At 38.7% G+C, this 72,089-nt stretch overlaps 1 protein-coding gene across 6 annotated transcripts; it reads right to left on the minus strand.

The window, feature by feature from the left end:
* Nucleotides 1–2,055: 2,055 nt before the first annotated feature.
* Nucleotides 2,056–27,201, minus strand: LOC114661979 (tripartite motif-containing protein 16-like). Of its 6 annotated transcripts, none has more exons than XM_028815254.2 (10): nt 26,575–27,199; nt 25,122–25,217; nt 19,402–19,623; nt 19,138–19,300; nt 18,973–19,035; nt 14,007–14,078; nt 13,693–13,758; nt 6,645–6,731; nt 6,458–6,523; nt 2,056–3,329 (listed from the first exon to the last, which is right to left on the minus strand). In XM_028815254.2, the coding sequence occupies exons 1-10, from the start codon at nt 27,157–27,159 to the stop codon at nt 2,806–2,808; spliced, it is 1,944 nt and encodes a 647-aa protein (XP_028671087.1). In that variant the 5' UTR covers nt 27,160–27,199; the 3' UTR covers nt 2,056–2,805. The 6 variants fall into 6 exon arrangements, 4 of the variants coding, with proteins under 4 accessions (XP_028671087.1, XP_028671088.1, XP_028671089.2 ...); XR_007936498.1 differs by having other exon boundaries at nt 3,249–3,329; nt 13,704–13,758; nt 26,575–27,201; XM_028815256.2 differs by lacking the exon at nt 2,056–3,329 and adding an exon at nt 5,541–5,722 and having other exon boundaries at nt 26,575–27,201.
* Nucleotides 27,202–72,089: the final 44,888 nt, after the last annotated feature.

The raw sequence follows: 72,089 nt of genomic DNA on the forward strand, positions 1-72,089 counted from the left end.
ATTTTACCACACAACTTTTGCTACAGGGAGAGATTCCAGTTCCATATGACTTAAGTACACTCTTTTCAAGAAAAAATGGTGAACACCTTAGTCTGAGTGCAGAACTTGGGAAATGAGAATGGCATTTTGAGAAAGAACACAGTGAAACACAAACATCTTTAAGTTAAAAGCCAGTGGGGATAAATTAATGCATCGAGCCAGGAGTCAGCCCAGTGACTCTTCACATGTGTATTTTACGACCTCCAGAAACGTTCAGAACATTTGCAGAAACAACAAAGGCAAAAATACACCAAAGGAAAAAACAGAACATACAAAGACAGAGCTGCTTAAATGACAAAAGGCAACGTGGTTAAGATTTTGGGTTCAATTTTATAAATGTGTGCATGTGTATATCTATCTATCACACACACAATTTATTTTTATCTATACACCAGTAACAGCGCACTTCACTATAATGTGCAGTGTATACACTTGACTTGAGCATTCCTAGTTTTCATCCTCTTTCTCTGTACGTTTAGCATTCATTTGCTCAGAGGTTGATGCGCTTGCTGTTTCCTGAGCAGCTCTTCTTTTCTCCACCCTAGCGGCCCGATTCTTCTCGTCGGCTTCTTTTCACATTAAAACTGATTCAAGTCAGTGTTTAAGTGTTGCAATTATTTAGTACATTTTATTTAATTTTTCACTTAAGCTAGCACTTAAATCATTCTTGAGGCAGATTGAAGACTTAAGATATGAAGAGGTAGGGGAATTGCTGGCTAAAGTGGTAGGGATGACAACAGTGCCCGTACGCATGCGCCACACAGCCGTCCTGCTGGCCACTGCCGAGAGTTAATTCTACAATAAAATGAAAATAGGAATAATCTTGGAGGTCAATCACCACCCCAAAAGTGGATAGTTGACGTCATGTAGTATATGTGTACCAAATTTCAGGTCAATAGGTCAAATGGTTTGTGAGCTACAGACGATTTAAAATCCTGCACAGACAAGTGAGATTGAGATTGAGCTAGATAGCTAGATATACGGTATCAATAGATACATAGATCACAGTCACAGTAAACAAGGTGAAGTGTTAATACTTGTAGAATCAACTCTCACAAGCCTTATTTTTATCAAGTAGGGATAACTTGGTTCCCTCTGAAATTTCTGCCTCAAAGTTAAACATTAAGAGGTCGCTCCATTCTGACCATTTTATTTGTATTGTTACTAAATACAGTATTTTGACTGGCTGATTAGTAAACAATTGAAATTATACATGGAAACAGAACATTTTTGTACTAAGGTGGAGTTTCTCAAACATTCTAGTAGAGAGTTTCTATTTTAACCCATTTTGAGAACACTCTCAGCAGAAGCAAATTAAAAGATGCAGAGCATACAGCGACCACCATCTCCAGCCATTTCTCGATGTCACAAGTTGAAAAATGAATCTGAAAGGCTGGAGGATCAGGTAACAGAAAGAATAAAATCCTTCTTTGAAGCCCTTATAGAAAAAGGCAAAGAAAGGTCTCAGTTGTTCAAGAAACCAGAAGAAAAGCGGGACTATGATCCAATGAATTTTGTGAATTGTCAGCATGCATGACGGTAGAAAACGATGCTAGTGAATGAGGAAGAAACCTCATTGAAAAGTGCAATGACACCAGACTGACAAAGGACAAGGAACAGAAACAGCTCACCGTAGGCTGGTTGGTTGCAAACTATCCCAACACAGTGCTAATTTGTAGAATGGTGGTCTGCTGTTCAGTTCCAAGTAAAAACACAGCAGCTAAATGGAGTGACTACTAAATGTTGCCCATGTCCGTTATAATATTCTGGGTAATAGATATGATAAAGAATGAAAATGCCTTGTGGAGGACCAGTTTTTTTTTTTGACAGCCCTAATAAAAATAAGACAGGCATTTCAAATTAAACAGCCCTACTGGGAGTATTTTTTCTCTCAAAAATATATGAAAAATAATAAAATAAAAACAAAAATAGCAAAAAGATAATGTAAGAATGAAAAAAAAATGTAGCTTTAGATGTTATGATAAGCCTTTTGGGCCTTATGAAGCACTCAGTGCGTGTGGTTTGATGGCTTCAATTTTATTCAGAACTGATTGCATAGTAATGCAGCTTACCAGTTACATAAATGAAAACTTTCAGATATAGTGGTGAAGTTAATTACATAAACCATTTAGTAAGGATCACAGCGTTCGACTTTGGTCAATTCTGTTAAAAATGTATTACCAGAAGACACTCTTTGAATCTTTTTTCTTTTAGATTAAAAAAAAATAAATAAATGTTGAGAATGGGGAAGAAATTTAAGATTTCCCTCCCCAGGAATAAGGGCAACTTTAACAAAGAACGACCCCCCCCCCCCATCCCAATATTTAAAAAAAAAAAAAATTGAACCACTGCAACTCCTCTCTTTCCCATAAAAAAATGAATTGCAAACTTTGAATTAAACCATTATGAATTATACTGCTTCTTATACTAATCAGGGATGTACTTAATTTCATTTTTTGTAGCACCACATTGAAAACCAGGTAGGAGCACTTACTGACTATGGATGACTTTTAGCGCAGACATCTGCAAGATAACTTCGGAGAATTCAGAATGTCTTAGAAGCAACAAAAGTTTAGGTTTGCAATTTTACTCTTAGCTATGTTTCTCTTTTTAAAACAGTCTTGTCATTTCACTTTGTGAGGAGAAAGGTAAGCTATGCTCCCATTTGGGTTTTTACACCTCTGCACTGAAAACAATCTGTAGACCGCAGATCACCCACTGTCTATATGCAGCACTTTGATCTGAAACGCGGCATCAGTGATTCAGCTAAGAAAGAGTTACACTGGAGTCAATATACTGAAGCTTAAACCCAGGATAGAGTGGTCCAGTAAAGGAGGCCTTGAAACTGTGTAGGTGGGTCACTGTGTTGGACACACTATAAAATGACAGGATGCCCGATACACAGTCTAGATAAATACCAATTCGGTGGGTTTGAGGGATACTTAATTCGGTCTTTTTGTTATCATGCCAAACAGAGTAGCTGGAAAGAGAGCAATTCAGAGACCAGGACTTGTCATTGAGCCCAAGATGACATTCATCACCTTTTCCTTTCCTGCTGATTCCTTTATACGTGACTCCAATCACAGCCAATCTTCCAGTCCATTGAACCTCCCAGTAATACCGACCGCCATACAGGCTCTCATTGCAAAGGACTTGGACACACTTGTTAAATCTTTCAGGGTGATAATTGCAGAACTTGGGCAATCTGTTGTATGTGGCTCCTCTATTGCTCTCAGACAGCCAGAGATTTCTGTGGGCAGTATTTGGGTCCAACGTGAGTTGACTGTAGTCTGATTGGAAAGAAGAGACAAAAATAAAATTAAAAGTAAAGAATTAAATCACCGAGCAAACTTTACTGTTCCAAATTGATCATTTAAGGTTTGTATAATTAGCACCAGTGAAACAATCTAAAAAGAAATTAGCATGTCGTATGTGCTCTATAAAGAGGACAGTCTCATAATGCAAGACACCATAAAACAAATAAATTAGCTAATAATTCCATGCAGGGAAGGAAAAATTCCACAGCTCAGTAAAAGCCTCACATAGGCGAGCAGTTTATCCATATTAAAATATTAGTACTTTACTGCTCTGCACGCCTAAATAATACTAAAGTCTGATGTCAGCTAGGAACACTGCTTGTAACTTGTTTCATGTCAAACGGAGCCAATTGAAAACAGAGCAAAAAGGATGTTAAGGCATACACAAATATGTCAAAAAAAGGTCAGCAAAATGGCAGAGTTTATGGGATGATCAATGTTAATGCTAGTGTCTTGTAGTGGGGTTCACAAATCATCTGTTAGCAAGCGTTCATTCTTTCATGACGCCTATTAGATGCAGCAAATGTATAGGATGGCAATCATCGATGTCTGCTTTTGTATTTATCTACAACAAAGTACACAATCGCTCAATCTCCACAATGAACAGGAACAAAAACCTTAGCGCATGCCCATTTCAGAACCATTTACTGTAGGGGAAGTGTGCATGGGAAAGATGATCCATTTTCAAATTAAACATGTTTCAGGAACAGACTGCAGAGTATGATTTTAAAATAAACACTCAAGGTCTTGCAGCAGAAATGGAGATAAACGTGTAGCATTTTACAGCTACTGTTGCAACACTGGGATCCATTAAAGAGTTAATTAATTTTATGTAGTAAATTTCATATTAACATTCAATTGAATCAATAGAATGGTGGGAGAAATAAATGACATTTTTTATTAATTCTGACCACCCAGACTGCATCACTAGTATTGTTGAACAACTAATGAAGACTTCTTTTTTTATTCTTGTGTTTGATTAAGTATTTGATTAAATGTTTAAATATTCAAATAAATTGTTCAAACATTATTTTACTGCATCAAGTAAATGTACAGTACACAAGATGGCACAATTATACACAGGAGACTGTGGAAGATTGTGGGTTCGCTTCCCGGTTCCTCCCTGTGTGGATAGCGCTTTGAGTATTGAGAAAAGCGCTATATAAATGTAATGAATTATTAATTATTATTATTATATACACATATAATACACATTCAATCCATACATGAGCTGCTTGTTTGTCATTTTGCATGCAAAAGATTAAATAAAAAGTTGTTTGTTGTAAATAAAATACTGTAAACAATGTTAAACTCAAAAACATACAAATGTGTTAAAGCAAATAACCAGAAAAATGTATTTCTCTAATCCCATTAATTTTATTTACAGGACATACATCAACAGGAGATTGCAACAGAGAAAATATCAGCAGTGGAAGAAAAATTACAACATAAAAAAGCAAATATAAAAAGCTACAAGTTCAAACTTGAATCATTATACACCTCTAAAACCTGGGGGCATTCTAAAAAGAAGTATCCTTAATAAATGCCATGTCCCAAATAATACAGAATGAGACCAGCTGAGTGTTGGTTTCCCTGGATCTGTTAATTATACACATTTATATTTCACACACATCAAAAAAAAAAAAAAAAAAAAAAAGTTGGTAGTGATAGGTTTCTGAAGCCTGCTCATTAAAGCTTGTACTGTTTTTTAAATATTTCAGCCATGACAACTTGTAACCACACTCTTCAAAATCTTTGTCCATGTATTTGTCTTAACTAGATATACTCATATCTACAATACCTTTGTGCATATATAACAGCAATTAAGACAGCAAAGCATCTTACCCAACGTGGGTGTCAACAAATTTACACAGGTCATTAAAAAATATTTGTGACTAACAAAAATATCCTTAATGTGTTCTTGAGGATCTCAGAGGCAGCTTTAAAAAAATAGATATTATAAAAAAAAAAAAAAAAAAAAAAACAACAACCCCACAAACACACGCATATGAAATAGAGGATTTCCAAGGAGTTATCTTAACTTATAGGAAGAGGCTAGCAACTCTGTGAAAGTCAACATATTATAATATATATACATTACATACATACACACACACACACACTGAGTGACAGAAATTAAGTATATATTTTTTATTTTTCAGAATAAAAAAATGCTAATTCTTTTCAAATTTAAAAAAATAAAAAAAATCTTGCAGTCCAATTCTAAGCAACAAATAGGACCCTTTTAGACAACCGTGATCTTTCTGGAGTGTCACTTGTAGAGGAAGGGGCAGGGACAGCTGTACATACAATCCTGGGCTCAACAGTTACAGTTGCCAGAGACTTGGAGAGAAGGTCCCTTTCTCCTGCCACATGAAAACAGACAGAAAGGCGTTACATCTCAATGCACGATCTGGTGTGTTTCAAGTCAATTTGCTGAAAGTTCACCTTAACTTTATATCATTTCCTCCATATGCAAGACAGGTATGCAAAGAAACGAACATCATTAAAAACTACCTAAAGCTAGTATTGCTGTAATTAACATTTGTTTTCTGTAAACAAAAGTATCCCAGGATTACTGTTCAGCCATCAGTTATTATTTTGGACCATAAAGCCTCAACGCTCTGGACTTAAAATCCTGAGATTGTGGGTTCAAATCCCATTACTGACACCGCACATCTCGTCACTTCACCTGCTTGTGCTCCAATTGGAAAAATGGGAAATGTAACCATTTGAATTTCAAATGTTGTCAATCGCCTTGGATAAAGGTGTTAGTCAAATAAGTAAATAACAATAACAAGCGGCTTTTCCAACAAACTATTAAAGTTCTCCAAATAAATGTGTCTGCAGTTCCAGATTTTTCTAGGGACATTCTATTAAGTCACTCAGTATTATAACTAATTATGACTACTGCCCTAAATTTTTTATATTATACACACACACACACACACACATAAATAAATAAATAAATAGTTGAAATACTAACATTGAATGCAAAGCAGTCAATAAATGAAACCTAAAATTTTACAGCTTAACAAGGACATTAAAAATGGAAAAAAAATAAACTGTAGCTTAAGGATATGAAACAAACATTCGCTTACATTGTATAAGGGTGTCTCTGTCCATTGGCTGTGAAGACTGTTCAATTAACAATGGAGTGTCAATCACTGTTCATTAAAAAAACAATAGGAAAATATTACATTAATATAGAAGACTAAGAAAGCAAAAATTTTATCTGAAGCCACCTCAGGACCTCTCTAATCTGGCTAGTATCTTGTCCCGTTATACCTGATCTATATGAGAATTGTCCAGTATTTTTCTTCACATAATTATGCTTGTTGATCTCTTCCAGAACGATGATCTCCTTCTTCTGAGCTTCAAACAACAGTTAAGAAGCAACAGACTTGTTAATATGTTTGTTAAAATTCAAAATTTTAATAATAAAAATGTTTTTTCAAATATGCTCACAATATTTCGGCCCCATATCCAATAGTCTGATGGATGGAGATCTTACATGTAAATTTTGGTAAAGTGAAAGAACTGGATATTATAAGAATATCATTTGGGGTAGTATAACACCACAAACTTGTCTATTTTCTATACCTAGTTTATCCATTATGTCAGAGAGAAGCCAACCCCATTCCAGTAGCACCGGGATTAAGGATAGTATTTTAGTCCACCTTAGGGAACATTAATGCACACACCCAGAATTTAAATCACTTATACTCATTTTCATCATGCTGGAAGAAATCTACGTGAAATATGAACCATCGTGAAATGGGGTGTATCTGCTAACAGAGATGTTGAGAGAGAGGTTGGGAGCACAAACCCAGGCTGCTAATGCTGTGAAAAAAGCAGTTCTAACCACTAAACTATTTTTAAGGATATACTGTAAAAATAATAATGCAAAATTAATTTTCAAGGAAATAATCAAATTGGGATTAGGGTTTTTCTTAATTCAATGGTGCTCATTTGCGGGAGTTCATTTATGGAGAAGACAGGAGATTGTGAACCTTTCCTCAACCAAGAGTATTTTCCTGCAATGGTAAATCTGAACGTTTTATAACAGAAGAGTACTTCTTTTGTACGGGAGGGATGGAAGACAGACAGCGAGCAAGTTATATTTATCCTATTTAATATACTGACATTTATTTCAAGGCATCAGTCATTGCACATTTGTCATCTGAAAAGTAAAAGAAAGCTTGGCATTTTTCAAGTCGAGGTTATTTCCTCACAATCATGATATACTGTATGTCAATTTGCTAAATCAAACTGCATTTTAAAAGTAAAGCATTTTTTATAAATTTGAAGGAAAAAAACAACAAAACTGCTCGTCTTTTAAAAAGGAGGCAAGGGGTTCCAATATGAAAACAAATGCTTTAAAACTTACTGAATATGCCCAGTTTGAAGCACCAAACTTTTTGATTAAAGAAAATATGCCTTCCGAATTTTTAAGGCAGGAGTGTCGAACTCCAGGCCTGGAGGTTCGCAGTGGCTGCAGGTTTTCATCTTAACAGTCTTCTTAATTAGTGAGCAGTTTTTGCTGCAAATTAACTTCTTTTGCCTTAAGATTCAACTTAGCTTGACTCAGAGCCCTTAGTCGTTTATTTTCCTTAATTAGCAGCCAAACAATAATGAGATATAAAACAAGCTGCCACATGACCAGCTCACCTGTGCACATCACAGAATATCTGAAAATAAAGGAAGGTGAAGGTTGATCTCTCAGGTCACTGATACACTGACGATGTTCTAAGAAAAAACGGAAAATCAACAGTTTTGGAAATGTCTGCTGTGGCAGAATGAGAGCAGCAACAAGCCATAGAATTAAATAACGGGCTTAACTAACAACAAGAATAAGCTTCTCATTAAGAAACTGGTTGGAGTGAAATTGGAGTTTAAAGCCCCAATTTAGCTGGTCATCTGTTGGCTTGTTTCAAGTCTCATTTGTGTTTGGGTGCCATTTAATGAAGAAAATGATCAGTTCAGAGGACTGAATCCTTAAAAACATGAGGGGAAAAGAACTTAATTAGCAGTGAATACTTGTCACTGTTTAGGAAAAGGGTTAGAATGAAAACCTGCAGCCACTGCAACCCTCCAGGCCTGGAGTTTGACACCCATGTTCTAAGGTATGTTTGTGACAAAAAAAAAAAAAAAACTGGAAATAATGCATTTTACAAAAGATTTATAAAATACTGTTATCTTGAGGTAAGGATACATTTCCTATTTGCTTATATGCCTGCAGTGGGTTTTGACATGGGACTTCCAATATCCTTCACCTCATTATAAAAACAGAAGAGTAAGCTACATTCTTAAATTTTATAAACAAATGCTTCAGTTTAGAACATAATTTCATGCAAAAAATTAACATCTACCTTGACAGTGAAGAAATAACTAATTTGAAAAATATCAAGCTTATCCTTTAATATTTTAATCCAAAATGATTTATAAAAGGTGACACATTTGTCTTTTATTGGGGAATATGACTCCTAAAATACAAAAACTAGATATCACAAACCAATTATTAAATTTTATCTGATGGAACATTAAAGATCTCAGTCATAAACTGAAATAGAAAAAGATGATATACATTTTAAAGCCCATGAAGTCTAAAACAGCCTTTGAAAAGAGGACCAGTTTATAACTTAAAACAATCATTCTAAACTGAAAACAGATTTGATTGAACAGGTATTTCACTTCAACCATGAGGATTATTATTATTAAAAAAAAAAAAAAAAAGTTGGAATATTATTTCATAAAGCAACATTGTTTGTAGTTTCTGAGGCAATATCCAATTTGGGGACAAACTACATTATAACACTGATTAAGAGAATTAATAAAACTAAATTAATTCTGGCCAATGCATATTTACCAAATTGGGATGGCTAACAATTCATAATGAAAAGTAATCTCACTAATTCCAAATATTAATATTTACAATATAATAAGATCTTAATTGTGTGTTAAACCCTGCCTTAGTGTAATTTGTCTAAAATGGCCCTGATAAATTATTGTCTTTCAAAAAGTGTGAGATTGTTTTGCCCCCCCAATGTAATCTTTTCTACAGTGAGTCACACTTATTCACTAATCAACTGTTTATTTTTTTTTATCAATAAAATGCTTTGCCCAAACAAACCGTGCCATTACAATGCCACTATCACTTTTGACAATGCACCTCTTGTCCTTAATTTTAAAATAACATCATTCCAATTTGCAGTTCATTTTCTTCATTAATAGCAGCTTAAAATGTAACACATACATTTTAATTTAAACTGATTTTGAAAGAAAAAAAAAACACTACCATTGCAAACAGAATCTAATTAATTCAATCACAGGAGGGGCAGGGCAAAATTATACCATATATTACAGGGGTTAATGGTACAATCCAGTGATGCACTAGTAAAGTGGTTGTGTGTTTTGATTAGAAAGGGGAGATGTACAAGACGCAGGATTTAAATTTTCATAAACTTTTAAATCCAAATTCTAATTATAAAATTCAGCTGCATTTTTAAAATCTGAGCAAAATTTTTACTTTGTCATAATGACGTATAGTTTTGCTTTATCACATATTGTAGCCACACAGGTGTTTTAAATATATTACCAACAAGCTAATATTGGAATGTAACCAGAATTTAAACATCTTTTAGTGCTGCAGCCTTATAATTAAGCAATGTTGTTTAAAGATTAACCGTGTCTCACTGAAATTAGAACTTTCTGGAGAAATGCACATGTTGTGATAACCCACACACTAGTTGGTGACTGGCCAGCAAAAGATAAAAAAACATCACTTGTTGGTTAAATGTCAAAAATTTGAACAGTTACAATTACTTGGCCAGAAATTTGCTCATTGTATGCACAGTGCATCCGGAAAGTATTCACAGCGCATCACTTTTTCCACATTTTGTTATTTTACAGCCTTATTCCAAAATGGATTAAATTCATTTTTTCCCCTCAAAATTCTACACACAACACCCCATAATGACAACGTGAAAAAAGTTTGATATTTTTGCAAATTTATTAAAAATAAAAAAAAAATTGAGAAAGCACATGTACATAATCCACCTGTGGTAAATTCAGTTGACTGGACATGATTTGGAAAGGCACACACCTGTCTATATAAGGTCCCACAGTTGACAGTTCATGTCAGAGCACAAACCAAGCATGAAGTCAAAGGAATTGTCTGTAGACCTCCCAGACAGGACTATCTTGAGGCACAAATCTGGGGAAGGTTATAGAAAAATTTCTGCTGCTTTGAAGGTCCCAATGAGCACGGTGGCCTCCATCATCCGTAAGTGGAAGAAGTTCGAAACCACCAGGACTCTTCTTAGAGCTGGCCAGCCATCTAAACTGAGCGATCAGGGGAGAAGGGCCTTAGTCAGGGAGGTGACCAAGAATCCAATGGTCACTCTGTCAGAGCTCCACACATCCTCTGTGGAGAGAGGAGAACCTTCCAGAAGGACAACCATCTCTGCAGCAATCCACTAATCAGGCTTGTATGGTAGAGTAGCCAGAGAAAGAAAATTCTCTGGTCTGATGAGACAAAGATTGAACTCTTTGGTGTGAATGCCAGGCGTCACGTTTGCAGGAAACCAGGCACCGCTCATCACCAGGCCAATACCATCCCTACAGTGAAGCATGGTGGTGGCAGCATCATGCTGTGGGGATGTTTTTCAGCGGCAGGGACTGGGAGACTAGTCAGGATAAAGGGAAAGATGACTGCAGCAATGTACAGAGACATCCTGGATTAAAACCTGCTCCAGAGCGCTCTTGACCTCAGACTGGGGCGACGGTTCATCTTTCAGCAGGACAACGACCCTAAGCACACAGCCAAGATATCAAAGGAGTGGCTTCAGGACAACTCTGTGAATGTCCTTGAGTGGCCCAGCCAGAGCCCAGACTTGAATCCGATTGAACGTCTCTGGAGAGATCTTAAAATGGCTGTGCACCGACGCTTCCCATCCAACCTGAGGGAGCTTGAGAGGTGCTGCAAAGAGGAATGGGCAAAACTGGCCAAGGATAGGTGTGCCAAGCTTGTGGCATCATATTCAAAAAGACTTGAGGTTGTAATTGCTGCCAAAGGTGCATCAAAGTATTGAGCAAAGGCTGTGAATACTAATGTACATGTGCTTTCTCAGTTTTTTTATTTTTAATAAATTTGCAAAAACCTCAAGTAAACTTTTTTCATGTTGTCATTATGGGGTGTTGTGTGTAGAATTCTGAGGAAAAAAATGAATTGAATCCATTTTGGAATAAGGCTGTAACATAACAAAATGTGGAAAAAGTGATGCACTGTGAATACTTTCCGGATGCACTGTATGTGCTGTATCATCTAGGTGTTTGCTGCATTAACAAGAAAGAAACTGAGCCCTTGCAAGTAAAAGAACTTTAATGATGGAGTGCTGAAAATAATAACGCTGATAAAAAGGCAATTCACACTCACAAACACATTTTGGGGACAACATCTTCAACATTTTAAACAGACAGAGTGATGTGAGCTTTGGGCATTTCCGCATCTTAACATCTTCTTCAACATTCTTAAAATTTCAATTAAAATACTCCTTATGTTTAAATAAGTGTAATGTGCCGATTATCCAATGCAACAAATTAAAGCAGAAACCTGTTAACATGTGGTGTCTACATATACAAAGTTACAAATGCAATATTTTAAAAGAATACTCCCATCGATAAGACCACCTGCCCAGAAATAACTTATTCAACAGCTACCAAGAGCTTTTACTGTACATTAAGCTCAATCCCATTTGAAATACTTCTTGCTCTACTCTCTTGGGCACAAAACAATTTTCCAGGATTTGTTTTATTTAGTAATATATAAACACAAAATACAACTGTTTGGGACAATGAGAGAATATAACTAGATTTGGACAATGTAACACGAGGAATGCGATATTTTACATGAACAATTTCATATTGTTTGCTGTTGTTCAAGCTGAATATTTATTCAAAGCCCTCTCGTATCAGAAATTGTTATCTCCACTCTTATTGAAAACATGGTTAAAAGTTTTTCTTAGCATACACTATAAAAATGTGAGATAACATTAAAAAATATTGTTGGTTAGAGTATTTCTATAATATTTGTTCTATCTATGAAGTTCACCTTACAAAACCTGCTGTTATTTATTAATCTACAAAAATATTCCACCAAACTAATTTTTAATTATGGCTTAATGTGTGTTCTTAATAGCTAGGACAGTCAGCCAACTTATCTCGAAGTGAAGAAAATGACTTACGACTTCCCTTACTTGCATTAATCCAGTGTGTCATATTTTATCAGACTTTTTAACACAGTAAGATACTAAGGTTTCAAAGGAACCCATAATCTAGGCCAGTGGTTCTCAATCTGTGGGGCGGGTCCCCCTAGGGGGGCGCAAAGTAACAAAAAGGGGGGTGCGAAGATGTGAAAAAAAGAAAACAAGAATCAAAAATATGAAAAATACATCTACTGAAACAAAAACAAATAAACTTAAACTACATTCTGATACTAGAAAAATATAGAGTTAGATAAATGTCAATAAAAGTATAATTAAATATGCATCTATGATATATCATTAATTTAAAAAGAACAAATTGGTATTACAGTAGTGGGCTCCTTTCAAAAAAAACATTAGGGGGGGGGGGGGCGCGATTAAAACTTATGAAAACTCTGGTCACAAATACTTAAAGGTTGAGAGACGCTGATCTAGGCAATCTTTCATATGCTATGAAAAAATGTTTTTGGATTCTTATCGTTAATTGGGCTCATCTCTAATGTGAACTGTCCCAGTTGTATTTTGTCATGGAAGTGGCCAAGATTTGCTTTGGTTACTCCATTTTAAGGAGCGCGAGATGTGACTCGCAATTACAAATGTCTCTTGTAGGACCTCACATATTACAGTTTAAATGTGGCCTGGTGTTTTGCCACACAGATTCAATAAAATAAACAGAAAATGTATAACATGGAATAAAAGTATAAATAAAAAATATATTCAAATATACATATATACGCACACATTTTATATATACAGTATATCAATTATATCAACACTACACTGGACTAAGCAATTCTTTACAGACTTGTTATGATGAGAGTAGCATATAACATACTGCTAAAAACTATTATGTTTAAAATCTTTAGCTTAACAGAAAAGCTTTGCCTAATATAAAAAATATGTAACATCTATTTAAAAAACTAAACACTGAGGACATCTTCCAATGTATGGAGAAAAAGTAGAGCTCTTAAAATGCACCACCCTATATTCAAACTAACTTCATATTTTAAAGATCTGGATACAGATTGTATATAATCATACACTTAAAAATTAAATGACAAATATGGTCTTACTCAGTACACACTCAGATTTGTTGACCGGTGGAAATTCCTCATTGGTTGACTTCTGAGTATCACTTGCTGCTTAAAAGAGGGGAAAAAAAAAGAAAAGAAAAAGAGCATTTAAAAAACATTGTTGGAGGGGCAGAGTATTAATTATCATGTTAAGTTAGTATGGAGGAACATGTTAATGCTAAACAAATTCACAACAATGATAATGTGAACCACTCATAGCCAATACAATATTCAGCCTTAATTCATTCTTCTACAGGAAAATGCTGTCTATATAGCCAAGCTCTTTAAAATAAGCAACACAAACATGGTCTTACACATTACACTTTCGTTTGTGCTCACTAGGTCCGGTTCCGATTCTTCTTGGATAGACATCTGAGCATCACTCACTGCATTAAAGTGGGGAGAGAAAAGAGGAAGAAAAAAAAAAAAAAAGGCAAGATCAGTTGCACCATGGTTGAAGCACTCAACTCATTAAGAATTAAGCCACACAATACCACTGTGTACATTTCTGTCTAACTCAGAGATATAACAAGCACTTAAAGTTCTGCACAGGGCTGCTACAGCTCTAAGATGTCATGCTGGCTTCTGAAAGCATCAGTGAGTGCTTTATTTGTGGGGGAGTTGGGGTTTGGGATGTTCCAGGACAATATTCAATGAACAAGGTTAACAGAAAACACAGTACATTTGCTGCAAAAGACACTTTGGTGAATTTCACCGATAGAGACTTGAAGGCAAGCCAAACAGCCACTTATTCTGAAACATGCCTTGATTTTTTGTGGGTACAGCTGTTTGCATTGCCACTGCGCACAGTCCTATATGTGTAATCGTGCATGGTGTGTGTGAGATTTCCCCTGTGACCATGAACTGTATAAAAAAAAAAAAAAATAGATGAAATAGATGAATGCTCAACCACATATCTGTGAACTTGTTCCAACATAATCAGAATGATTCTTAAGTCTCCTTTATGGAGACTGTATAGGATGCCTCTAAAAAAGTGATTCATTATGTCATCATTTTGTCTTCAAATACAACTTCATAACACTTCAAGTTGAAAGATTGAAACTCGCATCTGATCCGTCGCATCATAACTCTAATAAAGCACACATCAAGCTATTTCATAAGTAACTCCATAAAGTTTTCTGTACATTGTTTCTTCAAAATGTTCGATTGATAAATCATTTTTCTGTATCCATTATTAATACTTTATACTTCTAATACTTTACAGTTCAAAATAAAGTAATAACCATGTGCACAATAACTAATGCCGAACTATAAACTGTTTTATACAAACCGAGTACTGTCATGTCCAAACTAAATCAATCTTGATCAAAATTAGTATTCATTATATTTCGAAACTCTTCTTATATATAAATGTCTACGTGTGGAAGTGTGCGTGTCTGTCAGGCCCTGAAGTGAGAGGCATCGTCAGGGTAAGGGAACAGACAACTTGCTTAGCCACTAATAACACAAGCGAGGCCAGCACATCAGCAAAACGAAACCCCAGAAGACAACGTCGCTTAGCCGCTAACATCGGCAAAACGGTATCCCTTTTACTTTTCCTCCTGCCACTAATACACAAGCAATGACAGCAAGTCTGTAAATCGATTCCTCCTAGGAGAGAGATGCCCAGAGTAGCTCCTTTCAATTACCTGACATCTCTACATTTCAGTTTATTTTCCGACGATTTTAATAGTTTCTAGGACCCCCAGGCTTTTTTTTACAGTATTTAGTAGTATTTAAATAGTAGTAGTTTAAACAGTAGTATTTAAACTAAAATCATGTAGACTTCAAATTACTGGTCTTAAGAATAAGATTAACTGTCTAAACTGTTAAATTTGGAAAGAGCTATATTAATCAACTGTATTTAAAACTTGTTTAATCTTTTCTGACCTAAGCCCCAAAATTCCACCTGGGTATCTGACTGCAAAATAGTGATGCTCTATTCTATCATGAAGTCTGTCCTAAGTACAAAGTTAGTTTTCCAGTTATATCATTTATATAAAGGACATAATATAAAATTGTGAAAACTTTGTGCAAACAAACAGAAATGTTTTTTTATTCAATGAGAACAAACTGAATGAATAAAATGGAATAAAAAAATGAAAGTTACAGTTGCATGTAAAATGAGACATTTTGAAGTTGCCTCTATACTTGTATTAGACCGTAAAGTCATGATTGATTGCACTATTATCAAGTGTCAACCTATTCAGTAATAATTCAGTTTTTCATTCAAGTCAGGCACTGTGCAAAACAACATTAGGCTGAATTGAGATTACTAAAAAGCATAATAGAGAAAAGTGTCCAAACACACCATAAAGACAAAGATGGAAGTAAATCTTTGCATTTCACAGATTTAAAACACACACACACACAATACAGACATACACAATGAATGTAAAAATGAACAAGACCTTTTCTGAACTGTAAAAGCTACTACAGTAATCCCTCCTCAATCGCAGGGGTTACATTCCAGAACCCCCTGCGAAAGGTGAAAATCCGAAGTAGAAACCATATGTTTATATGGTTATTTTTATATTGTCATGCTTGGGTCACAGATTTGCACAGAAATCTGGGAAGTTGTAGAGAGACAGGAACTTTATTCAAACACTGCAAACAAACATTTGTCTCTTTTTCAAAAGTTTAAACTGTGCTCCATGACAAGACAGAGATGACAGTTCCATCTCACAATTAAAAGAATGCAAACATATCTTCCTCTTCAAAGGAGTGCACGTCAGGAGCAGAGAATGTCAGAGAGAGAGAAAAGCAAACAAATCAATAGGGCTGTTTGGCTTTTAAGTATGCGAAGCACCGCCGCACAAAGCAGTTGAAGGCAGCAGCTCACACCCCCTCCGTCAGGAGCAGAGAATGTCAGAGAGAGAGAGAGAAAAACAAACAATCAAAAATCAATACGTGCCCTTCGAGCTTTTAAGTATGCGAAGCACCGTGCAGCATGTCGCTTCACGAAGCAGCTGCACAGAAGGGAGCAATGTGAAGGTAATCTTTCAGCATTTTTAGACGAGCGTCCGTATCGTCTAGGTGTGCGAACAGCCCCCCTGCTCACACCTCCGTCAGAAGCAGAGAATGTCAGAGCAAGAGAGAGAGAGAGAGAGAGAAAAGTAAGTTGGGTAGCTTCTCAGCCATCTGCCAATAGCGTCCCTTGTATGAAATCAACTGGGCAAACCAACTGAGGAAGCATGTACCAGAAATTAAAAGACCCATTGCCCGCAGAAATCCGCGAACCAGCAAAAAATCTGCGATATATATTTAAATATGCTTACATATAAAATCTGCGATAGAGTGAAGCCGTGAAAGGCGAAGCGCGATATAGCGAGGGATTACTGTACAAGTCTTTGCTGTCTTTATTTACTAGTATATGCCCCCACTTCTTGTAGCAGAGTTCCTTACTGTTAGTTTACAAAGCTAGACACCCATTTAATTTGCCCAAGATCGTAACAAAGGATGGCACCCCACCAGGCTGAGAACAATTTTATGCCTTGCCTACATGACTGGCACAGCAAAAAAGCACATCTGTACATATTATTCATGCACAGCAAATGGTAAAAACCATGCAAGTAAATAGGTAAAGGTAGATAACCTTAAAAATACATAACTTGTATACATGTATTAGTTAATAAGCCCAAAATATAAGAGTATAAAAGTGAGTATTGGCAAAATATTAACACAACCTGAACAAAACACTACCTATCTGTCATACTAAGTTGATTAATCTCTGGTCCAAAGTAGTCCAGCATCGCCGTTAGATGGACTGGCAGAAACAGACAGCATGACCATCTACATGAATGGAAAAGCTGAGAGGGACATAGTGCCATTGCACGCCTCAATTTTTATGGTCCTTGAAATGGCCTTTGCACCACTTGGTGCATAGATAGATCCCAATGACTCAGCTCAGTAGACTTGCTGGACTCTTCATGAAATTTCATCACAACCACCTGTATTCTCTTTGGTTAACTACCCAGAACTTGCTTTTTGACAGTTCTTTTCTAAGATTTTATCAGTACTGGTACTGACATGTAGAAAGTACAAAAATTGCCATCTAAAGTATTATTGTTTTTCTAAGTACAAACAGTCAAGTGAAAAACTTAAGCATACTTTTCTCCAACATATGTTGACATGCTATGATTTTTATCCTCATTTACACAGTATCTTTGAATAGAAGTGATATAATTAGAAAAAACAGTTTTGCTTTGCTATGACTTATTCAACAACAAATGAACAGATATGTCATTTCTGTTTGTCTACTGAAAACTATGCACAGTACACCCTAGGCACTAATAGCTGGTTTTGCTCCTTTTGGCCGAAGCATCCTATTCTACTTTAGAACACTTTCAGTTGAGTTTCAAATCTTGTGACAGACAGTTTCTCATTATCCTCAGGAATCTTATGGTACAATGGAGAATTCATAGTGGCTTCTGCGACGGTGAACTGTTCAGGACTTGATGAAGCAAAGCCCAAATTATAACGTCTACCAACATACTTTACAGTTGCTCCCAGGTTCTGGGGTTCTTAGAGACTTGCATTTTGTTCTTTGGCTGTACTTGCTAGGGCAGGCTAGGCAGGACAAGTTGACAGTTGTTTGAAATCTTTAGGATCTTCAGGACTGCGGAATGATTGATTTTTGTTTGTTTGGAGATCCTTTAAAATTACCTTCCCAGACTCAAAGCCATCTATAACCTTACTTCTGAAGTCCTCAGAGAACTCTTTCAATCCAGACAGGTTAATAACACATATGTTAACAGGAAAGAGCAAGCCAAACTAAATGTCTCAGGTTTAAATTTTAAATAAGGAAGGTTCCTCCATGACACTCAATAATGATGGTCTATCTGTTTGAAACTGATCTGGTGCATCTCATTCTAATTTTAGGTATTTATAAATGTAAGGGTGTACTTAACGTTTTCCATATGTGAAACTTGCAATTACGATTACTTGAATTATACAATGCATTATAAAATACAAATGTGGCATGATATCTGTTATAGATAGATAGATGCTTTATTGATTCCAAGGGGAAATTCACAAAATTATTCATATCACCTTTATATACAGATACTACTTGAGTGAAGATCAAATCTTGGTATGGTCAAATATGTTAAAAAGGAAAAAAAATTTGCAGAGGTTACTTAGTCTTTCACGTAACTGTAAAATGTAGACATGACTATGTTTTATCAAACATAAAAATAAATCTCTACTATTATGAAAGACATGGAACGATGAGACAGGTGTTCAGGCATAAAGGTGAAGTATTTGGGCTTTTTATCTTACACTGTGAAGTATCCACTTCATCCATAGGCTCTGAAATCTGCTCATCTGGTTTTGTAACATTCTCTGTGGAAAAACAACAATCAAAATGTGTTAGCACTTCTTTGGGAATTTAGTCAAAAGGGGCTTAGTCAAAAAAAAATAATCCATATACTCATAAGCCTTTACCTGTTGCAGCAGGCTGTGCAAAATGATCTATGCATATTGCTTCCAGACTCTCTTTAAGATTCAACAACTCCTTTCTCAGAAATCCAATAGACAATTCAGTAGACAGAGAAATATTGAGCGAGGCGTCATCATCACAATGAGGTATAGAAAGAGCATTAAAACTCTACAACAAGAGAAAAGGAAAATTCAAAAACAGACAAAAAAAAAAAATAATAAAACACCCATGTAGTGTACATCATTTTATCTCTGAAACCTTAAGGCTACCTCAAGAAAGCTGATGTGGTCATCTGCCTTTGTAAGATCACTCATCTCTTGGTTACTCTTTTCAAGGTCTTTAATCTCATCTTCTATGTGCTTGATGAAATCCTCCGCCTTTTCCACTTCCCTCTTCTCTTTATCTCGAAAAAGCTCAATCACCTTCTCAAGGGAGTTGCTCAGATCTGCTAGGACTTTTTCATATTCATGTATTTCGCTTTCTGAAGAAGCCTGAAAAACCGGGGGGAAAAACAAATCTAATACAGGCAAATGTCTTACTTTTTGCAAACAATTTAAAGTGCAACACAAAAACTAGGCACATTGAGCTTAATGACATGCCATGATTTATTAACTAACCTATTTCAAACTTGAATTAAGATGAAGACACAAAAAAACAGATAACCTTTGTTTTGGGAGTTAAGACCTATCTTTGTGGCCTAAAAGGAGATAGACTTTTTTTTAATAAAGAATACTTTGTAATCAACAACAGAGAACCTTAAGAAGACTAGATCAAATTAATGTCTGGAGATACCAAACATCACCAGAAGCTATTCTTTTATATATTGAATAAAAAATTAAAACAATGGTTACAGGTAGGACTTGACAAGAAGTTGGTGATATTGGGGGCTCTACTTTCTTCCGAGAGTCAAAATGAATTACTGTTAGGTCGATAGACAGCAAATAAGATAGATGAATTGTCTGCTCTCAAAGCAGGTAACAGCATATATAGGTACTGCAACTTCTTCTGTTTGACGGAGAGCTGGTTTAAACCTCATGTAACTGACATGGTTTAAATGCTGGACAGATTTCATTTTTTTTGAGCAGACATTCGCCAAATGTGGGGAAAAAAAAGACAGGACGAGGTTTAACTTATTTGTGAATAAGAAATTTTGTAAAAGGGAGCAAAGTACAGTTTAGACCAGGATTTGCAATTCAGATATTCAAATGTAATAATAATGTTTATACTGCTTCCTCTGCAAATGGGGACTCAGGCAGAGAAATAATTAAGTCTGTTATAAACACTTCAATGACGACTCATTCTGACCCTGCAGTCATAATATATAGTGACTTCAATCTGGTGACCTTGTAAGAAACCATGACAAACTTCCATCAGTTTGTGTCCTGAAACAAAAAGCTAATCCTGCCCTATTGAAATGTTAAAGATGCCTTCAAGTGTAAACCTGCAGCACCTTTGGACAGATCTGACCACAGTCTGACCCAGCTTACTCCCAGCTACTAGCTTGTAATTAGATGCCAACTGGTTACCTCTAGGACAGTTAGGAAGTGGAGACTAAAGGCTGAAATGGCTCTGAATGATTGCTTCCAAAAGACAGTAAGAAATGATGTGCACGTCACATGGGTAAAAATATCAAGGGACTCAATCACTGCATTACAGATTATGTTAATTTTTGTGTTAACACTGTTGTACCCTGAAAAACAGTGTGCTGCTTTCCAAAGGAAAAGCCCTGGATTATTAAGGAGCTAAAAGGTCTCCTGTATGAAAAGAAGAGAGAATTTAAATCCGGTGATAGAGGGGGAACAGTGAGGGCTGAGTTAAGGGAAGTGAACTTACAGAGTTATAATAGAAAATGCATTCAGAATAACATGAAGGATGTTAACAGTGGACTGAACATAATCACTAGACTCAAACAGTCCTGGGTCCAGGTGCTAAAAGGGGACATGGAAAAAACAAATGGCTTGAACAAATGTAATAAATTTTCCCCTCCTTCCACCACCTTTATTGTGGATGCTGAAGTAGACAACGAGAGACAAAAACACTGATTTAAAATAAAAAGCAATTTCTTTATTCTTTGCGAGTTAAAAAGAGACCCCGCCCCCCACCCCGATCAGTGCCAATGGCTGGTCAGAACAGACAATCCACGTAAAAGAAAAGAAAAACTCCTCTCTTACATTACCTAGCTTATTCATTAGCCAAAGAAAAAAAAAAAACAAGACAGTTCATTTTGAGGTCATACATAGATTGCTGTAAGTTACAGGTTACATCCCAATTTATTACATACAGGAGTATACCAAAACAAAGAGCAACCAGGCACTCGCATTCCTAAAAATATGCTTTTATCAGCTCACACACACAAGACCAGTTTAAAGCAGTTTCTATAGTTCAGTACTTTAGTTACAAAGAAATTACATTCTTATAACTTTAATATCTTCCTTAGATTTTGTCTGGTTAGATTAATAAATCCTTATTTATTAATCCATAAGGGACATGTTTCTTATAGTTTTAAGCAAGGATTCAGAAACTATCACATTGATTTATAATATCACAGGGTGTTCTATTAGTATCAAGAGGTCAGCATTTTCTCATAAAAGAATGCAAGTTAAATCACATAATTCTGTGCACAAGCTTAATTCTTTTTCTACCTAAAGGAAGACCAAATTCATATAGAAGTAATAAATCATATAGCGCTCAGTCCTTGGTATTTGTGAGTTAAATACTTATAATTACAGTAAATCTCATTATCCAATGGCGATATCCGCCACAACACCCCTACTAAATCAACAGCTACTACCACTTCAGCTGGAAAGGCCAGTGATGAGCTTACCTACGATCAATAGTATGGACTGTACATCAATAGTGGCCAAAAATGAGACAAATTAGGAGGCTACACAGAAGAAAAGTCACAGAATCAAACAGTTCTTAAGGCCTGTGCTGAATAAGTTATTGGTATCCTCTGTCACCTGTTAAGTCTATCACCAAGTTTGCAAAACGTAATGCTGCTGAGGAAAATACCCTGGCATTATTCCAGTCCCAAAGAAGACATGCTCCACTTTCACCTAATGCCCGTAGACCAGCTGAACTTGAGTTTTGCATTAGGAAGAGGCTAGTCCTGGACTGTAGGAGTCCTCTTGTGACAGATCACCTAGACTCACTTCAGTTTGTCTATCAGACAAAAAATGGAGTGGCAATTACTTATCCACTTTACACTGCTTATTCCAATCTGGACAAAGTTGGCAGCAGTGTGACAATTATGTTTTGATGTCTCCAATGCCTTCAATATTAACCATCCAACTATCCCTGTTAATGGCTAAGCCCAAGGATAGGCAGGTGGCTGAACCTACAGTGTACTAGATAATAGACAATATGTCAGGCAGCCTGCAGTTTCTGAGGTTCAAGGACTTTGTGAGGAATACTGGAGCACCATAAATAATATAATATAAAATAATAATTTTCACTCTGTACGCAATGAACTTCAAATATAACATCAGGTCCTATAACTGGCAGAAATTGATGCATTGGGATGTATTGACAATTTAATAATTTGTAAAACCAAGGAACTCATTATTAATAGGGATGTTTTGATTTTATTTGGTCCTTTAACTAAAACTGGATACCTCTTGAGTTTGGACAATAAGCTTTAAGTGTAGCAGCCTTTATTTTTAATTGGAAAAAGAAAATAAAAAATGAATTTAAATTGCTGCTTAGTAAACAATAGACATTTTTAAAGATTTGTAGTGTGTATATTTGTTGATGTGTGGCATGCAGCATAGGTTTTGGTAAGAAACAAGTACTATGTAATTAAAATGGTACTCCATATTTATTATTACACCTCAAGAATTATGAATGTCTGGCAAATACACTGAAGAAAAAAAAAAACACCTATTGTAGCAAATGTGTATTTTAACAACAAACAGCTTTAGTTCAATTAATGATGTAAAATTATTAAATATACTAGGGGGCTTACCCCCTGCTCACTTCGCTTGCCAACCCACCTGGCCTGCGCTATGCGCCAGCCATTTTGCGTCTCTGCCGCTCACATTGTGACACAGTTGGTCCTCTGAAACCCCCTCTTAAATTGTGATACAATGTAAAACAGTTTTTTTTTTTTTTTAACCTTTTTGCTCGATCTGCTGTTGCTCTTTTAGGCTTGGGGATAGAGATATATATTATATATCGATAAGTGCTTGTACATTTATATTTAAGCAGTGTTTAATTGCCAATGTCAATTGATTGATTGTGAATACTTTTTTGTTAGATAAATGGTTAAAATTACTTTTTTTTTTTTTAATTTAACTTTATTTCAGAGAAGTATATTACACAAAAAAAATTAATATGTCAGCTTGTAATTAAGAGAAGCTTTTTTTTTAATGCCACATGTATTAACTAAATATTTTTGCATATATTTTATTAAAGTATGTATTGCAATTAAATGTTATCTATTGCAGTAATTAGGTATTATTGTAGTATTGGGATGTGTTTGGACCAACAGGCAGCTTCACCTCACAAATGACAGTAGTTAAAGGATCTGCTCCTAACATCCTGGTTCCAGATACCACTGAACACCGGCAAAAGGCTTGTTGAGTCCATGCCTTAGGCAGGTGGTCATAATGTTTCTGCTTAACAGTGTGTGTGACCAAATATGTATACATAAAACTAAATACATTTACACTTTATTCTAGCACAGCTGTATCTAACAGTGCAGGATACAGTATATGCTTAGTGCTGCTATAATAAAAAGTCCTTTGGTAAATGCAACAAAATGGCCATCTATTAAGGGCAGTCAGTTACAAAGATACTTATTTACACAGTTCATGTGGTCTGCTTCAAAAGCTCTTAGGCTGCTGTCAGATTTGAATACTGTAAATCCTCATCTATTAAAAAAAAAAGTAACCCTTTGCATGACACCGGTGGTCTAGTCACACCTATTCACGGGATAAGGTCCTTGCTGCAGGCCATGGGATGGGGCAGGGAAAAGCACTGGGAGTTTTATTCAGGGCAAAGTGCAGCAGAAGAAAAAAGTCAGAGAGGCCTATCGCACAGCAGTAAAACATGAGGCTCACCAAGAACAGGTCTGTAAAACCCTTTGATGTCCAAGGCTGAACATGCGATACACTGAACAGATGAATGTTGTCTACCTTGTGTTAAGTCGTTGAACCCCATTCATTATAGGGACAGGGGCTTGCAATTGTTCCCCATGTACAAGGTATTCCCAGTAACTGTGGGACACAACTGCACATGGATTAAGTCCCTCATTTTGTACACACATCCAATTGCTACTACCGATTGGATGGCTCAGTGAGAACCTTGGATTGGCCCTTTGCCAGTCGCTCAGGGCCTCTGAGAGAAAGTCTATAAGACAAAAATACAACTTGAAGACAGAGCTCATTAAATAAATCACATCTATATGGTAACATATTATTATTAAGTTTTTGGGTGTTTGCTGTTGAAGTATTTACTATTTATTACTTCAGAGGTCTACAAAAATTGCAATCTTACCAGGGTGTCCAAACTTTCACATAAAAATATATATTTGTTGTAACTTGCCTGTTGACACCAGGGAAATGCAGCAGACATGAGAGGCTACCATTTTCATCTGAAATTTTTTAAAAGTGAATCCGTTTGTAAATATTTTAGAAAGCTTTCTAAATGCTTGAAATGCTGATAAAGTTTTATATTTTTCATGAATGTATACATTTTTCACAAACTACTCAATCATCAAAACAATCTGTGCATAACTTGATTCTGTAACGCAGTCAACAGTTACAACATAAAAAGAATATGTATGAAAATAAATGATAAATATAAAGGAATGTTTTACCTGAAAACAGGTATAAATGATTTTATTCTGGCCACAAAAAAAATTCTTTTAACATTTAAATATAACAGACAAGGAAGGAAGACAATCCACTGCAGAAGCTAAAGGACTTCTCTAGAATCAGCTACCTAAACTTGACTTTTCATTTTCCAACAAAAGCAATCCAAAATAGACCTTAAGCTGAAGAATGACTTGCTTGGTCTCATCCAATTTCTTCCTCCTTTCCTGGATTTTGCTATGGTTTTCTGTCAGATTCTCTTCCAGTTGGATCTAAGAAAAAAAAAACACATAAAGGCACATTAATAACATAATTTTGCTGCCACTTTAAAAAAAAAAAAAATCTCTTACTTCAGCCTAAGCACAGTATGCATCTCAATATGTTTCAGCTCTCTGAAAAAGCAATACAGGCAGTACATTGAGGAACTGCAACTTGCCACAACATATGAATAGCCTATTTGATGCAATTTTGTATAGTGCCAGATATGATCACCATAAAAACACCTTCTTTCAAAGCCTAAATCATGGAACGATAAAGGCCATGACTTTTTCTGTAAATCAGCAGAAACAAGAGGCATGGTCATTGACATGCTGCAGGCAAGCATATTACGCCAATCCATTGTGTCCCGACTGCAGCAAAGGTTTCAGTAAGACAGGTGACATCCAAGATCTGGTCGCCCCCAAGAGACCACAGCATATGAGGAAGAGCACATCAGATTGATCAATTTGGGAGATCATTTCAGATCTACTACCAGTAATGCTACTGATAACTGCCATCATGACACAATGGCCATGCTAAGGACAGGACAAGACACATTGACATGCTTAACATTTTTGCCACATTATACATGTTTAAATGGTTAGTGGCATCTGTAATTTACTTTTTTCGAAAAACTGAATTGTTCTAAACGTTTTGACCAGTCAACACACACACGCACACACCTAAAGAAAATTCAAAAAGATTCACGCGTTGCAGTTTATTCCGGATGTCCCGCCCTTTACTCGGCTCATAATTGGCCAATGCTCAGAAGCTGCACAAACGGGATTCGTCGCATCTGTTCCGTCATGTTTTTATTTTTGCTTTACATTTGTGTGTTGCTTATTAAAACTTTAGTTTCTATTTTGCACGCTTGCTGAATTAGCACCTCGATTTTTTTCTTGTTCTATTAAAAAAAGTTCACACTGTTAAAAATAAAGATTACGTCAGCATTCGGGGGCGGAATTTCAACTTCCTTGCTCTTCACAGACGACTTCGAAAACACTGACGCACGAAAAGTCGAGAAAAGGAAGCTACACTGATGTTTGGAAACGACGTTTTAAAGCACCGTTATAAACGCCCCAGGTATCTTCATAATATTATCAGATATAAATGATTTCCTGCCCGATACGTTTTGAAATTATGTGCTACATCTTACAACGTATCCAAAACCCTAAACTTTAAATATATCAGTAGGTGGCCACGCACACCTTGCTTATTTCGTTAACAATTAAAAGATCAAAATCCAAAGTAATTTTTGATTCCATCACAACAAAGATCTGCTTATAGACATTTGCTATTCAGGACCTTAAACGATATATACATAAAACGAACCCCAGGTAAACCCTTTGAAAACTTCACCCACTTCCTTACCTGTTTCTCGGTCCTTTCGGCCTCGACCGTGAGTGTAACGTGGTTTTTGTGCTGAATCTCCACACAGAGACAGCACACGTATTCTTTATCAGTTCTACAATACAATTCCGTTACTCTATTGTGTTTCTCACAGAGCTTATCTTGCAGGTTTCTAATTGGATCTACCAGTTTGTGGTTCTTCCACGGTCCCCCTCTGTAATGGGGCTGGACGTGCGCTTCACAGTAAGAAACGAGGCAAGTCAGGCACGACCGCGAAGCGCGAAGTTTTCTCCCGGTACAAAAATCGCACTCCACATCCCCTGGTCCGGCACAGCCTTCTTCCAAGGGTCCAAGCCGTCTCCTCTTTATTCCGTCAAAGACTTCCGCGACTATCGGATTCCCGCGCCGGGTAGACCTCGTGCTGAAAGTCTCATTACACTCAGTGCAACTATACTCCTTCGTTTCATCCATATCCTCGGTGCATAATTTAATGCATTTTAAACAGTGGTTATGCCCGCAACGGGCAGCGGTTGGCTCATTTAACATTTCTAAATATACAGTGTTTTTAAACGGCTCATGAAAAGGAGCGCCGTTTATATCCGCCATAGCACAACGCTTGGACACATGTGTATGGTGCCCGAGAAGTACCAAACGCGTAACATACACACGCCCACAACAAACACCCGCCCACTGTTTTCCAACGCCTTTCATGAAAAGGAGCGCCGTTTATATCCGCCATAGCACAACGCTTGGACACATGCGTATGGTGGCCGAGAAGTACCAAACACGTAACATACACACGCGCACAACAAACACCCGCCCACTGTTTTCCAACGCCTTTCATGAGAACAAGAGCCAGAAAGCGAGAGCGAACGAGCGAGCAATAGAGATGCGGGGGAATTTTCGGTTATCTTGTACGACTCTGGAATGTGACATGTGGGAGGATAAAACTTATAATAGTACATTATGTTCAAGTCAGCGTACACATATTCAGGGACGCGGCATAATTGGTCTCATGGCAGGAATTAACTCTTGACAGGTAGTCCCATCGCAGAGCGTAAACAGCCGCACTCACTCACAGAAGACAGAATCGTCATAAGTCCCAAGTAATAGATAGATAGATAGATAGATAGATAGATAGATAGATAGATAGATAGATAGATAGATAGATAGATACTTTATTAATCCCAAGGGAAAATTCACATACTCCAGCAGCAGCATACTGATAAAGAACAATATTAAATTAAAGAGTGATAACAATGCAGGTATACAGACAGACAATAACTTTGTATAATTTTAACGTTTACCCCTACCCCCATTAGCTGAAATACATCTCTCTATTATAAAAAAAAAAAATCTTGCGACGATACAAGACTTTTTTCCTGTGATGAGACATGATCTTTGGAAGAAAGATCTTTCACGTCCCACGAGATGGACAAGTCATGTCATACTTACAACTTTTGGAAGCAAGTCCCATGACACACATGCAGAGTAGGTTAGAGGTAATGGAAGTAGGAAAATTCGAAAGTCTTAAAAAATGAGAGTAAAGATTGCGTTAGCGCAAACAAACGGAAATATTACTCAGTGAAATTATGGAACAGCGAAAAGAGATCGAATAGTGTTTGAAGATGTCTGGGGGACAAGAGAGACAAGGCAGTGAGACAAAAGGACAGTTGCTGTACAGACTTTTAAACATTCGAAATGCAGATCACGCGGCATGGCAGCAGCAGCAAGCCAGAAGCTGATCGAGCAAAGAGGAGGTAAAAAAAGACAACTGTTATTTGTTTCCCATTGTATCACCTTTAAGAGGGCTTTCAGAGGAGCAGCCACATCTCCTCGGAGTGCATTTAGCCCCCCTCTTCACAACGGGGTGTAGCGCTGGTGGGGGGGGGGGTGTTGTTGAGCAAAATAATCAGGAGGCAAAGCCCCCTAATTTTAGGATAAATATAATTTTATATCACTTTGTTAATAATCATATTTTTAAATTTATTGTGCTCATTATTTTAATTGAATATCTTGTGTTATATTATTGAAGGTAAGCATCAGAGTTTCTTTTAGCAAATGGCACTCAGTGGCATCAAGAGTATTTGAAATAAATATTAATAGCAGTCTTCTGCATACAGTGGCAATACATTGAAGCTTTCATTATTATTTTTTCCTGCATTGACAGATCAATGTTTTTGCATGTTACACTAAAATAAACTAAAATATTCCAAATTAATAAACAGGAGAAGTTATATCAAATCACTGTAATTATTTTCTTTGTATTTCTGTTTTCAAGCTATTTATTCATACATACACTGTGGATTCAGCACAGATGGCATTAAGTAGTATAATAAGAATGTACTTTGATCTTGGACTAGTGTAAAAGGACATTTTTTTTTATTTTTATTTATTAATTTTTATTGTAATCATTCCATACAAATAGATCAATTTATAACCAACCAAAATTGAAGACAAATCAAACCCCACCCCTGAGAAGGAGAGCTTAGCTAAAGGAGAATTGCTTAGGGCTTTTTAATAAGGCAACAATAAACAAAAGAAAGGGAGAAATAAATATATAGGTAAATAAGAGATGGAGAAGGGAATTAAATGCGGTAATAGTTATTTCTCTTATTCTAAAATAATATTGATTAGATCCTGCCAGGTTTTGAAAAAAATTTGTACAGATCCTCTAACTGAGAATTAGATTTTTTCCAATTTCAAATAATATAAAACATCGGTTGCCCACTGACCTATCAGAGGAGAGTTAGGATTCTTCCAATTTAACAAAATAAGTCTGCATGCCAAAAGTGTAGTGCATGCAATCACCGTTTGCTTGTCCTTCTCCACTTCAAATCCATCTGGAAGAACACCAAACACAGCTGTTAATGGATTAGGAGGGATTGTGATACCAAGGCTGTGTGAGAGGCACTTAAAAATTTTGGTCCAAAATGATATTAGTTGGGTGCAGGCCCAGAACATGTGACCCAGTGAGGCAGGAGCTTGGTTGCAGCGTTCGCAGGTTGGATCTTGCCCTGGAAACATTTTGGACAGTTTTAAGCGAGACAGATGAGCTCGATATATACTTTTTAGTTGAATAATTCTATGCTTTGCGCATATGGAGCTCGAGTGAATTCTCTGCTTTGCTACCTTCCACTCCTTTTCTGATATATTGATTAAGAGATCTTCTTCCCAATGTCCTCTTGAATCTTTGAAAGGTAGGGACTCTAATAAGATTTTATATAATGCGGAAATGGTGTTTAATTCCTCGAAATTGAGCAGTATTTTTTCCAGCATTGTGGAGGGTGCGAGGTGGGGAAATCGGGCAATTTCTGTTTAACAAAATTTCTAATTTGAAGATAGTGAAAGAAATGTGTAGCTGGGAGGTTGACTTTTGAACGTAATTATTCAAAAGATGTAAATATGTTGTCTATATAAAGATCTCTGAGCATTTTAATCCCAAAACTTTTCCATGTATTAAAAACTGGATATGTTCGCGAGGGTTGAAAGAGGTGGTTCTCTTGCAGAGGTGCCACAGATAAAAGATTTTCCATCTTAAAATGCTTTCTAATTTGGTTCCATATTCTGAGTGAGTAAAGCACAATTGGGTTATTAGTATATTTGCGATAACTTGCATTTAGTGGAGAGCAGAGCAGGGAGTATAAAGAAGTACTACAGGATTTTACTTCTATTGCTGACCAAGCCTGTGTATGTTCATTTAGTTGTGTCCAGGTTTTTATGGCTTGTATGTTTGCTGCCCAGTAATAAAACTGAAAATTAGGTAGAGCCATGCCACCTTCTGCCTGAGGTCTTTGTAGGGTCGCTCTTCGGATACGTGGGTGTTTTGAGTTCCAAATGAATGAGGTTATTGTTGAATCTAACTGTTTAAAAAATGATTTATTGATATATATTGGAATGTTTTGAAATAAAAAAGGAACTTTAGGAAGGATATTCATCTTAACAACGTTAATTCTTCCAGCTAGAGTGAGATGAAGGGTTGACCATCTATGCAAGTCTTGCTTAATTTTTTCCATACAGACGCCAAAATTTTGTTGATAAAGAGCTTTATGTTTACTTGTGATATTTACCCCTAGGTATTTAAACTGTTCTGCTATGGTAAAAGGTAGGGTGTCCAATCTAATATTATATGCTTGTGATTTCACTGGAAAGAGTATACTTTTATTCAGATTAATTCTAAGACCGGATATCTTTTGAAATTCTGTTAGTGCTGTTAAAACTGCAGGGACAGTGTTTTCTGGGTCTGATATATAAAACCATATCATCTGCACAAACGTACATTTTAATGTGTTTGGCCCACAATCATGAAATAGTTGTTTCTTTTCAAACTTTGCAAAAAAGTTGGCAGTGCTTACACTTGTGCAGACAGAAACATAAGACAGATATTCTAGACTTAGCTCTATTTCTTCAACAGGAAACCAATGAATCAGGAAGACACCATGGATATAAATGGATGCATGCAAAATGCTTTGCAAAAGGGTTCGTTACTGAGACTTCTACTTAAAGATACTTGACCCTGAAGGAGCTGAACAAAGTAAATGTCATCGTTTAAGACACCATCAGTTTTCTAGTAAGGGGCCTAACAATACATGGCATTTAGACTCCAGTGATAAATTAAAACCCTATGGTATTCTCATAAATGGTTGCATGAATGGCTTTTTATAAGGGTTATTATATGGTAACAAGCAAGTAACTGTGGAAAGACTTGAATAACTGCTAATTATTTTGCAATAGCAGTTAAAAAAAGAGAACAGCTGTCCATGCCTTGTTCGAACTGATCTTGGGGTTGAAAATGTATATGTTGAAAAAATGCAAACATTTCTAAGAAGAAATCACACAGATCTGTATGCTTCAGAAAATAGTTTTATATGGTCAAAGCAGAATCAATCAATGTATTGAATTTTGGTAGGACATACTAAGGAAACAGAATCTTCAGTTTTGGATGGATCTTTTTAGGCAAATCCAAGTGGATGGTTACTGCACATTTTTTAGATAAGATTCTGCTTTATGAAATTCTTTTTTTTTCTCCTTATTTGTTTATGATATCCCCATAGGAAGTCTTGCTCATAATCCACACCTTTTTGTAAAAACACTTCAAGCACCATCTTAACTACAAAGGATGTTCGAAAAGTTTCCATACTCTTTTTATTAAAAATTTCAAAAACAAATGACATCACTTTTCTATATAGTCGCCTTCATTTGCTGTGCAATTTTCCCAGCGTCGTACCAACTTTTTAATGCCCAATTTCTACTCCTCCCACCTTCACCGTTTCCAACGAAAATATAAAAGTGTGGAAACTTTTTGAACATCCATCTTATGTCCTAAAACGTAGTATGAAAACATTTAATCACTCCATTGTGCCTGGTGAAGCATTTTTCTATTAATTATTGCACATATATTTTGTCTACGGTGGCGCAGTGGGTAGCGCTGCTGCCTCGCAGTTGGGAGACCTGGGGACCTGGGTTCGCTTCCTGGGTCCTCCCTGCATGGAGTTTGCATGTTCTCCCCGTGTCTGCGTGGGTTTCCTCCAGGCGCTCTGGTTTCCTCCCCCAGTCCAAAGACATGCAGGTTAGGTGGATTGACGATTCTAAATTGGCTCTGGTGTGTTTGTGTGTGTCCTGCGGTGGGTTGGCACCCTGCCCGGGATTGGTTCCTGCCTTGTGCCCTGTGTTGGCTGGGATTGGCTCCAGCAGACCCCTGTGTCTGGATTTAGCAGGTTGGATAATGGATGGATGGATATTTTGTCTGATTTAAAGGGAAAGGGAATAAATTTAATGTTGTACAGTGTATATTGATAGATCTGAAAATGTGTTACTTTTATCAGTTAGAACAAAGAATAAGCAAACCTTTCTAATGTTTTATGGACATTGATGAGCATTGGTTCTCACAGTGGGTATAATACTGCTGAAAAGCACAGTGCAGTTGATTACACATTAAATTTGATCATTAATAATTTATAATGTATTGCATTTCAGGCTGAGTTGAATGATCTTGTTGCCTTTTTCAAACAGGCATCATATGAGATCCAATTCTTCGGCCATCTTTCCTGGGGTAAACCTTTTCTTTTGTATACTCTTCCCGAAAGATTTGGTTATCAAGATTAAGTTGTTTTGGTTGATCCACTCAAAAGTGAAGTTTGTGAGGAGGAAAGCATCCCTGTGATCAATAAATATAAAAGCCAAATACCACTGAGTCACTCATCACAAAAGTCTCGGATTAGTGTGACTATATCGCTCCTGCAAGCGAACTATGATTCTTAGCACAATGAGAGATGTTGCAAAATCAACCGAAATATTCAAGAAAATTATAGAAAAAAACCTGATCTAAATCCGTTAAGTAGTTCTCTCATTCGCTAACTAAGCGGAGTTAAGGTTACGCCCTGAGACAGACGCGTGAGTGAGGAGGGCCCCACTCCCCCTCCCCGCAGCCCAATGAGTCTCTCTCAGATTTGCGCTAATAAATCGCTACTGCAAGCGAACTATGATTCTTAGCGCAAGAAAGTTGCAAAATCAACAGAAAGTTCAAGCACATCATAGAAAATAACCCGATCTAAATCCGTTAAGTAGTTCTCTCGTGAAAAGCGGACAGACATACAAACAGGTCTAAAAAAACAATAAGAAATTTCGCGCTTGGACCACGAAATTTTTAAAACCGTTTCTTAGCGAGCAACTATGTGCCAAGGGTAACCAACATTCCAAATTTCAAGTCCCAATTCCTCATGGTTTGGGAGATTACATGATGAGTGAGTCAGTGGTATTTGACTTTTATATATATAGATTGAGGATTACTTGTGTTCTGTTCTGTGTATTGTATTTAGGTTTAATTAATGTTTCAAGCCCTAAATTACCTGTGCCTTACAGATGCCTGCGTTTTGAACTTGTGCTTTGTCCTCAGTGCACGATTCGATGCCTTTCGTCAATGTGTAGACATTACTGCAAGCCTTCCGCAATGGCTTCTACTGTATTGTGAAATAATGCAATACTTTTGCTAGAAATAACCCAATCATTATTGCGAAATAATGTAATACTTTAGTGAAATAATGCAATAATTTTTTTTGGAGTGGCAGGAATAAGCTTCTGTACTGGGATTAGTGAAACATTGAAAAGTATGTTTTATGTCTTGCTGAGAAGGTTTACTCTTATGTTTTTTGTTTTTTTTTGATATATTAAAGTATTTGGGTTGTTAGCAGTTTTAAACAAATACCAGACATAGTGTAAGATTTGTTGGCATCACTGAGCTCGTTTTCTTCTTAGCTTTTTATTCATACCCTCTGTGATAACCAGATACCGTATCAGATATTTTTCCATTCTTTCGACAGGGCAGAGAATGAAATCGTCATTCTCATTGCCAGCTTCCACCTGTTCAAGCAGACTCCCTGCCTCATCAACTTTGGATTGAACTTTATTTGTCCCCATGGCTAATTGGTCATTTGACTACATTTACTTTTGGCACGACTGAATTATGGTCGTGAATCAAAATACGTTTGCTTTGCTTTTAGTTATGACACGCGATGTATGGACATGAGCTAAACTTCAATATGGTAGTGAAAGCCATTGGTCATTTGATTGATATGTTTTTAACTATAACTCAATAAGACAGTGCCAAAATGAAATGCACCATGTGCATATGTATTACATTTCAATGCTGTTAAAACATTGGATTGCATTTAATTTTGGAACAAATAATCTTCCATAACTAAGAAGGGAAAGATTGGGTCACGACAAAAAAAGTTTAAGAAACACTAGCTTAAAGGAATACGCCACCCAAAAATGATATATGTTTTAAATGTTAATTACCTCATGTGGTTTGCAGTGATGGCTGAGAAAACAATGAATCTTATGTTTTCATTCAGACAGTGCCAGTGCTAGGTTATATTGTGTCCCAGGCCAAGCTTTTTAGTGTGGCAACCGATCTTTGGTAGCTAACCCGTGCAGCTAGCCATCCCCCCCACCTTTATAAACTGTGCCCTTAATAGTGGCGCTAGCCCTGTGCACAGAATGAACGTAACTAAGTTTATGCTTCAAATGAACCAAACAATATCAAAACATCCATGAAAAATAATATCACATTACTCATACCACATAATCCATGTCAAGTCATCCATTCGTGTACTGAAAATGTGCAAAATACAAGCCTTTTTTTGCAAAAATATTGTTAAATCTATTCATCCTGTTAAACAAAAGTAGCCTACAACCTAGTGTCGTGGCCAAAAATAGTCACCAGAAGGCTTTTTGCCTGAAATAAAGGCTATTAGGAGTCTCAGGATAGGCAAACAGAGTTTATAGTTTTATTGCAATAAAATAACAATAATAATAACAAGGACTCAACCCAATACGGCCAAATTGAGCCGAGCCTCGAACAGTTCCGGACTCAAAACTTATATATCATTTTCTTATCACTTTGACCTCGTTCAATTAGCTCATTTGCTCATTTTTTCTGACTCCCCTCTAATCCTGTCCGGCCTTCCCGCTACTCCTGTCCAGCCGATACCTTGAGTTCCCATGGGAACCGTTATTATCTCCTCACTTTCCTGTAGCTGGCCCCTCGGTATTTCTACTTGTCTATTGTTTAGTTCTAGTTTCTTATTTTTGATTGGTCTAAGGCTGGGCAGATGGCTTCCTCTTACCATCTTTGGGCTTTTCTTATGTCATTTCCTTTCCTAAGCCTTCCAAACTTTTTTATAATGGTGGGCTGAAGCTTAAGCTTTAATTTAAAGTGAACTATGGCATGTACCTTTATTTAATCATCTGCTTGGCATGCTTGGTTTGCCTTAATTTCTATGCTAAAGTTGATTTCTAATATATTCTTCTATATTTATTGCTAATGTCTGAATTTACTAATGTTTCTTTCACACATCAGTGTGTCCTTGCTTACAGCAAAAGCCTTTTGTCACCTTTCTGCTGATTCATCAATCCTGCTGGTTTCTTTATGTGCCTTCCAGAGCCATCTTTTCTCTGTGGTATTGTTCCTTTAGCTTCCTATCCTTGGACACAGATGTTCTCAATCTTCTTATCCTGTTCTAAGCTGGTTTCTACACTCCATTTTTTGTTCTTTTTCCTGTTCTTTCCCACACTAGCAATTCTGCTGTAAGCTTAAAAAAATAATGCAAAATGACTGATTTTTTAGTTAACTATTTACTTGACCTATCTTATTTTCTTAACATTCTAATTTATGCTTAATCTAATGCTTTAGAAGCTTTAAATTACTTTTTATGGCTCTTTATGTTAATTTGCTAATTTTATGCTAATATAAAAAAATTTCCTTCTACACTAGAAGCCTTTCACCAGATGTCATGCTTGTGAATTGAAGGTGGGACTGTTGGCCAGTGTATCAGAGGGACAGGAAGATTGTTTTCCTCTTCCTTTTTCCTTGGTGGTAGTACATTAGGTTTATAGGGTCATTATTACCACATGTACAGAGTCCAGTGAAATTCTTCCTTTCGTGTGTTAATCAACATGCAACACATTGCCACTCTCCTGGCTCTGTGATTAGTGAGTAGAATTATCTTCCTATTTGAAGCACTGAAAAGTCCAGCACCGTTAGGGAGTGATATGTGATGGAGCTGAGGTACAATACCAACAAAACACACACAAACAATACAGCAGCACAAAAAAAATCCAACCAATATATATAGTGTTGAGTCAGTATTGGTAGCTTGTGATTATGGTTGGTAACTCTCTGTAGCTGCAGTTGGCACAACGATGAACAGCTAATCTCGACAAATGGTCACCTACTTCCTCATTATTTCTCTGATCGGCCAGCACTGGCCCAATGACAGAGTACGACAGAGTGCAATATTTGCTATCCACTAACGTCGGGGAAAAAGATGGAACAGAATTATGCACAAATTCTCTGCTAGCTGCAGTAAACTTTGGCACAATGATAAGCAGCTAATCTCAATAAATGGACAACTAATGCTTCATCATTCCTTTGATTGGCCAGCACTGGCCCAATGACAGAGTATGACAGGGTCCAATATTTACTATCCGCTAACATTGGGAAAAAGACAGAACAGAATTACTGTATGCAAAAACTGTCTGTAGCTGCAGTAAACTTTGGGGCAATGATGGGCAGCTGATCTTGATAAATGGTCACCTACTTCTTCATCATACGTTTGATGTGCCAACACTGACCTTATGACAGAGTACGACAAAGTCCAATATTTGGTATTCGATAAAACACTGGGAAAAAGACGGAACAGAATTACCAACAAACAAACATTTGTCATTAGACAGTTATGGCACAATGATTCAATGTAGTGCCAGTGCGATTGTGGCTTTTATAAAATATCACATATGGAACACAACTGCAATGAAATGGCATTTAGCGTTAGTGATGATTTTTTAAGCTGCAAGAGAGTACAGCTACAGTAAATAAAATGGGTCCATTCACTTGAAGATGAATGAGCTTACTGTTGTTCTAATAAATCTAATGATTTTGAATTCATTACTTTACTTTTCAGAAATGTTTATAAAGGCTGCTATATTCTTTTCACATAGAAAAGCATGTTAGTGGTCATGTAGAGGAGTGTTTAAACACTGTGAAGCCAACCCGGACACAGACAGGCAGGAGACAAGTTTACCACCCAACAACACAGTTTATTTACAATGTCGCAGGTGGCTGGGGGGGTGACCCGGCCGGGACACCCCGGAGGACCACAAGAGGTCTTACGCCTTCCCCAGACCATGTGGGGGGGACCGGAAGGACTCCAGGTGCCCAACGAGCTTCTTCTGGCCACACTTCCGGGTGTGGCGGAAGTGTGGCCAAATAAGGCCCTGGAAATATCCATGCACCCCCTGGTGGTGGCCATGGGCCCCAATAAGGTTGATCTCCCATGCTCATAACCCGTGGCCCCGCTGGAAACCCAAGAGGGCTACCCTCTGTTAGCCTAGGGGAGAAACATTCTTAAAAATACACTCTCCCCCGGTCCTTCCATGCTCTGGGCATCCCAGCCTGATAAACGCTCCGGCCATCCGCCACAACACCTTTTCCCTTCAGCTGGGGTTTTAGTGCTTTTCATTTCTTTAGTTTGTGCTGGTGATCACAAAATTGCACATATGTAATGTCAGTGGCTCATCACTGACCATCATTTACTGCACTGCAAGGACATTGTTATGCATGTGATATGTCAAGCACCTTCTTCTCTTAAAACAGGTGCAGTGGAAGTCCCGGTCATAACCAGCTAATTTAAGGGACTACAACAGAGGAGTTGGGCCATAAGATGCCCTGAAAGAGGGTTTACAGGTAGAAGTAATCTGTGCAGTTGTACAGCTGTAAGTAGGATATCGACAACTGAAGGCGCTATGCCACATAATTCATCATGACTTTGCATCCAGTGTGCAGTATTGGATGTTCCAGAGGTGGGCAATTCTGTGGTTTTGGGTAAATGGAAGAATACTGTGGGAATGTTGGATAGTGGGTCAGAGGTTCCCCAGTTAGTTAAATATTAACAGGAAGCCCACATATTTCTTTTGTCTGGCCCTCTAAGGAAGAACAAGGCCTAATGACTGCAAGAACACTGGGGTCTCTGTATTAAATTCTAGCTATCCAGCCACTGGGCTTACAGAATGCAATTTTGATCCCGGAAATTATGTTTGGGATTTTTTCATAAGTGGCCTTGGACAATAAATTTTCTCAAAAGATCTGCTTCCTCAAAAAGTTTTGATGATTATGACAGACATCTTCAAGCTGAACACAAACTTAATTTCAAATTGAGTGTATCTTATGGGAATATGGAGAAACATGCAATTAACTTTTATTAAATTTAGCATGCTTAATGATGCTGACACATTGCATTAGTTCAGCTGAGCTAAAAACGTTTGGCTGCTGATTTTTGTTTGTACTCAGCATCTGATGCTTCTCATTTCAGTGTCCAACCATAGACAGCCAGCTTCAATGGATTCCACTTGTCCTGATACTGTTTTTCCATCATTGACAATGTCCTGCTGAAACGTTTCATCATGTTAGTCACTGACTGTGTAGTGGAAAGTCTTTATGCAACAGTTTTTGTCTATCAAGCTTTTCAGTTATATTGTCTTTTGTCTTACTGCTCTATGTAGGATGACCTCATCCAAGTATGCATTTCTTTTAGTTGACCCTCAACCTTCAGGTACCTCTACAGTATGTAACCAAAAATAGGATGAACTAATTTCCCATGCACCAGTATGGACCTACATGTTATTATCTATATACTAAATGTTCTCTTGTATGTTCATACTCTACAAAGCCTTTATCTAACATCTAACATCATGACTGCAATGCAGTGAAGCATGGAGTGCTCTAAAGATTTGTAGCGGACTAAAAAACTCAGCTAAGATTCACACCACCTTGTCAAGTCCAGTCAAGTTGGGGAACATGCACTGGTACAGTGTGTTGCCGCACCCACTACACAACGAAACAACTCTGGATCCCGGTTTGCAACCCCCCTAGGCAGACACGCTGTCCAGTCCCACCCTCCGGAAATGACCCTCTATCTGCCGCAGCCAGGTGTTACGTGGGTGACCCCTTGGTCTGGTCCACCCACTCAGGTCCCCAACAATGAGGATCTTACGAGCTAGATCACCCTCGGGGAAACGCGCCACATGGCCGTAAGGCCGTAACTGATGCTCCCTCACAATGTAGATAATGTGCCTCATTCGGGACTCCATGAGCAACCGCTCATTCGACACAAAGTCAAACCAATGGTACCCAAGGATTTTCCGGAGAGACACAGCACCAAAGGAGTCCAGTCTTCATCTCAGGTCACTGGATAGCGTCCATGTCTCGCAACCATATAGCAAGACAGGAAGCACCAGGAGTCTATAGACTTGGACCTTCGTCCTTTTGCATAGATATCGGGAGTGCTAGACACCCCTTTCCAGCGACCTCATGACCCCCAATGCTCTCCAATCCGTCTACTGACTTCATAGGAAGAGTCACCAGAGACATGAATGTCACTGCCAAGGTAAGTAAACCTCTCAACAAGGTCAACACTCTCTCCGCAAACAGACACACTGCTGATGGCCGTGCCCAAGAGGTCATTAAAGGCCTGGTTCTTGGTTTTTATTAGGACACTCGCAACCCCAGACACTCAGGATCCTCGCTCAGTCTCTCTAAAGCCCCAATCAGAGCCTCCATCGACTCTGTGAAGATCACAGCATCGTCAGCAAAGTCAAGATCAGTGAATCTGTCTTCGCCCCACAACCACTGGACTCCATGATCCTGTCCAACACCCAGTTCATGCAAGCATTGAACAGAGTAGGAGTAGAACACACTCCTGATGAATATAGGCTTAGCAAACTGTACAAAGCAAAGTTATCAGACTATGACAGTCATAAAATAAAAAAGTTAAATTCAGTTCCAGTCAATATTATGAAATGCTCTTTAAAAAAAAGAAATGGTGAGGACACCTTCTCTTTTGTCATTGCAGATCAGTTTAAATACATAGGGGTAAACATCACAAGTAAACATAAAGCTCTTTATCAACAAAATTTCGCCGTCTGTATGGAAAAAAATTAAGCAAGACTTGCATTGATGGTCAACCCTTCATCTCACTTTAGCTTGAAGAATTAACATTGTTAAGATGAATATCCTTCCTAAGCTTCTCTTTTTATTTCAAAACCTTCCAATATACATCAATAAATCTTGTTTTAATAAATTAGATTCAACCATAATCTAATTTATTTGGAATTTAAAACATCCATGTATCCAAAGAGCGACCCTACAAAGACCTAAGGCAGAAGGTGGCTTGGCTTTACCTAACATTCAGTTTTATTACTGGGCAGCAAACATACAAACTATAAAAACCTGGACATGGACACAAATAGATGAACATATACAGGCTTGGTCCGCAATAGAAATAAAATCCTGCAGTACCTCTTTATATTCCTTACTTTGTGCCCCAATAAATACAAATTATAGCCAATATACTAACAACTCAATTGTGCTTCACTCACTCAGAATATGGAACCGATGTAGGAAGCATTTTAAGATGGAGAAGCTTTTATCTGTGGCACCTCTGCACAATAACCACCTTTTACAACCCTCGCAAACATGTGCAGTTTTTAATGCCTGGAAAACATTTGGGATTAAATCACTTAGAGATCTGTACATAGACAATGTTTTTGCATCCTACGAACAATTACATTCCAAATTTAACTTACAAGCAACATATTTCTTTCACTACTTTTAAAATTAGAAACTTTGTTAAACAGAACCTGCCCAATTTTCCTCACCTCCCACCTCCCTCTATGCTGGAAAAAATATTGCTCAGTTTCAAGGACTTAGACAGCATTTCTGCAATATATAAAACCATTTTACAGTCCCTCCCTTTCAAAGATCCAAGAGGACAATGGGAAAAGGATCTCTCACTCAACATCTCAGAAAAGGAGTGGAAGGTAGCAATGCAAAGAATTCACTCGAGCTCCATATGTGCAAAGCATACAATTATTCAACTCAAAATTATATATCGAGCACATCTGTCTCGTTGTAAATTGTCCAAAATGTTTCCAGGGGGAGATCCAACCTGCAAACACTGCAATCGAGCTCCGGCCTCACTGGGCCACATGTTTTGGGCCTGCACCAAATTAACATCATTCTGATCCAAAATTGTTAAATGCTTTTCAGACAGCCTTGGTGTCACAATCTCTCCTAACCTACTAGCAGCTGTGTTTGGTGGACTCCCAGATCGGCTTAAAGTGGAGAAGGACAAACAAACTGTAATTGCCTTCACTACACTATTGGCACGCAGACTTATCTTGCTCAACTGGAAGAATCCTAACTCTCCTCTGTTATGTCACTGGGTAACTGATGTTTTATACTATTTGAAATTGGAAAAAATCAAATTATAACTTAGAGGATCTGTGCAGAACTTTTTCAAAACCTGGCAGGATCTAATCAATAACATTTTAGAATAAGCATTTAAAGCACTGAAGAAGCAGATTCTCTCCCCATTTCTTTTTCTTCTCCATTTATCTTTATTCACTTATTAATTCATCTATTTACTTATTTTTACTAGCTTTAAGTTTTACTCTGCTGGCCATGCTCTCTTTCTCAGGAGTGGGGGTTGATTTGTTGTCAATCCTATACTCTCTATTATAAAAAAAAAAATCTTGGTGGAAGGGAGACCAGGGAGACGAGACGTGATCTTCTCGGAAGACACTTAAAAGACCCATGAGATGAAAAAGATTGGTCACGGAGCATCTCGCAGGGACCTTAAACATGAGACTTGGTGCCAAGAAATTGCAATTTGACGTCCCGCGAGAGACACTGTCACGTCACACGAGACAAGGAAGTGAGACAACATTTAAAACAAGTTCACGGACATCTAACCAAGCAGTTGTTGGAATGCTTTTGGTAGTTAGACATCATGTGCTCCCAGCTCTTAAAACAGCAACAAGCAGGACACGCAGCTTGCCAGCAGCAGCAGTTGGAAGCCAGCAGATGATCCGACTGCAACTTTTTAGCTTGTGTTCAGCGCCCCTAACCCCCTTCACAACGCGAGCGGCAGAGACACAAAGTGGCAAAAGGACAGCTGCTGTGCACGCTTCGAAATGATCAATGCACAGCACGACAAACATAACAGGCAGCTTGCCAGCAGCAGCAGCAAGACAACATGATCCAACTGCATCTCTTTAGCGTTATACGTCCTGCAAGAAAGAGATTTAACCACACCCGGGGCCGGAAATAAAGGACAAGTATTGTTTTTACAAAAGTTTTAAAGTAAAAGTGAAAATAATGCATATGTAACAATTCCCATTGTATATCCATTAAACCAAACCTGGGGGTGGGTGAGCGAAGCAAGTAGGGGGCAGAGCCCCCTAATTTTTGTAAAAATTGATCTATTTATATGGAATGATTACAATAAAATCAATAAAATTATAAAAAAAAAGAAAAAAAAAAAGAAAAGAAATGGCAGTCCAAAGTTCCTTTTGGGGAATTCTGTCACGTCAGCTACCATCACAGAACTGCCTGCCCTCTTCTGCTGCTCTCCTTTTATGCCTAGTTTGGGAGTCAAGTGACTGGAAAGGAAAGATCTCCCAACATTCCACTGGACCTACAATACATTGACGTTACTAGTCCATACAGACTTCCTGTTGACGTTAAGGGGTATATTTTGTGCAAACAGAAGTCTTCATTTCCTCTGCAAAGAAAGCGAAACATGCCTTGAGGCGTGCAGAAATAAAGATTGAGTTAATCTGCACATTTCCTTCCAGGAGGTAAAGAGAACTGTAACAATACATGCATTCGTTAAGACAATAAATCAGGTAGAGTCAAACAGATGAGTAAATGCTTGGGGTTATGTTAGATAATATCTGAGTGTGGGTCATTTGTGTTTTCACAGCATTGCATTCAACAGTGTAGGGAAATGGAAATTATTGATAGTGCCGATAATTATTAACCAGTTTGAAAATCATTGTTTGGAGAGCCTGAAGTAAATTAGCAAAAAATAACATTGAGTAATTTTGGAATACAATTGTGTGAAAGTATCAGTCCAATACACATTATACATGTGCACAGTAAATGTATTTGTTAAGGAATTATACATTATATATTGTAATCATTTTGAAATTGAAACTGCCTTGTATCTGTGCTCATTAATAGCCATGAATTTTGCGCGTAAAACAAAAATGTTAAAATCAAATTAGCCAACCCAAACAACCCCCCCCCCCACAGTGCAACATTATGCAGTAAATCTGAAGAAATTGTCCTGACAGATTAATTGAGTGTTTCTCATTATTACAAGGGTGTCAAATGCCAGTCCTCAGAAGGCCTGCATTGCCTGCTGATTTCCATTTTAAACGACACTCTCTGATCAGTTAAATCTCTCTGGATTTGCTCAGTTTGTCTTGTAAAATATTTTTCATGAAGCTGTTACCACAACTTTTGCATAATAAAAATGTGCTGCTAAACTTGTCAAAAATAACTGTTTGGGATGGCTCTACTAAAAACAGGAAAATCTTAATTGATTTCAACCATTTTTATTGTTTGTAGTTTTCACAGAGCACTGCCTGTGTACTGTGTAGAATATTCATTTTTCAGTGTACATTTTCTTAAAATGGTGCTGACGCGACACTGGAAGGATAGACGAATAGAATAATTAAACATGTACTACGAAGATATTTCAATGTTCCTTAAAAGTTTTGAAGAATCAGCGTTTTAAGCTTACAAATGGCTTAACGTCTATTACAGAGCTGATTGTGTGGCGATTGGAGAAAGAAAAGTATGGACAGGAATTGGAGGTTAGTACGTTTGAAAGAGACAGTACTTCTGTAATAAATTATTTCATCGAAGGTTGCACATGGTGCAGCAAGCCTCTTGCGTGAGATATGAACAATCACTGCGCCACCATGTTCCCATGTTTAATAACATGCTTTCATTCCTATCATCATGAAAATAATATCACGTATACATCTCAGTATTTTAATTATTCAGAGAGCTGTAATATCTCGAATGTAATGCATTCTGTGTCCTGTCGGAGAAAGAGAAAGAACGGAAGCACGTAGTGATTCACACACATAGAGCACATAGAAGATAAAACACAGAACAAAGCATTTAACATGCTACTTGAGAAACTAGTAAAATAAACGATTTTAAGATGAAGTTTATGATGTTCTACTTTAATGGAAAAATAAACTACGTGATTAAAGTGGAAATTTCGAGATTAAAGTTGACATTTCGTGCTTTTTTCCCACTGTGTGCCTATGTTTTTTGTTTGTACCCTAATACGCTTTCATATGACACTCAGACGGTGGGCTACAACTCGCCTTTTCACAGCGACCTTGATATGTGATTTCTTTTTTATTTCGGGCACTGTGCGACTTTGTGAACTTGAGCTTTCGAATTTCTCTGACACTCTGTCACTCGATCAACTTCCTTTTGTTGATTATACCACTGTTTAAACCAACAAATAGTATGTTTTTCCTTTGCCTCCACTTGGTATTCGCTGAAATTCTTATTTTCCCCTGTGCTTTTCCCATTGTCTTTTCTCAGAAGGCTATTTATATTGATTTGCATATTCAAAGAGGCGTAATTCTGGGAGGAGTTGGGGCAGGACAGAAGGCGTGCACGTGCGTTACTTTTCACGCTGATCGGGAATTATGTAGTAGAAGAACGTGAAAGTTTGTGTACGTACAGATTCCTGCATCTGGATTTTTCTGTGCGTACGCACAATCCCGCTTTTGTGCTTACGCCATGTTATAGTGTGAGTTCTACGCACGGCGTTATACATGAGGCCCCAGGTGTTAAATTTGATGCAGTATCGTAATATTGTCTGCCGTGTAAAGCAGCATGCTATTAATGGCACATTATAAAATTAAATTTTGCTAGATTAACTGTTTGATTGCTATACAAAATCATTAATTCTAAACAAAAAACAGTGATCCAGTGCTTTTCATCCTCGCAAAGGCGCAGATGGGAACAGCTCTAGCAGTGATACAGGCAACCGTTCAGAAGAGGCAGAAGAAGCTGAAGGAGCTGAGGCAGTCTGTAAACTTACTAAAGGTGAGATGATGATGATGATGATATTATTATTATTTTGTTGCAAAATAGTTGCAATAGTGTCTAGCATTACAATTGTTTTATATTTGGATACATAGATAGAAGGAAAGAAAGATAGGAAAGGCGTTACACGATAGAGAGAGAGATAGATGGCACCTCTCCTATCTCTCTATCTCCCTCTCTCTCTAATCCTGCCTATTATACTAAAATATCCATCCATCCATCCATCCATCCATAAAATGTCTACCATTGACCAGCCATCCATAAAATGTCTACCATTGGCTGCATCCTGGCACAGGATTCTCAAGGAGTGCAAACGCAAATATCAGCAGAGTTTCTTTGCAGCCTTTGTCGATTTTCATAAAGTGTTCGACTCATTTGATTGAGTTACCCTTGTGGGACATCCTGAGACTTCACAGGATCCCCCCAAAGTTGCTGAATGTCATGGCCGGCCTGTACATTTGGTACTGTGAGTGCTGTGCAGAGTGGAGGCAGGACCTCTGCATTTTTCCCAGTTGATTCTGGGGCTCATCAGGGGTGTGTTCTGCTCCTACTTTGTTCAATACTTGTATGGACTGGGTGTTAGGCAAGTTCGTTGGGTCCAGCGGCTGTGGGGCATCTGTTGTTGAAGAAAGATTCAAGGATCTTGACTTTGCTGACGATGCTGTGATCTTCGTGGAGTCAATGGAGGATCTGATCAGGGCTCTCAAGAGACTGAATGAGGAGTCTGAGTGTCTGGGCTTACAAGTGTCCTGCATATCAAGATCCAGGCCTTTAATGACCTCTTAGGCATAGCCATCAGCAGCGTGTCAGCAGAGAAAGTTTCGACCTTGCCGAGAGGTTTACTTACCTCGGCAGTGACATCCATGTCTCTGGTGACTCTTACTATGAAGTCAGAAGACCGATTTGGAGAGCATGGGGGGGTTATGATGTCGCTGGAAAAGGGTGTGTGACGCTCCCAATATCTCTACAAAAGCATGACTTCAGTCATGGCAGATTCAATCTGTCTTGCAATTGTAATTGCTTTCAGTGAAGTTAAAATATCACTCCAGAAGTAGCCGTTCTCTGATATGAGAAGAACTAACCTTTTCCACAACCTAATCCCGCAAAAGCATTTCAACAAAGGAGACTGTGCTGTTTGAACTGACTGAATACACAACATATTGGCGACGAGGATGTCTTTACTATCCCTGCAGCAGCTGGCACTTTTCCTTCCACACCCGGGTGAGCCTACAGTTATTTTCACTGCTTGGCTATGCATTTTTGAGAATTACATGCTTGCCGCTAATCAGGTTCGCGGTACCCGATGAGAGAAATCTTGTTTTGCTTATTCACTGTCTCGAAGCAGAAGGGCAATGTATTTTTTACACTTTACCAGCTGAAGACAATACATACAACACTGCTGTAACAGTTCCCAAATAATTTTTTGTGCCTAAAGCTAATGTTGTTGAATATTACAAGTTCTGCCAGCATGGCCAATGGGCTGGTGAGTCGATTGAGCAATACGTTGCAGTTTTACAAGAACTGATTGTTACTTGTGGTTTTGGAGAACTGACTGATGAAATGATGCGGGATTAGGTTGTGGAAAAGGTTAGTTCTTCTCATATCAGAGAACGGCTACTTCTGGAGTGATATTTTAACTTCACTGAAAGCAATTACAATTGCAAAACCAACCAAAATGGTCCTATTTCTCCTGTTTCTCCTCATTCCCCTCTCACCCCTTCCTTCCATGCATACTGCCCTCTACTGAACACAGCAGAAACACCACAATTTTATTTCTTAGAAAATTAAACCAACAATGTGTTGAAATTCAATCTGCACAGCTGTGTATTCCAGAGATATACAGACGGTGAAGTACAAGAATGTGAGAGGATATTTGGTGATTTGATCCGCACCATTGAAGAAACCAGCAAAAAAGTGACAGAGCTGATTAGAAATCAGGAGAGGAGTGAAATGGAAAGAGCTGAAGGAGCCATGAAGCGCCTCGAGAGAGAGATTGAGGACCTGAAGAAAAGAGACCTAAGACTGAGAGAACTTTCCAAGACTGAAGACAACATCTATTTTCTTCAGGTAATGTCTTTTTTTAATTTACTAAAATGAATAATAAAAGATCAAAAATACTGTGTCATGATTAGGGCATGAAATTTGAGGTCTTACAGCCTTTTCCTTTTATGGAAGCCATTTTTGTGTACCGTTGTCAGGGTCGCGTCCCGTGTTTCTAGGGGCGTGGTCTGTGGGGTCATAACCACAAATTAACCAACAGGCAGGATGCACTAACCCTTATCTGACCTGCGGATAAAACCAAGTGAACCTTTTTGAATTCACTTTGTGATTATTTTTCTTGTCTTGCCTGATTACTGATTGTGATTTTTGCATCTCATGTTGGGCTCAGTTGCTTCGTTTTAATTTTACATTAATTTGTTTTGCCTTTTGCACGCATTTCCTAGTTTAACTCAAGAAACTAGTTACAGTGGAACCTCGGTTCACGACCATAATTCGTTCCAAAACTCTGGTCATAACCCAATTTCATCGTGAACCGAAGTAATTTCCCCCATAGGATTGTATGTAAATACAATTAATTCGTTCCAGACCATACGAACTGTATGTAAATATATTTTTTTAAAGATTTTTAATAACAAAAATTTACTTAATTACACCATAGAGTGTACAGCATAATAGTAAACTAAATGTAAAAACATTGAATAACACTGAGAAAACCTTGAACAACCGAGAACAGTAATACTGCAAAAGTTCGCGCTATAGTGCTACGAACCGCTCGCTAAAAACATTTTTTTAATAAGTTTTAAGCACAAGGAAAAAAATGAACATTTGAAAAATCCATAATTTAATAAACCACCAAGAAAAGTAACATTGCAGCAATGCACGCAATGCACGAATTTAATCTTTTGAGTTTTTCCGACACTCTGTCACTCGATCAACTTCCTTTTGTTGATTATACCACTGTTTAAACCAACAAATAGTATGTTTTTCCTTTGCCTCCACTTGGTATTCGCTGAAATTCTTATATTTTCCCCTGTGCTTTTCCCATTGTCTTTTCACAGAAGGCTATTTATATTGATTTGCATATTCAAAGAGGCGTAATTCTGGGAGGAGTTGGGGCGGGACAGAAGGCGCGTGCACGTGCGTTACTTTTCACGCAAATCGGGATTTATGTAGCGGAAGAATGTGAAAGTATGCGTGCGCACAGATTCCTGCATCTGGATTTTTCTGTGCGTACGCACAATCCCGCTTTTGTGCTTACGCCATGTTATAGTGTGAGTTCTACGCACGGCGTTATACATGAGGCCCCAGGACAGCTAGCCAATCATATGAGTGTAATGTTAAGGTCCCCACATGGAATTTTAACATAAAACACATTGTGACATGTGAGTCCCTGTCTTGCACCCCAAAACATGAGGCTGAGTGTCAGTACTTTAGCAAAACCAACTTTATTCAGCTGAAACAGCATGGTTATTTATTGTAATGGGATCTACCACCCCCCTATGCACAGACACAGCGGTCAGGCAGGATCGTGGTCAGGTTAGTGGCCAAGTAATACTGTTCCCTGCATTTATAATGTTCTTTGCATCACCCATTGACAGCAGACGCTCATAGCGTGACTGCAATCTTTTCGGATTTTGTGGGAGCCCGCTATTGCCCCAGCAACCAACAGGCTATCTTCCATAGACGTGGCGATAGCACTTTGGGAACCCCTTCAACATGTCGTCCCGTTGGGGGGAGCCTCAAAAGAGTTTAGAAACCTTACAATATAAATATAAATATAAATTTTCCAAGGAACTAAAAAAGAAGCAATGAAATATAACAACAAATGTCAGAGACTGAGACACGTCAGGAGGATAAAGTGACAGGAAGAATTCCATTTTATTTGGAACTTGTGCATCATGCCAACTGCTGAATCAAAAAGACACCCAGGTCGACATGCAGCTTTAATTTTGATAAAATTTCGCTAAAATTTCTAAGACTATATATTCAGACTCTGCGGTGGGTTGGCACCCTGCCCGGGACTGGTTCCTGCCTTGTGCCCTGTGTTGGCTGGGATTGGCTCCAGCAGACCCCCGTGACCCTGTGTTTGGATTCAGCGGGTTGGAAAATGGATGGATGGATGGATATATTCAGATTTTGATATCTATTTTAATTTCTATTATACTTTCTTCTGTTGATATTATTATAAAAAAAAAAAACTTGTGAATTTCCCCTTGGGATTAATAAAGTATCTATCTATCTATCTATCTATCTATCTATCTATCTATCTATCTATCTATCTATCTATCTATCTATCTATCTATCTATCTATCTATCTATCTATCTATCTATTATACTTTAATAAATGCTTTAAATTTCTAGATTTTGTCTTTATATCTAGAGTGATTGAAGTAATAAAGTAAATTTTAGGGCACAGGGTACTTGGAGAGATTGCCACTTGCTCATCCCTGCAGGGTTATTAAGCACCTCAACAGGAAGAAGAAGTGCAGTAGAAATAAGACATTTTTTGTTGGTTAGTTGCATATAGCCAAAAGGTGTATGAGCTTTCATGTGTTTTGTGGACACCCATATGTCATTAGTGCTGAAGATAGGAAGACCCTTATGTTGAGTACTGAGAAATACCAATCATTGTAGGCCTCACTCATATGTACTTATGTGGCTGGGATCTTAAGTGGAATACTGCAGAGTGACTGGCAATTAGGCATCACTCATATGTAATTGAGTGAATCAGATCTCGGTTTGTGTATATCTGTGTGTATGTTAAGTACAAATGTATAAGGGGATACCACCAAAAAATGGAATTTGTTTATAAAAAAATCAGGTATTTATTTTTACACTTTCAAACTTCAATCACCTTCAAAGTAATCTCTGTTTGATGCAATACACTTATCAAGTCGTTTTTTTCCACCGCTCAAAACAGTTTTGGAACTCTTCGATTCTGATCCCTTTTAAGGCTTCTACCGCTTTTTGTTTCACCTCTTCCACATTGGCAAAACGTTCCCCTTTCAGACTTTTTTCATCTGGGGAAACAAAAAAAAAAGGCACATGAGGCGAGATCAGGTGAATAGAGAAGGTGACGAACAGGAATCATGCTGTTCTTGGTCAAAAACTGCTGAACACTCAATTCGGTGTTGGCAGCGATGGAAGCAAGGAAGAACCAGTCACCTGTTTGCCACAACTGTGGACGTTTCTACCACAAATCCTGAGACAACCTTTTCAAAACTTCCAGATAAAAGCTTTGGTTGACCGTTTGACTGTTTGTAGCATAACAACTGTTTCCGCTGCCTTTTTCCCTTACAGGAAACACAATTTCACTGCCACACGTTGTTTGTATAAAATAGCCATCACATAATAGGCAAACATGTTGAAAGAATCTTCGAAAAAAATTCACTGAAGCCGAACAGCAGTTTGCACACTGATGCAGAAGGGTTTCTAGAATATTCAGTTGGCGGGGAAGCATGTTCTAAAAAGAACCAACCCTCCAGAAGATAATTCCGTTTTTGTTTTTGGGTTCCCCCTCGTAAACTAATCTTGTAACAAATATAGGGAGTCTCACTCATCCCTCAAAATTACAGAAGTCAGTTCTTGTTGTTAATTAAACCTGTTGTTTAATTCCATGGCTTGCTGGTTCTTTCCTTCTGTCTCAGCTGAAATTTCCAAAAACTGTTGATTTACCTTATTCTAAGAGCATCGTCAAAAATGTTTAATGGACCAGAGCAGACCAACATTATTTTCAAATAGTGTATGATGGACACATGGTAGCTGGTCATATATTGGTTCACTTTGTATCGCATTATTGCTTGGCTGCCAATTAAGGAAAAAAGAAGCAATTAAGGAGTCTGAGACTTAAGTAGCAAGTCAATTAAAATTAAAGCAAAAGAAGTTAATTAGGAGCAAATCCTGGTCATTAATTCATTAATTAAGAAAATGGTTATATATATATATATATATATATATATATATATATATATATATATATATATATATATATATACAGTATCTACGCAGTGCATTATTCTTATGGGTTCCCTTAAGTCCTGTATTAAAAATCAGGAATGGTATCCCCTATAATTTCTCGTATACTCAGATATGAAGATGGATATCTGAGGAGTAAACCGCAAGACAATGATTATATTTCTATATTATGTACATTAAAGAACCATCAACAAAAAATAAAATTAATAATATATCGAACAATTATTATAAAAGTAAAGTTGAATACATTGGACTCTGCAGCTACATGAATAAAAAAGTACCATTTCTGGTTAGCAGAAATAGATCAAAAGTTGATAGAAATTTACGTTTTGTACCTAATACTTGTATGCAAAATTCGGTTGACCTAACTCAAAGCGTACTCAAGTTATCGTGTTTACATACACACACACACAGACATTATTCCAAAAATGATATGTTCAGACTCAGGGACGTCTAAATCGTCGAGATTCATCAACATCTCGAAATTGAATTTTTGGACAATTAGAATAATTTCCCTATGAGAAAGTAAATCAGATTCATGGAGGTCTAAAACTTCGAGATTCATCAAAATCTCGAGGTCAAATGTTTGGACGATTACAATACTTTCTCTATACTTCGTATATGAGAAAGTAAAAATATAAGTGTATGTGTACTAATAAGCCGAATAAAATATGTAAGTGTGTGTATAAGCCAAACATTCAACATAGTATATTGAATATAAACTTTGTCAAGAACTTTTAAAAGGAAAATAAAAGACAAAATGAGTTCGTGGAGTTTGTCCTTTATAGAAAACTGCAGCTGTTAAACTCTAGATTAGTAAACTGGATTAAGTTGTGTTAATTAAAAATGGGTGGCTGAGCAGTTGAACTATTTTAGGCATGGCATACTGAATATTTAGTTGTGCATGTTTAGAAGTGGAGAGAAGAGAAAGAGCAGTGGGTCACTTTATCAAACGATCCCAAAAGTAGACCACCTTCCCAGGTCTAACAGAACAAATACCCTAAAAGCTACTATCATGAATCCATCCGTCACTCCAGTAAGCATATACTGTACCAAAATGACAAAAAACCTGGAATCATCATTTCTGGCTTGACATGTCCCTGCTCTGGAGAGAGGCAGTTGATAACAAGAGCACCAGGAATGGCAGGATAAAAACTAAGACTACTGAAGTGTCAGTCATTGCTGAAGAGTCCCTGATACCTGGCCGAGTGATTGATGTGCTTAAACTGAATATAAATCACAGGGCTCAAGTTTTGAACAGAGAGATCAGGATATTGAGCGATTGTCAGTCTGTAAAATGGTTTGTTGTTTACTGTATGAAATATCTGAAATGGTCAAAAGAAAACTGCTAAGACGGAAATCAGCTATTTTGTAGGAGTTTGTTTCCTACTCATCTTCATGATTTCACAAATTACCTTTCATGTTCACTCCAGTATTGTGAGTGCTCAATGCTTCTGTCTGAAAGGGATTGACCAAAGCTATTTTAAAAGATAATATATGCCATATCCAATATTTACGCATACTTTATTGTTCTGGTGTATGCTGTTAATAGTATTACATAAACAAGTTGTACATATTTAATTTTCCATATAATGAATGCTGCTTCTGTATTTCAAGCTTATGTTTCTTATTAATGTTGCTTTCATCTATACTACTTTTACCACAAACAGTACTTCTGTCATACTAGTGGTTGAATAAGACACACCACACTTCAGAGATAGGGAATATGGGCTGAACAAAGCTAGCAGAGTCAAACTTTTTTTTCCTTTAAAGATATGCACTTATATTTAATTTCACTTGCAGTCAGTAAGGCTGGTTTTAATTATTCTGTATGGAGTTTTGTTATTCTGGGAAGTTATTGGTGTCTAAAAGGTACAATTTATACCCTTCAGGAATTTTTGGGCTGGTGAAGGATGAAAGGGTAGGATTGTTTAGATAAGGGCAGTAAAACACTTCCGTTCCCAGCTGAATGTCTCATATTTTGGCCAAGTAAAGTCATGATTGATTTTAACTCCGATCACCTCTGACTCTCTTACACTGACACGAAGATACATATATGCAGAAATAGAAAACATTAAAAGAAATTATGTCAATGTGGTAACCAGTTATTGTTATCTACACAAAATAATCATACAAATACACTTTATTGTGATTTTTTTATTATGGCAGGCTAATAATGTCTGTTACAAAATAAAACAGACACAATAAACCTGATACTTATATTAACTGTTTCAGTATGCAATGAATGCAATGCTTTCACAAAAAAAATATTTAAATGCTTAAAATGTCCATGAAACAACAAGCCCTCCACCTAATCCTTCTCTAGTCGGGAAACAAAAAAAAGAAGGTTTACACTTGTCTGCTAGAGAAAATTAGAGGAACACAACCCCCCCACACACTTTAAGGATTAATGAATTTGTGTTATGAGGGGATTGATTTCTAATTACCTGGCGCTGCGCTGCTGCCTTAGCAGTTAGGAGACCTGGGTTCGCTTCCCCGGTCCTCCCTGCGTGGAGTTTGCATGTTCTCCCCGTGTCTGCGTGGGTTTCCTCCCACAGTCCAAAGACATGCAGGTTAGGTGCATTGGCGATTCTAAATTGTCCCTAGTGCATGCTTGGTGTGTGGGTGTGTGTGTGTGTGTCTGTGTGTGTCCTGCGGTGGGTTGGCACCCTGCCCGGGATTGGTTTCTGCCTTGTGCCCTGCATTGGCTGGGATTGGCTCCAGCAGACCCCTGTGACCCTGTGTTCAGATTCAGCAGGTTGGAAAATGGATGGATTGTTACATAATAACTGTGTTAGTTCTTGTAAAAACTGAAAATGATCTTGTGACATCTGGTTAATCTTTGATAGTTTGATAGATAGATAGATAGATAGATAGATAGATAGATAGATAGATAGATAGATAGATAGATAGATAGATAGATAGATAGATAGATAGATAGATAGATAGATAGATAGATAGATAGATACTTTATTAATCCCAAGGGGAAATTCACATGGGTCCATCCTGCGTGGAGTTTGCATGTTCTCCCCGTGTCTGCGTGGGTTTCCTCCGGGTGCCCCGGTTTCCTCCCACAGTCCAAAGACATGCAGGTTAGGTGGATTAGCAATCCTAAATTGGCCCTAGTGCGTGCTTGGTGTGTGGGTGTATATGTGTGTGTCCTGCGGTGGGTTGGCACCCTGCCCGGGATTGGTTCCCTGCCTTGTGCCCTGTGTTGGCTGGGATTGGCTCCAGCAGACCCCTGTGACCCTGTGTTCGGATTCAGCGGGTTGGAAAATGGATGGATGGATGGAAATTCACATACTCCAGCAGCAGCATACTGATAAAGAACAATATTAAATTAAAGAGTGATAACAATGCCGATAACAATACAGGTATACAGACAGACAATAACTTTGTATAATTTTAACATGTACCCCCCTGGGTGGAATTGAAGAGTCACATAGTGTGGGGGAGGAACGATCTCCTCAGTCTGTCACTGAAGCTGCTCCTCTGTCTGGAGATGATACTATTTAGTGGATGCAGTGGATTCTCCATTATTGACAGGAGCCTGCTCAGTGCCCGTGTCAAACTGTCCAGCTCCATGCCTACAATACAGCCTGCCTTCCTCACCAGTTTGTCCAGGCGTGAGGCGTCCCTCTTCTTTATGCTGCATCCCCAGCACACCACTGTGTAGAAGAGGGCGCTCGCCACAACCGTCTAATAGAACATCTGCAGCACCTTATTGCAGATGTTGAAGTACAGAAATATATATATATATACTAGCAAAATACCCGCGCTTCGCAGCGGAGAAGTAGTGTGTTAAAGAGGTTATGTAAACATATATATACATATACATATATACATATATATACATATCTACATATACACATATCTACATATACATATATATACATATATACATACAGTATATATATATACTGTGACAGATTAAGGTCTCCGTGACCCCTTGAACCCTCAGACTAGACGTCAGACACTAGGTAAAAGTCCAAATATGAATATTTATTTTAATAATAAAGTGCACAAAGCACCCTCCTCTCCACAATACTCAATAATAATCAATAATTCACCAAACAATAATCCTCCACACTCCCAGACGCGTTGCCACCCTTCCACCCAGCTCAGCTCCCATCTGGGATTTCCCATAGTCCTTTTATAGTCCTGATCCGGAAGTGTTTCGTCCTCTCTGTCCACGTGACTAGGAACACTTCCGGGTCATATAAAAACTCTTCTTTACCTCGGAGGCACGTCGTTTCTTCCTGTCATGTGATCTTGATGCACCTCCGGGTTATAGGGCACATAAGAGTCCAACAACCTCCCTACAGCGACTCCTGGAGGCCCCCATGGTATCCAGCAGGGCTGTGCATATAAACTACAGAGTCCATGATGCCCTGCTGGAATTCGGGGCACGTTCATGCTGTCGGGAGAGCTCCTCCTGGCGGCCTGGGGGTGAGGGCCGGAGTAGAAAGCCGGCAATCCTTCACAATACCCCCCCCCCCCCCCCCTTAGCGAAGCCAATTGGGGCGAAGAGACCAGCCCTGCGAGGGACGTCCTCCTCCAGGAGGACGCGTTATCCGAACCTTGGCGACGTTGTCTAGGCTCCCCAGCGAACCTTGGGGGAACGGTGTATCTTCTGTCCCACCGCTCCCCTGTCCTCTGGGGACAACTTCGCCACAAGTGGCCTGGCTGACGGCAGTTGTAGCACCGACGCTGCCCTCCTGGTAGTCTCTCTTCCCGAGACCTGAAACATCTCGGGAATTCTGTCAGTTCCACCCTCTCCTCCGCTAAGGAGGGTTTTTCGGCCTCTTTGCTGCTCTCTGCCCGTTTCTTTACTTTGTCAGGAGACCCGCTTTTTATTTCGGGGATCTCCTGCTTACTATGGGGCTTGTCCGCAGTTTGGATCTCTTTATTAACAGAAAAGAGTCCTTTTACTGTCTGAACGCCCTTTGACTTTACATTAACCTGAGGCGGCGTCTTCATCACCTTATCACCCCGAGAGACAGTACCTTCCAACTGCTCTGGTTTGATTGGCGCTTCCTCCGCCCCTTCTGTCCTTATCCCACACTCTCATGTAGGGCTCGCAGTGGTTTGGCACCCGCTACTTATCAAACGGTTTAGCTTTACACCTGTTTTTAAGGCTTATTGACTGAAAGGGGCTTTCATGAAAAAGTTAGGGCTTTGCTACAGGATACACCCTCCACAAGTTAAGGAAGTAAAAATAAAGGTATATATTTCTGTTTTATTTAAACCTTTTAAGTTTGTATTCGGGCGGTATGGTGGCGCAGTGAAAGGTGCCAGTTAGGAGACCCGGGTTCGCTTCCCTGCGTGGAGTTTGAATGTTCTCCCCGTGTCTGTCTGGGTTTCCTCCGGGTACTCCGGTTTCCTCCCACAGTCCAAAGACATGCAGGTTAGGTGCATTGGCGATTCTAAATTGTCCCTGGTGTGTGGGTGTGTGTGGGTGTGTGCGCCCTGCGGTGGGCTGGCACCTTGCCCGGGGTTTGTTTCCTGCCTTGTACCCTGTGTTGCAAGGGATTGGCTCCTGTATTTAGGATATAGCGGGTTGGATAATGGATGGGTGGACATTTGTATGCATAGCCCCATTTGCTCGTTTTCATTTTTTTTCTTTCTTCAGTAATATTTCAGCAAACCCGGAGCTTGTCAGTTCAAATCCTGGTACTGACACTACTGTGTGACCCTGAGGAAGTCACTTCACCTGCCTGTGCTACAAGAAACAAAAGTAATGTAACAAATTGTACCTCAGATGTTGCAAGTTGCTGGAATAAAGGCATAAGTCAAATAGATAAATATGTATTATACACATAGGAACTATTCATTTATTTTCAGTTAAGTCATCTGCAGCAAACCTTTATAAATGAGGGTTTCTCATTTTTAGATAGTGCAAACTGTTTCTTCTTCATTGAGGTTTTCTCTTGGAGAGCTTTTTTCATTTCATTGAAAATTAAAGCAGCAGCTGCCAAAATATGTAGCTTTCTTATTAATTTTTCAACATTGTGTAAAATAACTTTATAAAGTAACATAAAAGGTTTAAATACTGGTTATCCTTTTACACTAAAATATTACTAAAGAGATACAAAAAAAGTAAAATGCATATGTTATTTTTCTGTAAGGAGATTAAATATTACTGAAGAAAGAAAAAAAAAAACTAAAACAGCCAAATGGGGCTATGCATACGAACTTAAAAGGTTTAAATAAAACAGAAATACAGTCATCCCTCACCTATCGCGGGGGTGACGTTCCAGAGCCCCCAGCGATAAGTGAAAATCCGTGAAGTACCGACCTATATTTATTTCATTATTTATATATATTTTAAGGCTTTATAAACCCTTCCCACACTCTTATAAAACTTTCTGTCTCTCTTTTTAACCTTTTCCACACTCTTATAAACACTTCCTATGCTCTTAAACACTTTCTACACTCTTAACACCGCAGAGCAACACTACACGCAGCGATCAGACGTTGATGTGTCTGCCACTCGCTTTGTAAAGAGGGGGGCAGGTGAACGCACATTAAGCAGAGGTGGACTTTGTGCTGCTTCTGCCAAAATGCCTGCTTGTCGCTTTGCGCGTTCTGAAGGAGGAGGAGGAGTGTGTGTGTGAGGGCTGAACGCACGTTCGCTGAAACCCCCCTCTCCGAGACGCGGTACGCTCTTGCCACTTCGCATTGTGAAGGGGGGGTGGTGGGTGTAAGCGGGCCTGAATGCACGCTAAGGAGAAGTGGACTTTGTGCTGCTTGTCGCTCTGCGTGTCAATAAGCCTGTACAGCAGCTGTTTTCCTGTCTCACTGCCTTGTCTTGCATGAACTTAAAATGTTTTATAATAGAGAGATGTTACTTATATCCTTAGTCCGACATCCACATATCATATGTGTTAACAAAGTGTGTTTTATAAGTTTACATGTGTTTAAAGCGTGTGGTATGGGTATTTTAAGGCTTAAACTATAAAATTGTTTATTTATATGGTCTTTCTATATCGCGGATTTTGACCTATCACTGATGGGTCTAGAACTAACTTCCGATAGGCGTTTCACGTGATTACGTAGGAGGCGTGATGACGCGATACGCGACTCCGCCCCCGTCCATTACAGTATATGGACAAAAAATAGGTTCCAGTTATGACCGTTACGCTTTGAATTTCGAAATGAAACCTGCCTAACTTTTGTAAGTAAGCTGTAAGGAATGAGCCTGCCAAATTTCAGCCTTCCACCTACACGGGAAGTTGGAGAATTAGTGATGAGTCAGTCAGTCAGTCAGTCAGTGAGGGCTTTGCCTTTTATTAGTATAGATATATATTTGCCACTGAAAGTTCAAGATAAGCCAAAATTAGAAAGGTAGCTTTCCAGAGGGTAAAGGATAGAGCATCGGTAGTCTCCAATCAGGATATTAGTTCTGACTTTGCTAATATTGTGACAAATGAAAGAACCTTTTCAGGTTTAGGTTAAGAGATAATGACAAAAGATAGAAAAATGTGAGGAGGAAGAGGTATGGAAGCGTCTTCAAAACCAAGGAGTTGATTGTGGACACTACACCTCACTTAAAATCTTTGGGTCCCCAGTGGAGAGAATCAGGAGATATAAGTATCTCGGTGTGCATATTTCTGAGGACCTTCCATGGACTAATCACACCTCCATGCTGGTGCAGAAAGCAAGACAGCGCCTGTATCACCTCAATTCAGGCTCTCCTCTGCCATACTGAAAGCACGTTACAGTGCTACCTTAGGGTCAGTGCTTACTGGGGGTGTAACTGCCTGGCTTGGTAGCTGCAACTCCCTGGAATGCAAAACTCTGCAAAGAGTGACTCGATGTGCTGAATGGATCTTCAACACAATACTGCCAGGCAAAACAGATAACTGCAGAAACGTTTCATCAACATCATAAACTTTTCCGATGGCTGCATTCAGGCAGTGCCACCGTAAGCATCTAGCTGAGACTTAGTGGCTGAGGAGAAGTTTTATATGAATTTTAATACAGTTACAGTACAATACAGTAAAGTTTATTTTTAAATAGCACAAAATCACACAAGAAGTGTCGCAATGGGCTTTAACAGGCCCTGCCTTTTGACATCTCCCAGCCTTGACTCTCTAAGAAGATACGGAAAAACTCCCCAAAAAAACCCTTGTAGGGAAAAAAAATGGAAGAACCTTGGGAAAGGCAGTTCAAAGAGAGACCCCTTTCCAGGTAGGTTGGGTGTGCAGTGGGTGTCATAAAGAAGGGTGTAAATACAATATAATACACAGAACAGAACACAAGTAATCTTCAATACAATATAATAGTGCAATAGAAATATGACAAGTACAGAGCACAATTCAACAGTAGATGATATCACATAATAGAGTTTGGATTTGTTCAGAGTCCTGGAGACCTTGGCCATCAAGCTGCCTCCCCCTATTGGCCATTCCACAGCTGAGTCAATGCTGGGCCAGCCAATCCGATGAAAGAACCCCCTCTACCCAACGATTCCTGTGATCCTCCATCAGAGATGACTTTGCTTAGGCAGGCAAAACAACTAGGAGCAGTTCTACCAAGTGGCATATTTGAGTACCGAGAAGAGAAATAGAATAGGTGAGGGTTAGTAATAAATTATACAGTAGCTATCATATTACTTATGTTTTATTGCTAATAACTAAAAACAGAGATGCAGTATGTACAGTTAATCAGCAGCTCTAGTCAGGGTGTGCTAAACTGAAGTAGTGAGTCTTCAGCCAGGATTTGAAAGCTAAGACCGAAGGGGCATCTCTTATAGTAGCAGGCAGACCATTCCACAGTTTAGGGGACCTGTAACTAAAAGCACGACCTCCCACTGTTATTTTATTAATCCTTGGAACCATAAGCAGACTGGCATCTTGAGATCTTAATGTGCGCTCTAGTTTGTAAGTCATGATAATGGCCATTTAAGGCTTTATATGTTGAAAGGAGGATTTTAATCTTTGCTTAAATCATTCATTTCAATCATTGCCATTTTATTATGCATCTGTTCTGCTCAGGCTATATGGACTTTAGCTAATTCTGCACTTTAATTTACTACAGTAATCCTTCGCTATATCGCGCTTCGCCTTTCGCGGCTTCACTCCATCGCGGATTTTATATGTAAGCATATTTAAATATATATCGCGGATTTTTTGCTGGTTCGCGGATTTCTGCGGACAATGGGTCTTTTAATTTCTGGTACATGCTTCCTCAGTTGGTTTGCCCAGTTGATTTCATACAAGGGACGCTATTGGCAGATGGCTGAGAAGCTACCCGGCTTACTTTTCTCTTTCTCTTGCGCTGACTTTCTGTGATCCTGACGTAGGGGGATTGAGCAGGGGGGCTGTTCGCACACCTAGACAATAAGGACGCTCGTCTAAAAATGCTGAAAGATTATCTTCACGTTGCTATCTTTTGTGCAGCTGTTTCCTGAAACGACATGCTGCACAGTGCTTCGCATACTTAAAAGCTCGAAGGGCACGTATTGATTTTTGATTGAAAAACAAACTCTGTCTCTCTCTCTCTCTCCCTGCTCCTGACGGATGGGGTGTGAGCTGCCGCCTTCAACAGCTTTGTGCCGCGGTGCTTCGCATACTTAAAAGCAAACAGCCCTATTGATTTGTTTGCTCCTTTGAAGAGGAAGATATGTTTGCATTCTTTTAATTGTGAGACTGAACTGTCATCTCTGTCTTGTCATGGAGCACAGTTTAAACTTTTGAAAAAGAGACAAATGTTTGTTTTGCAGTGTTTGAATAACGTTCCTGTCTCTCTACAACCTCCTGTGTTTCTGCGCAAATCTGTGACCCAAGCATGACAATATAAAAATAACCATATAAACATATGGTTTCTACTTCGCGGATTTTCTTATTTCGCGGGTGGCTCTGGAACGCAACCCCCACGATGGAGGAGGGATTACTGTATTTATTCTACTGTGATTTTTGCATTTAACTGGAATGCTATTTACACTCATATCATTACAACATTAGAACAGTATTTAATGAGAAGAGGCCATTCAGCACAACAAAGCTTGCCAAGTCCTATCCACTGTGAAATGATGCAAAATAACACAGCAAAAAGGTTTGGGGCAGCTATCCCATATACTTGAGAATCTGGCTGAAAAAAGGCAAAAGTTGAGCAATAGGTCTTAACAGACATTAGTCCAAGACAGAACCAAGGAGACAGACAAAATATGGTAGTTTTACAGCCAGTCAGGGGAAGTGACATCATCGGGGCAGGAACTAGAAGTGACATCATCTGGACAGGGTTCAGAAGTGATGTCAGCAGGCCCAGAACCGGAAATAATGTCATCAGGCTCAGGCGGAATTTCCTGTGGTTGGTCTGCAGAGGAAAAGGAGAAAGGATCATTGCACTCTGCCACCCCCTGGTCTGGCATGGAATTACCCTCTTCTGTGCCCTTTAACTGCCACTCATATGCACGCGTGTGATACCACTTAATTCCTACAACATAGCATCAAGTCGAATTTTGAAAGTCCCTAAAGTCCTACTCTCTACTACACTACTTGCTAACTTACTCGATGTGTCTACAGTTCTCTGTATGAAGAAAAACTTTCTAAATGTTTGTGTGAAATTTACCCTTAATAAGTTTCAAACTGTGTCCACGTGTTCTTGATTAACTCATTTTAAAGTCACTGTCTCAATCCACTGTACTAATTCCCCTCATAATTTTAAACACTTAAATCATGTCTCCTCTTAATCTTCATTTCCTTAAACTGAAAAGACTTCTTTTAATCTTTCCTCGTAACTCATCATCTGTCAGTCAGTCAGTCATGGATGTCTATTGATCTGCCAATGATGGTGTCCATCCATTTATTGATCTCCATCACTCCCTCTCCTGTGTGTGCAATGCTGGGAGAACAGGGTAATTTGGAAAAGGCAAACCAGAGTGCATGATGGGAAAGGGAATTGCACCCCCCCACCAGACACAGTGGATTGGTTTTGGCGGTGAGTTGGATGGGACCAGGAGGTGGCTGATTCAGTCTTTGTCAGGATTTCACTCTACCCGATGACATCATTCAGGGGCTCATTGATCACATAAACCACTCTGCCACATTAAGGCGCTGACTCAATAAAGGGACTCATCTAGCCCTAGAATCAGCCTAGTCGCTCTTCTCTGGACATTTTCTAGTGCTGCTATGTCCTTTTTGTAACCTGGAGACCAAAACTGCACACAGTACTCCAGACGAGGCTTCAACAGTGTGTTATAAAGCTTGAGCAGAACCTCCTTGGACTTGTACTCTACCCATCAGGGAGCTATATAACAACATTAGGTTAGCCTTCTTAATGGCTTATAAACACTGTCTGGCAGTTGATTGTGTCAAGACCACTACGACTCCTAAATCAATCCCATAAGGTATACTTTCGATTTTCAAACCTCCCATTGTGTATTTAAGCTTACCATTTTTATTTCCTACATGTAATACTTTAAATTTTCTTCCTTTAAATTTCACTTGTCTCAAAGCTGCCCAAGCTCGTATGCTGTCCAAGTTCCTCTGTAAAGATTCAACAGATTTGAGATAATCAGCCAATCCTCCAAACTTGGTATCATCTGCAAACTTAACCAGCTTGTTATTTATATTCCCATCCAAATCATTTACATATATTAAAATAGCAGCAGCCCCAGTACTGAGCCCTGAGAGACACCACTCTTAATGTCAGCCAATTCAAATAAAGCTCCTGGCACCATAACCATCTGCTTCCTGTGTCTGAGCCAATTCTATACCCATCTACACATTACATCCTCAGTCCCCTCCTCTTTTAGTATATTGCCTATTTTTCACTTTTTTTTTTAAATTTAACATTCTTTCCTTCTAGTGATATATGGTTTTATGCTTAGTGATGGAGTTTGCTGTGGTGACATTTCACTGCCATTCTATTGTACAATTGTGTATGTGAGAAATACATCTAAATTTCTATCCTAGGCATAACATTCAAAATGGCTAACTAGAAATTAAAAACTGCTGGGCAGTCCCAGAAAGTATGATAAGAAATATCTGGTATTTGACCACAACAGAATTGACAAAAACAATCTGGAGACATCCCCATGACAAAGCATCTTCAGGTGGAGATATAGAGTTGGTGCAAAAACTTTAACTGGATTTTGCTGATGATCTGGATTTCTTGTAGCTAGGGGAACATTTTTTAACTTAGACTTCCAGGAAATAGAGGCTATAGAATTAATAGCACAAAGTCAGATATTATAATTTATAAAGGATGATAAGGGAAATTGTGAAGTAAATTATATAGAACAGCCACCGGCCCTGAATCAGTGCCTTGGAAGATGAAAACAAATTTAAAGACAATGAGAGGGAAGTGATGAAATAATAAGAATAATTATACAAATACATGTATAGGGAAAGAATCTACTATATAATTAAATACCAAGGTCTGTATGTCCAGTCCCTCTGAGCAATCTGATTGGTCAGTTTGGAACTGGTGTGATTGGTGCTTGGTGCGGGAACGTGCTCAAGAGAAGGAGCGTTAGTGAAGAAACGTTCACACACCCACGAATACTGAGGAAAGGTGCTGAAAGTACACATAAGGTAAGAGATTTTGTTTACTTATTCTGTTACCTAGGGATTTATTTTCAAAGGAAGAATGATCACATGACCTGGAGCACATCTGGGTGATTATAAAAGGGGCCACCTCCCTTCATTCAGGACTGGAGTCAGGTGGAAGTAGGATGAGGTCTGGGAGGAGGCAGAGACACGACCTGAAGAAGAGAAAGCATTGTGTGTGTTGGCCACGACTTTGGGGACTGTGAAGCACTTTTGTAAATACAGTATGCACTTTGTGAATAAACGTGTGTGGAGCGATTTAAAAGTGTCTGCCTGTCTGCGTCCGGGTCATGTTCCACACTTGATAAATTTAAAAAGTGAACAGTTCACTTGCAGGCAGTGTGATATAGTGGACGGTGAACCCTGAGAATGTCAGTTCAAAATCCCACTCTGACACCAAATTGGAGCAACAAAAGAAATGTAACCAATTGTATCTCAGATGTTTTAAGTTGCCTTTGATACAGGTGTCAGCCAAATAAGAGACATTAATGAAGTCAATAACTTTTTGGGGCCAATGTCCATATCATTATTATTATTATTATCATTATTATTATTTTTATTATTATTATTATCATTATTATTATTATTATTATTATTATTATTATTTTCTAAGATCTTACATCTATCAGATCTTATATAATCAACATGGTGAGAGCAGCCCAAGTAAAAGGTTTTTTATGACTTGTGCAAATAGCAAAGTACATATGAAGGGAGTAATGTGACAGGCAGGCAGGGCACTCAGACTGTTGTGCTTGTGAAAACACTCAGAGCACCGAATTGTTTATATTTAATAGTGGTGGGCTTTTAACAGGCAATAAAAGGAAAAGCCGGATGGTTTAAGGCAGAAGATCCTAAATTATGTCAAAATGATAAAAAAAAAGTATATAGGCAAAGTTCAAAGCTAAAAGACAAACCTAAACAGCAAAATAAAATGCTTTGAAACTTGTCTTACTGTGCTGATGAGTCTTTTCCTTTGAAAAACAAAGTTCAGACACCAGTTAAATGCATCTCAATCTTTTATAGCTGGCTTAATGAGACACAATGGTCATGGCTGTAAATGAACGAAACGCGAGTACAAGCTCACCTTAACAACACGCCACATTGCATGCATTGAAACACAAAATGATGCCAACAATAACATTAACAATGGCAAACAAAAAATTGAAAATGGATTAAACTTAATAGTGACAGAGATTGGAAACACTAGACTGAATGAGAAACCCAAAGACCAAGAACTGATTTACAAAACGTTCTTAAAGTGATAAAATGAAATTCAAAAGTTGTTAGAAAGCCAAGTTTGTAAAGGCGTCTTACAATTCTTAACATAATAGCACTTTGCTGATAAATTATAGTGTCAGGAAAAAAACGGAATCATTATAATCTTTATTAAAAGCATCTGTGAGGTTGTTTTTAGTGTAAGAGGAATATTAAGCACATTAGTCAATGTAGCATAAAATGCCACAAGCCATCTTTCACATATTTTTACATAAGTTACCGTATGTTCCTTTTTTTAACTTTAACGTGCATGAAGATCCTATCACTTACCCACTTTGTTTTCAGGGAGTGTCATGGAAAAAAACTCCTCCATCTTCAAAGAAGGCAGTTAAGGAGTCCAGATGAGAATGCAGGAAAATTCTTTATTTGCACAGAATTATGCACAAATGTCTCAGTCCAAGGAGTGAGCAATCCATTAAACAATTTGTCTGCTTTTATACTTTTTCTAATTATCATTACCTAATCTAATACTTCACATCCTCTGACTCATAATATGCAGAACTGTATCACCTCTTCTAATCAACTAACACCACCAGTAATTTCTGACTCATGCCGATTCTGCCATTATTCTGACCACTGCCTCGTTAAGAGCGATGTTTAGTGGATTGTCCCATTGATCGTAGCACCACTTCATAGGAGGGGTGTTGGGACATTCCCATCAGTTCATCCCCGCTTTCTATTTGTTACTCATTTACCTCATTCTAACCTTGGAAAATTACATTGGTAGCTCCTCTAAGATGAGGCAGAGATCTCATGGGCTTAAGCTTTAGGTTGCATTTAGTTATCCCTTGACTTAGAGTCAATCCTTTTCCTTGTGTTTAATAATTCATTCTGTTATGGCTTCATATATATTGTAATAAATAATTTCACACGAGAAACTTCACAAAGAGTCGGGGAAATTGCCCATTGGACGTGATGAAAATTAGAATAAAATTTGATGAAAAACCAAAGCATCTGACATCGTATAATGTTGAAATGAGGAGTTATATTATGAAGAGGTGGGCTGAACACACCCCAGGAGATGTGGTCACTCTTCCGAAATCCCCTCTTAAACAGTGATACAATGGGAAACAAATACAGTTTTGAACCTTCTCTTTGCTCGATTAGCTGCTGGCTTGCTGCTGCTGCCGTGCCGTGTGATCTGCATTCGAACATTTAAAAGCCTGTACAGCAGCTGTCCTTTTTTTTTCTTACTGCCTTGTCTCTCTCTTCTCCCCCAGACATCTTCTCCTGTTGGGGGTCCCACTCCTGAGATGCACTCCTATGAAGTGGAAGATTTCCTGTTCTTTTGAATGAGAGATGGAACTGTCCCCTCTGACTACGCATGGAGCTCGATTCACTCCTGAGACTTATGTTATGTTGTGCAACTCTGTGACCCAAGTGTGACAATATACAAAAATGGCGACAGGAAGTGATTTGGCAGGAAATGACAGAAAGACAGAAGTGATGTCATCATGGCAGAAACCGGAAGTGAAGTCATGAACAGGAAGCCGGAAGATGCCGTCATCATTAGGAGCTGGTAGTGACGTTATCACAGGGGTACCGGAAGTGACGTCATCTGTGGGAGTTGTAAGCGGGATTGTTGTGGAGTGGACATTTTGTGAAACCGGAAGTACTGAAGGTAGGTGCGTGGGATTGCTATTGTTCTTCTTTGGCTCTGTAGAAAGAGAGAGAGAAAGAGGCATTAGTACCCAAAATCAACCCTTCATCTCATGGTAGATCACTCACCTTAGGGCTTGTTGGCTGCCTCCTACGCGCACGTTTGTGACAATATATATTTGTAATAAATTGTAAAAAAATATTATATATTAACTACAGATTCTACAGGAGCAGGAGAACTGAGCTGCTGTGACAGAGGTTCATGAAAGACGAGCGCAAGATGAGGCGGAGGCAGCAGCCAACTGTCAGCGTGTAACAAATAAATATAATTAAAATATCTCAGTGAAAATTGAACTGTCCTGGTAACTTTCATTAGACTTGAATCCAATCAAACATGTCCAGAGAGACCTGAATATAGCCGTTAGTGTTAAAACATCAGGTAGCAGACAGAAAAAGGTTCGGGGAAGACCACTCCGTATACTGAAAAATCAGTAAATGAAAAGAAACACATCTTTACAGGAGCGGAGTTCACAAATGAACTCATTAACAGATTGAGACTATGCTATAAATAATGGTGGGTGGGAGGAAGAGGTGGAGTCAGGACAGCTGGAACAGGAACTAATGTGGCAGGAAGGGGAATTCTGTGTAGCGGAAATGATATCGTCGGGGTTGGCTGGAAGTGATTTCAACAGTGGGAGGATCAATGGTGATGTTACTAAAAGTCAGGGTCTTCAAATGGGCTGCTGAGGAATAAGAGGAGAGAGGATCAGGTAAGAGCGTGTGGCACGCAGCTGGGGGTGGTGCCCAGCCGGGACGCCCAGGAGGACAGGAGGAGGGCTCATTCCTCCTCCGGACCACGAGGGGGCGGCCGCCCTGGTTCCTTTGAGGGCCACGGGTGCAGGGCTTGGAAGCCCAACCCTGTAGGGGCCAGTGGTCTCCGCCAGGGGGCGCCCCCATGCCTGAAGGACCCGGAACCCCAACACTTCCGCCACACCAGGAAGTGCTGGGGGAAAGAAGACAGGGAACACCCGGAGGGCTTCCGGGAGTATAGGCGGCACTTCTGCCACACAGGGGAGTGTCTTAGGAGTGTCGGGAATCACCTGGAGCCCATCCGGGTAATTATGAAAGGGGCCGCCTCCCTGCAAAGAAGGACTGGAGTCGGGTGAGGAGTGGACAAGGATTCGAGGCAGGAGAGAGGAGGCGGCCTGAAGAGCAGGCAGAGAGAGAAAGAGGCCTGGACTTTGGGGGAGTTTGGTGCGAGAAGCACTGGGTTGTGCACTTTATTGGACTTTAAATAGTGTATAATAAACCTGTGGTGGACTTTAATACGGTGTCCGTCTGTCTGTGTCCGGGCAGCTTATCACAAGCGCCAAACCCCAGTATGGCTGACAAATAACACTATTTGAGCCTGTAAACTGTACCCCATGAGCACACACAGTACTCCCCCTTAGCCCAGACCTGTTGGGTCGGGTGACCCAAACCAAGTGGTATTGACCCCGAGAAAGAGCATCAGCGTTGGCCTGGAGAAAACCTGATAAAGGACAGAAAACTTATAAGGCTGGAGGTCCAAAAACCAATGAGTGATATGCGGGTTAGACTCATTGTGCACTATCATCCACTGTGGAGCAACATGATCAGTGATGAGAGTAAATTCATGGCCCAAGAGGTAGTACCTCCATTGCGTTACTGCCCATTTGATCTCCAAGGCCTCCTGCTCCACCACCACATACCTGGTTTCTCAGTCCAGCAGTTTCCGGCTCTGGAACATGACGGAGTGTTCAACACCATCGCTGCCTTGGCTCAGCACGGCACCGAGTCCTATGTGTAAAGTATCGGTCTGGAGTATATAAGGCAGAGAAAAGAGGAGCCATTGGAACAGATGCCAATGTAAGGGCCTGCATTAAGTCATGAAATGTAGCATCAGCTTTAATATCCCATACCACATTGCTAGAGGCTTGTTTCTTTGTTAAATCTGTCAAGGGCGCCAGTCTCTCGGGGGAACCATAGTACAAACTGCCAGTAGTATCCAGCCAAACCAAGAAAGGCAAACCTGCCGCTTGGTTTTTGGATGCAGCCACTTCAATATGGAATCTACTTTGGAACACTGTGGTTTGACTGTGCCACCACCCACCAGATAGCCTAAATAGTTGGCCTTGTGCAATCCAAAGGAACATTTCTTAGGACTGATATGAATTCTGGCTTTACCAAGTGTCTGGAGCACAGCCTGAACCTGCTCTAAGTTTTTCTTTAATGCGTCGGAATAGATAACCACATCATCCAAGTAGGCAGCACGATAGGAACTGTGGGGCCGTAGCACTTTATCCAGCAGACATTAGAATGTGACAGGTGCCCCGGGCATGCAAAATGGAAGAACTCGATATTGCCAGTGTCCAATAGGGGTGCTAAATGCTGTTTTGGCCTTCACAGAGTCCGTTAGAGGAACTTGTCAGTACCCGTTTGTCATGTCAAGAGTGGTCAAGTACTTCCCCTTTCCGAGTGAGTCAAGGAGGTCGTCCACGGATAAGCGTCAAATTGGGAGACTTTATTATGGTGATGGAAGTCATTGCAGAATCTCCATCTTTCATCAGGCTTAGGGACCAATACAATTGGGTTGGACCAGGAACTATGACTTTCCTCAATTACTCCTAGTTCCAGCATGCATTTGATCTCAAGCTCCACTTCAGCACGTTTTGCATCCATGAGGTGGTATGGATGCTCCCGAACGATTACCCCGGGATCCATTATGATGTCTATGTTCAATCAGCGAGGTCCGACCAGGTTTTTCTCTGACCACCTCAAAGATGGACAGGATTAAAGCCTTGAGCTCCTATCATTTTTATAGACAAACAGGGAACGGGGCTGTCTGTAGTAAATATGGCAAAATGTACCATTTAAATAAAATGTATTATTATTATTATTAAAACATTCAATGATTCCAATTTAATTTTCACATTGTCATAAGGCTGCAACATGACAAGCTGAAAAAAAGTGAAGGGGTCTGAATATTTTCCAAAGGGGCTGTAAGCTTCAGCATCTATGTAATGATGAAGCAGATGACATTCAGGGAGTTGCCCACCATTACCTTTACTGGTCATAAGATCTGTCTTTCCTCTAAGAACATAAGAAAGCTTTCAAACAATATATAACATTTTAGTGAATACAAGCTCATTGCTCTGAATTTTTAATTCACATGTAGATTGGCTGGCAGTAGAAAATCATTCTATATGTTGTGGCAGACGGCCGGGTCCTATACCCAGCCGGGACGCCCCTTCACTATATATTCAGGGGGAGCAGCCCTGGATGGTGCAATACCTCCCCCTGGACACTGGATGGCCGCCCCCCTGGGTTGGAGCAGTGCCTCAGCCTCCTTCAGGGCTCCATGGGAGATGGAGCTCTCCACCGCGCTGTTGGGATCTGGGGTGGCCGCCAGGGGGCGCTGCATGGGCTCCTGAGCCCAACTGGACGAATCTTCAGCCCCACCCGGGAGTGCAACAGGTGATCAAGCACCTGGAGTACATCCGGGTGGGCCGTAAAAGAAGCCAGCAACCACCACTCAGTGGCCAGAGTTGGGAGGAGGAGGATGACAAAGCTTGGCAGAGTGGTGGTAGAAGAGAGGAGTGTGGTGATTTACGTTTGTGTGTTGTTTGGGACTGTGTTGTGCCTGTGGGGATTACGGGGAAGACGTGCCCCACAGGCGAAGAGAAATAAAAAGTCTTCCCATGTCCAATCTGTGTTGGGTCAGGCACTTATATAACGCCTTGTTACAACATATAATTTATTAAAAAAAACAATGCATATAGTATGTCAGACAGGGAAACACAAAAAATGTTTTTCCAGGACAAGCTCCATGTTCATACTACTGAGCTCATTGCTTCTCTCAGTTATCTGATGTCACTGTGTCATCACGCACAACTTGGGTTATTGGAAAGTTTTAGTTCAAAACTAGTAAATCTTTTTTAACTTATACTCATTTGATAACATTTTGTTGGTGAAATCTCCATTGATATAAAATGCATACCTTTGATGATAACACTTTTTTAGTCTTCTTATCTCTTTTTCTGTATTTTCCTGTATGTCATAATTTTTGACTGTGTTTACTATCTTTTTACTTACCATTAATATCAAATTCAATATATTAAAAAGAACATTATACTTAAAAGCAAATAACTTTTACAAAGGACACTATGTGTGTTTTATTTTATATAGCATAGATAACACTCTTCAATCCTGTTAATGCATTTCATGGCAATGGTGGAGACTTGAATCAAGTGGCTTGGGCTTGAAACAGAAGCATTAATTAAGAAACAAAAAATAAAAACTTGGATCCCTTTTTGTTCATGAATATCTTGTGAGATGCAACGCTTTGAGTGCAATGAATTGGTTTTCATGTTTCACAAACTTGGAGTGGTGCATCAGCCAATAGGAACAGCTGATAAATGTAAATGTCAGCAATCTAATGCACAGCAAAATATTTTAATGCAAATGCTGACAATACGAAGTAAGAGTAGTAAAGAACAGTACGGTTGGGCTAAAATAAATCATCTTTGACTAAATTTTAGAGTAGAAGACAAAGACCAAACAACAGTTTGTAAAAGATGTGGAACTACAGTTACTGACGGAACGACAACAACTTCCAGTTTCATGAGGCATTTCAAAAAGCAGCATATAGCGTGGTGGGCTAATACTCTCTCACTTCTAAAATGAGCTCCCTGGTGTCAGAGAAGCATATAGCCATAAGTTTCATTTGTTTGTGTACTTCAACTTTAATAGAATCCTCCTAACACACTGCATACTGCACTATTATTCAACATTGTTTTGTAAAATGTGCTATTATTTTCAATAATTCAAAAAGACATTTTTATTTTTCTAGTTTTGTTTTTTAGTTTAACAAGACTGTATTGTGGCTTCCATCACATTTCACCACAAGCATAGAAGTATGAAAGGTCCATTGTTTAATGGTTTAAGTCTCTAATGAACCAGCCCTACATTCTTTGGGGAATATCTTAATGTCAGTATTCAGAAGAGAGATTGGTCTGCATGATTCACATTGTGCTAAAGCCTTATTTTTCCAGGGAAAGATGGAAATTAATGCTTGGTGAAAACTTTGAGGTAGAATTTTGTTGTCTTTTGCTTCTTTAAACATTGCTAATAATATTGGAGCTAACTTATTTGAATTTTTTTACATAAAATTCCACTGGGCAGCCATCATGGCCGGCTGCTTTCCCACTTTGAAGTGAGTTTATAGAATTTAGTAATTCTGAAAAGAGTCAGAGGTTAATCTAGTTCCTAAGCACTAAGAGATAGAGAGAAACCCACAGTAAAACGCTCTACAAAGACACAGGGAGAACATTCAGTCAACACCGACAGCAGCCTGTAGTCGGGACACCAGAACTGTGAGGCTGCAACACTAACCACTGTCCCAACATGCTACCCTTTGTTTCACTTTACAGTGCCTTTTAAAATGTTCACCACCTTAGAAGTTTTCAAATTTTGTTGTTATACAACACTGAATCACAATCGATTTAATTTGGATGTTTTTGACATTGATTAACATAAAAAGACTATTTACTGGCAAGTAAAGACATTTCTCTGCAGAGTGGTCTAAATTAAGTGCAAAAAAACAAAAAATCACATAATAATTGACCTCA

Source organism: Erpetoichthys calabaricus, chromosome 12, assembly GCF_900747795.2.
Source record: "Erpetoichthys calabaricus chromosome 12, fErpCal1.3, whole genome shotgun sequence".
Lineage (NCBI taxonomy): Eukaryota > Metazoa > Chordata > Cladistia > Polypteriformes > Polypteridae > Erpetoichthys > Erpetoichthys calabaricus.

Excerpts from the sequence above, each read along its gene's own strand:
- LOC114661979 (XM_028815254.2), bottom strand. The coding sequence starts at position 27,159 with ATGGCGGATATAAACGGCGCTCCTTTTCATGAGCCGTTTAAAAACACT. Across the intron at positions 13,759-14,006 it reads CACAAACGAAAGTGTAATGT|CAAGTGATACTCAGAAGTCA; the intron begins GTAAGACCATGT and ends TCTTTTAAGCAG. Across the intron at positions 6,524-6,644 it reads ACAATTCTCATATAGATCAG|TGATTGACACTCCATTGTTA; the intron begins GTATAACGGGAC and ends TTTAATGAACAG.